The 72,089-nt window shown below is 40.0% G+C and overlaps 1 protein-coding gene, 1 long non-coding RNA gene and 1 pseudogene across 3 annotated transcripts; 1 reads left to right on the top strand and 2 right to left on the bottom strand.

Moving 5' to 3' along the window:
- Positions 1 to 21,966: 21,966 nt before the first annotated feature.
- LOC121296060 lies at positions 21,967 to 29,736 on the bottom strand. Of its 2 annotated transcripts, XR_005947009.1 has the most exons (4): positions 29,477 to 29,736; positions 28,094 to 28,259; positions 24,834 to 25,116; positions 21,967 to 22,482 (listed from the first exon to the last, which is right to left on the bottom strand). It is a non-coding gene; the product is annotated as an uncharacterized LOC121296060 (long non-coding RNA). The 2 variants fall into 2 exon arrangements; XR_005947010.1 differs by lacking the exon at positions 24,834 to 25,116 and having other exon boundaries at positions 29,477 to 29,719.
- Positions 29,737 to 37,691: 7,955 nt separating this feature from the next.
- Positions 37,692 to 40,895, bottom strand: LOC121296491 (suppressor of cytokine signaling 3-like). Its single transcript, XM_041222114.1, has 2 exons — positions 40,615 to 40,895; positions 37,692 to 39,645 (listed from the first exon to the last, which is right to left on the bottom strand). Exon 2 carries the CDS (start codon positions 39,549 to 39,551, stop codon positions 38,847 to 38,849), a length of 705 nt encoding a protein of 234 aa, XP_041078048.1. The 5' UTR covers positions 39,552 to 39,645; positions 40,615 to 40,895; the 3' UTR covers positions 37,692 to 38,846.
- Positions 40,896 to 42,773: 1,878 nt separating this feature from the next.
- LOC121296641 lies at positions 42,774 to 60,834 on the top strand (annotated as a pseudogene).
- Positions 60,835 to 72,089: the final 11,255 nt, after the last annotated feature.

Here is a 72,089-nt window from a genome sequence, read left to right as displayed (position 1 = left end):
TTATTTATTTCAACACCCCCACTGTGTGATTGGAAATATCTTTTAATGTCTCAGGGCAGCATACTGTAGTCTCTGGGTTGTCTAATCGTGCTTGGTTTCAGAATAGCAGTAACAGGGTCCTTCTGTTCACGATTCTTTAAAGAGCTGTTTTAAGGATTCTTTAACCCTTTCAGTCCTGAATTAAACTCCTTTATTCAGTAAACTTCAGAACAGGACAAAGGGGAATAAACTGAACTGCTCCAAAACAACTGCAGATGGTCTTGAGAAATGCAGACTTTCAAACATGATTTCATTAATTAAAATGCTTAAAAAAATAAATAAAAAAAAACAATCCTTAACAAAGCATGCTTTAAAATAGTACTTGATTTAAGACTCACCTTTGCTATAACGCAAACCAATTTGCTCCCTGGTGCTACCAGAGCATAGTACACTACAGTAGTGAAAGGGTTAAGCTGCTTAGAGTCAGGGACAGTTCTGCTCCAGTAATTTATCACAGCACTTACAGACAGTCCTGAGCTGTGTATTCCAAGAAATGCCTGCGTTGCGTATTTGCTATCAAAGCATTGCTACTGGGTTTGAACACAAGGCTGTTCTGAATTACAGAGCTGGTTTGTGTGGACAGTTTAATGGGAAAACAGCCAGAGGAAAACTGTGTTTCATTTTCCAGGTAAAGCTGTTATAAGTGACACACTGAGAAAGGCACGAGTCGAACGTCTTGTCTTGTCAAGTTGACATTGGGCCATATTTTCAAAGTGAGTGCTTCATCTCCCTTAGCTTCTTATATAGTTTTGCCGCATTATTTCAGATTGATAGTTTCTTGTCATGGATAGACATACAGGTTCGCAGTGGTTCTGCTAAGGTTTCTTCAGGGCAATGCACTGGGATTATGAGGGTTTTTCTGTGCCCTTTCCAGGGCTAGTATCCCATCATGCCTTGACCCTTGATGGTTCTTCCCAGCAACCCTGCCTCTTAACCTTCTGTGTTCTTCTTCAATGGAGCATGTCTTATCGGACCAATCAGAGGACAGTTTCCCCCTTGGCCCTCGGCCCAGCGATTTCACACCAGGTGTGAACGAGCTGAGATCTGCCGATAACAGGGAAGGGTTGAATTAAAAAAGAACTCACTATAAAAAGCTTGCTGTCAGATTGCGGGTGATACTGATGGATATGATACCAGGATAGAAATATTATAAATCTGCTGATGACCCACTGCACAGTACATTGTACATAAGGGTTACAGTGAGACTTTTACTGTTATTATCATACTGAGAAATCTAGCCAGACACAGAGTGCGCTCTAAGGTGTAATGAATTTTTGTCGGTGCACCTGCTGAGGTGCACCTGCCTTTCATTTACAGCTTGAAAATGCAACGGGCAGACCTGAGGTTAATTACAACCTTTGCACCCCTACGTAATTGTAATTATACTATGTCATCGATCGATTACAATTCATTTCCGCATTTATTTGTTATACGATCATTATTCTTGTATTTTAATTGGATGGCTTTAAAAAAATGGAACTTTCCCATGCTTACAGTAAACTTTTATAACAGTTATTACACTGTAACTGGACAGAAGTGAGTGTAGATACAGGTTGCTAGATGTCTGTGCTGAGAACAACTGGTCATCAATGGTCCATCCAACTCTTTGGCCATGTTTTTTCTATACAAGGCTGAACTGAGTGGAACACAGGATGCAATCGGACACAATCAGGAAAGTCATGACGTTCTTACAGCTGCAGGAAGTCACTCTAGTTTCCCCTGTGGTTTTCAAGTGAAATGATGATAGTGTTCCTGGACTTCATAAATTTGCATTGCAATCTTAGCCTGTATGTATATCTAAACAAATTGTGAGGTTGTGGGAAGGCTGCTAAGCATTGCCTGGAAAGATCGGCCTAGGAGTAAGGGAAGGGGGCAAAAGTTCAGCATGGAATAATGGGAGTTTCAGGAAGCTCAGTGGCTTGTAATATCTCTCTCTCTCTCTCTCTCTCTCACTCTCTCTCTCTCTCTCTCTCTCTCTCTCTCTCTCTCTCTCTCTCTCTCTCTCTCTCTCTCTCTCTCTCTATATATATATATATATATATATATATATATATATATATATATATACATATACACACACAAATTGTACCAGTTATGTGTAAGGAAAATGCTGGAAACTGATTGTTCTGTCATTAGTATGCATGCACAGAGACGAATGGTCCATTTAAATAAGAAAATAAGAACATTTAGGAATGCAAGGTTGCCTGGTTCCTAGTAGCTGACTGATCTCAGAACTTTGTCATGTTGGGTTATAAAGGATCCAAGTGATTCTGCCTCAACAACATGACTAGGTAGCCCATTCCATATCCTCACCACTGTGTGAAAAAGTGTCTCCTTCCCTCTGTCCTAAGTCTATCTTCACTTATTTTCTAATTACAGGTAGATGCCAGGTAAAAATAAAACGAGGACATGGCATTAATGGGTTAATATTTTACTTAGCTGAAATGTGTTTTTGCAGACTATGACACACTTATGCTGCCATTCAGGTCCTGTTCTAAAATGCCTATTAAAACAAAAGTTGCATTTAGTTGTAAAGATAAACCACAACAGAGTTGGAAATGCAATACAGGACATTAGGCACAGCAGAGCACATATAAACGTCTGTGTGCTTTTACCTTGTAGTAAACAGCATGGTCCTTGCCTCCCAGTGTACACTTTAAAGAATACATTGTTGTACTGGCATGATTACCAGAAGGGCAATTGTGTTGCAAACTTTGGTGAGCTGATCACACGTTGTCAGAATCATTATTGAGCTACTAGTTGTCTGCTGTATTTTTTTTTACCACGCCTCTGTGCAACAGATTTCTTAATCTGGATTTCACAGTATCGCCACTCTAGTTTCAAGTAAAGCCCTGTGACGTTTCCCTTTTAAATAGAACTCCTACCTACCTGAGCATGAACCATAACTTCCTTCCACATTGGTGCACGCGTTTTTTTTTTGTTTTTTTTTTCCAGAGCTCAGAGAAGTGTTGCACAGATGCAGTTCTGCAAGCAGACAGGTGGGTGTTATACAGAGGTGCAGATGTACAGAAACCTAACTTTCCTTTTTTGATTGGTTAGAAAACTCCCTGCTTCTGAGAAACGGATAGCCGACACTAGCCCCCAGCCACGCTTGCGCTCTTTCAGTGAACATGTTTGATCTTTTCTCTACACTGCTGGTTGTGACACTTTGCATGCAGTGTGAATTATTCACAAACCCTTTCATGTATGGGGACCTTATATCAGGATGGATAAAAAAACAATAATAATAAAAAAAAAAAATCTTCTAATCTTTGTGGAAGACACATAAAGGCAATGGAAAAAAACTGACAGCATTTGCAATGAAAAAGGCATTTATGTATCCAAACCTACTTTTTTCCTCTATTTATAAACCTATTTGATGCATGAAAGGGTTCGACTGTTTTGCACACATTCTTTAAAGTTCTGATGACAGTTCATGAATGACTGTGATCAATGAATATGAATGTTCATGAAAAATGTATTTCATTATATGTTCTATAGATAGTTCCTGGTCAAAATGTTATTTATTTATTTGTTTTATTTTATGACTGGATAACTGCCCTTGCCTTTATACTTTTAATAATATAGCCTCCCAGTAAATAGGGAACAAACTGCAGAATGGAGAGTGATTAAACAGGGAAATAACATGACCACACTGTGAATTCCAGGTTGAGAACTTATTTTCCTGAGTTGCTGAAGCTATGGTGATCAAACCAGCAATCTATTTTTACATCGTCACCCGTCCTTAAGTAAAAAATATTTGGTTTGTATGTTGTTACTCGTAAATAATGTTTCTTGAAAAACTCCAAATCTGTACTTTCAATTGACACCAGCCTAGAAGAGTTTCATTTAATGAATGAAGACTTCAGTCTGTAAATGATCCTCTAGAAGCAATTTCTTGTGGAATAGTAAGTTAGCAAGCATAGCAAGCAGTGGTACAAAGAGAAATGAGAAATAGAGAATCATACATAATGCACATAAAACTATATTAAACGTAAAGTAAGAAATGAAACACTGAGAAGCTGTAGGTTACATATGTGGAGAATTTGCAGGAATATTTGAAAGCCAATATTCAAAATACCTTTCCTAGAATGCCTATTTGCATGTTTGAGGTGGATTATCTCACTCACTGCCTATCCTAATAACTGGAGACAAACAAAAAAAGCCCTGCATAACCAAATGTAAACCCAAGGAAGTAGAGATATAAATGGCATTGAGTGGTCAAGGATTTAATCTGGATGAGTATTGTGCTGCTACAGTAGTTGAATGAACTCTTGATAGATGCTTTCAATCCTGAAATGTACACCAGCAAATTGACCTTGGTTAATTGAAAGCTTAAATCTGATCGGAAGACGATTACCATTCCCTGAAGTGAGATTTACTGCCTTTGTTTGTGCATTACGTATGGTGTCCCACTTCTGGCTTTCACCTTTGCAAATTACATTACTGTGTATAATCAAGAAAAAATTCTACATTGATTCTGGTTTTGTCTTTTTTAATTGGCGGCCAGTGGAATGGTGTTGGAATGCTGGGTGACCACGGTCATGGGCACTGTGTTGCCCTTCATGAACTTAGGATGCAGTTAAACAAGTTGATCATGCATTAGCCAGCAGATTATTTACCATTTTTGAAATATTTAATGCATTGGCAAACTTCAGTCCTGAAATCTTCATGTAACCAGCTCTAAATATCAGCCTGTATGAGTGGTGACTTTTAAAGATGTGAATGCTTCAAAGGGACACACATGCTGTTCGAGATATTGTTTTTCAAAACCCTGATGCACAGATTTTACTGATAAATGTCTTTCCGTTGACCTGCCTCTTGTTTAGATCAATTTTCATGTCAATCAATATTGGGAATCCAGAGCTGTGCTATCCTAGGTCAGGTCTGGTCTGGTCTGGTCTGGTCTGGTCTGGTCTGGTCTGATCTGGTCTGGGCTAAAGGTTTAGTACGTTATATGTCCTTGAGATGTTGCTATCATCCATTTTCGAAGACATAAATGGCAATTCAATTCACCGCCCATTTGAGTGGAACCTGAAACATAGGGTTCCCCTTTCAGGACCTCACACTTCCTCAGTAAATACAATTCATTACTGTGTTTTTGGTTTTTGCTGTTCAGTACACCAATAAAAGCACAACTGACTAATCCCCTGCTTGGGGGTTGCCAGGGAAACCCAGGAACTTCCTTTATGTCACTTGTAGTGGGTGGAATTCTAATCTTTGAATCTTAGAACGATAGGCCTCAGAAGAAGACTTATTGCATCTGTGTCAGAGTGACATTAAAAGCATTTGCCCTGACAACAGCCAGTTTCAGGGCTCTTTCTGAAGCGATTCATATCATACTGTACCAGGTTGACTTGTTATTTATAATAATAGGCGTGTGCTTCTGAGGAAATGCTGCAGTGCTTTGACAGTAGTCATCAGAAACCCTGATGATACTGATATTGTATAAGGAACCTCAGCTCAAACAGAAGCTGCTTCTTCAGCTGGCTTCACAGAGGTCCAGGTCATGTGCTTGTGCTACAGGATCCAGTTCTGATTATTGCATTGTTCTGTAGTTTGTGTACATTTGACAGCACCTCTGTGATGCGCCTTTCTTCCCTGTGAACTAAACAGGCAGGCTTCTGTTTTTGCTTGCTGCAGCAAGAGGCTATGGAAAACTACCTGTAAGCAAAGCAAAAGAACTAAACTATCATATGAGATTACATTGTAACAAGTCATTGCAGCTGCATTATTATGTAGTGAAGATTTGCACTGTGATCCATTACACACATATTCAGATTGAATCAACCATGAAGAAGGGTTTGCTTCATCATGAACAGGGAGGTGGGTGGGGGTGATTCTAGGTTCTAATATGCATGTTGAATGTGTTATTTAAAAAGTGTGTTAAAAAGCATTTTATATTTCTTCTGAATTTGCATATGTTTCTGTTCTCGCCGGTACTTGAAATGTCGCTATCATATTGTACATGTGGGGATTGTCTCTGAACACGGTAGGCCAGTATAAAATGACCACTACCTGAGTTTGTCAATGATTTTCTATTGCTCCCTAGTGGGTTTGTTTTAATACTGATCCAATTTCTCAGAGACAGTAATTCCATTTAATTTATAAGTTTTTCTTTTAATACATCTGTGACTAAAATATCAAACTTCTAAAGCAGTTGCAATCTTCAGACACCACATGCGTTTTATACTTGCATAATGATTTTGGTATTGTTTTTACTAGACTAGCCCACACTCGCTCACAGGGGAACCTTTTGATCTGACATCAACAACACGTCATCACTCACTGTATAGGCTGGCATTTTAAGGTACAAGAACACCACACTGGCTTTTTATATTAAAGCATTAACCAATCCAATCCAATTTATATTAAGCAATCCACCTAGTAAAAATGACCTCTTGTTAACTTTTTTTTTTTTTAATAGGAGGCAGAAAAACTTCAGCAACATTTTACTGAATTCCAGGACAGTGATTCAGAAGTCAAACAGAACTGAACGCCAGTGAATGCTTTATATAGCGTATACTTTTCAGTTTGCTTCAAGGGGTAGCTTTGAAAACGCTGTATGGCCCAGATCATTTAGTGTGAATTACCTTTTTATAAAGAGAGAAACTATGGTATAGTAACTTGAACTCAAAATTCAAACAAATAAAGATTCTGGGGTACCCTAAGCATGAGAGTAAGCGAAGCAAACAGACATTTCAGATAATGTCTTCCAGTGTTTGCAGGACTGATTTCCCCTCACATTACATTTGAATTATGGGACCATGAGGACTCACGAAGAATGATTGTAAACATAAACAGGTTAAGCAAATGTAAAGCAAACAAGTAAAAAAAAAACAATTGAGATGGCCTTGGGAGCTGTTTACTCATTTAAATAAGGAATATTGTCATGGCCTGCATTAGTCTCAACATTCTGTCTCAACATTTTCCAACATCTTCCCGTGCCTGCCCTGTTCCTCAGTGTGTGTGTGTGTGTGTCTGTGTGTCTGTGTGTATCTGTGTGTGTGCTTATGTGTGTGTGTGTGTGTGTTTGTGTGTGCATTTGTGTCTGTGTGTGTGTTTATGTGTGTGTGTGTGTGCGTGTGACACTGCTGATTCAATCTGCTTCCTTCTGTTGCTCAAGGCAGTTTTCAGTAAATATGTAAGGTTTCCTGATGGAGATATTAGTCACAATTCTCGGGCTGGCCTCACTGTTCTCCCAGAAAGGGAACAAAGTGAGGACTTGTAACAGTTCACTTGTATTCATGTATATGTAATACATTCTGCTTTCCCAGCAGGCTATTGAGAAAAAGAAAAATAACCAATGGTAATAGGACTTTGGACACTGCCTAAGCCAGGGGTTCTCAAACCCGGTCCTGTGGACCCCCTGTGTCACCTGGTTTTCATTCCAACCGAGCTCTCAGTCACTTAACTAAACCCTTAATTTAACTGATCATTTCCTGCATTAGACATTTTTAATTGTTTTCATCTGCTAAAAACTTGCAGAGTTTAAGTTACTTATAAAATGTTATAACTAACTTGAATTATGCAAGTTAATCAAGTAAAAATGTTTAATTGAACAAGTGATCAGTTCAATTAAGGGTCTAGTTAAGTAATTGAGAGCTCGGTTGGAATGAAAACCAGAAGACACAGGGGGTCCCCGGGAACGGGTTTTAAGAAACACTGGCCCAAGCTAATCAAACATTTAAAAAAATTATCTGCCAAGAAGTGGCCAATAGTATTAAAAAAAAAAAAAAAAGCCTTGCCGCTTTGAATAAACCCTATCGTGTTATTTCACTTTGGTCATTAATATTTAAATCAGATTTTCTGCAATCAAACCTATTTCATATTTATCTTTAACTCTTAACTGACATCAGTCTTTATATTAAATGTAGCAACAAGCAGAGAACGGAAAGATCTTCAAATGGTAAGATTCACTGTGTTCAGTATCGTTAATAAAGCCTTGGCTTTTTAAAAGGGCTTATGTAGCTGATAAAGTAATTTCATTATTCTTACCAGTCTTCATTTCCATTCGCTGTGTCGATCTACTTGGGCAGTTTTGAAAGAAGTAGATTTTAACAGTCAACCAGTGTGTAAGTCCTGCAAACAGGGCCTACTATGGTACCAGATATCATTTTTTTTTCATTTAAAAGATGTGGTAGACAGAAATGACTAATAGGATTGCACAGCAGGTAAGCTAATACAGTTGTTTCATTATCTAGTGTCAATGAGAGCCAATGTAATGCCTGGCAAGCTGTGGGCTACACACATGTGCGTGCGTGTGTGTGTGTGTGTGTGTATTTGTGTGTATTTATCTGTTGTGTGAATACCGAAACTGTTGTTTACCATCAAGTACAAGATGCTGTTTTTTTTGGGGGGGGTTTTTGGTGGGAGTTTTTAGTTTTCCCGAAACCACGTATTTATTGGCAGTCTTCCCTACAGAGTGGTTAATAAATAATAAATAAAAACCTGTTATTGTTTTACAGTTCTCTGGTTTAATCAGCAAAGTTAATCAAAGTTATTGCAAAGTCTTATAGTAGTAGGATCTTGTAACTTTTTGATCTTAAGGAAATAGATTTCCATATTACAATGTATACTGTAATGTTTATCTCCCTGATAACATAATCCTTTATAACCAAATACAGATAACAGCATTGATATTCAAAGACATGGGCTGGTATATCGTGGTGTACTTGTATGAACTTGTTTGAAGCACTGTTTTTCTCTGAAAAAACAACAGTGAGGTAACTAGTGGAGTACCACAGGGATGAGTATTAGGTATTCTGTTATTCCTAATCTACATTAATGACGTAGATTCTGGTATAGTAAGCAAACTTGTTAAATTTGCAGATGACACAAAAATAGGAGGAGTGGCAAACACTCTTGCAGCAGCAAAGGTCATTCAAAATGATCTAGACAAGATTCAGAACTGGGCAGACACATGGCAAATGACATTTAATAGAGAAAAGTATAAGATACTGCACGCAGGCAATAAACATGTGCATTATAAATATCATATGGGAGATAATGAAATTGAAGAAGGAATCTATGAAAAAGGCATAGGAGTTTATGTTGACTCAGAAATGTCTTCATCTAGACAATGTGGGGAAGCTATAAAAAAGGCCAACAAGATGCTCTGATATATTGTGAAAAGTGTTGAATTTAAATCAAGGGAAGTAATGTTAAAATTGTGTAATGCATAGTAAGACCTCATTTAGAATATTGTGTTCAGTTCTGGTCACCTCGCTACAAAAAGGATATTGCTGCTCTAGAAAGAATGCAAAGAAGAGCGACCAGAATTATTCCAGGTTTAAAAGGCATGTCATATGCAGACAGGCTAAAAGAATTGAATCTATTCAGTCTTGAACAAAGAAGACTGCGCGGTGACCTGATGCAAGCATTCAAAATTCTAAAAGGTATTGACAATGTCGACCCAAGGGACTTTTTCGACCTGAAAAAAGAAACAAGGACCAGGGGTTACAAATGGAGATTAGACAAAGGGGCATTCAGAACAGGAAATAGGAGGCATTTTTACCCAGAGAATTGTGAGGGTCTGGAACCAACTCCCCAGTACTGGTGTTGAAGCTGACACCCTGGGATCCTTCAAGAAACTGCTTGATGAGATTCTGGGATTAATAAGCTACTAACAACCAAATGAGCAAGATGGGCCAAATGGCCTCTTCTCATTTTTTAAACTTTCTTATGTTCTTATGTTCTCAACAACAACAACAAATGCAAATAGGGTTCAACAGCACCTCCTATAGGCGATTGGTTTTCTGCATCACTGTGTTACCCCACCGTGTCCCCTGCAAGGACCATAATGCATCTCTGTATGTCGGCTAGATATGCCACAGCATGTGTGGACGCACCCAAAGCTAACTGACTTTATGCCAGATTGCATAAAAAGATTACATCGTACAAATTTGCACTTAGTTTTTTTTTTTGTTTTTTTTTTTTACTGTCACCGGGCGTTCATAAGATATTCTATAAACAGAGAAACTTTCATTGGGGTTGGGGGTTTTCTTTCTTTCTTTCTTTCTTTCTTTCTTTCTTTCTTTCTTTCTTTCTTTCTTTCTTTCCTTCTTTCTTTCTTTCTTTCTTTCTCTCTTTCATGTGGGTTAGCAGTTAACTGCTTTGAATCCAGGAATCCGGGAGATAGTCCAACACTCACAGTCGCTGCCACGAAGTTTTCCCTGTGTGAGGTCTTGATTGAAAGGACTCCTCACCACACATACCTGGCAGCCTGACAGTTTGCATTGGCTGGGCCACATTAAGCAGTTTGATCTTTAATAAATGTAAATAATAGGAATACTAATGACTCCTGGTGGCTTTGGGGCTTCTGGTGGCTTTAGAATGTGTGGTCTGTGGATGTGCCAGTTCTGAACGCTTTCACCTTGTTTGCCCCTGCACTGCTACAGCAGGCAAGCAAAGACACAGTCAAATCATTAGCCTGCAGGGCCCCCCATTGGTACAGTGCAATTTGGATTTATTTTGGTTACAGCGGTGATAACAGTCTTCCGAGGAGATTAAATCTGAGCCCTGTGCACTCAGTTATAGCTATTATACACATTTTGGTACGGATTGTTGTTGAGCCAAGCTTGAATCTGTTATTTGGCTTGATGGCAGGTTGCTGCAGCATTTGATCCCTACACTGTACCATGTTAGGATAACAAGATTTGAAATCCCTAATGGCAAAAGCCAAGAAGGATGATGACAATTTCATGCTGTGTTTTTTTTTACATTAAGTTTTGTCAAGTTAAGTTCCAAGTTGTCAGAACTCAAGTCTGCTCAATACTATAACACACTGATATACATATTGCATACTATATCATAGAAAATGTTATATGAAGTGTGTACTTAGTAATATAATGATACGGTTTCTTCTTTTCTTTTTAAATTTGAGCTTTTAAAAGGAGAGTTTCTTTTCAGATAAAAAGCTGTTAAACTTTTTTTTAAATAGTTATTTCATTAAACAACTTGGCCAGTCCAAGTTCTGTCTGTGCCCAAGACCCAAACAAATGGACTTGGATTCAAGTGGAAAAGCCCTGCTTACATTACGAAATGGTGTATACAGTAGTATAAAACAAGGCAGTTCACCATAAAGCTTTTGGCTCTATCCCTTTGTAGTTGTATTCAGTTTCCATCCATTCAAAGGAGTGTCTGCCCAAACATTTCTAAAATCCCCTAGTTCAGTCTTGACTGTTGCCTCAACAGCCATTTCTGATTTCTAAGCCCTGGAACAGGGATACAATGCTGTATCCTTTCTTGTTTGCAAAATATTCCTCTGCTTTTCTTGATTGAGGTACTTTATAGAGAGACTTACATATGTATAATGAGTCATTCTGACCACACCCTTCCACATAAAAGGTTGCTATGCCAACAGTGTGAAACAGGCATCAGGGGTTTGGGACAGGCTTGGTTGTATTTATTGAGTCTGTAAACTCCTCACCTCACTCTTCAGTGTACAGGCATGTGATGAAATATGTATTAATTTGTGTGAATTTGAGGATTTCTGTGCTTTTCTCATACTTCATAGCCCCAGGTGGCAGTTATATATCCCTATTACACAGACCGGGGAGTAGGACCTGCATTCAGTTTGAAAGTTGGTGCTAATATTGCCATCAGCTGAGTTTCCATTGCATGCTGTGTGTGAACATGGCACTTTGAATCCTGCGTAAAGTGCTTTTGCACAAGTGGAATATACAGGCGTAAGCCCAGGATTGTGCGTCATTACTTTCGCTGTAAACAGCAGTTATGCTAATTCTGTGAAAATAACTAAGCTACTGGTATTTATGTTTCAGAACAATATTCAAAGCCTCAACTTTCCGATAAGTCTATTCAGGCGATTGGTTCCATATCGCTAAAAAAAAACAAAAAACAATCCACAAAAATCTACAAAACCAGCAGGCAACCATAAAAAAGTGCTAACTGCTACATTCCAAGACATTTGTTTTTGCTGAAGGCATCAATGTGTAGATGAAGAACAGTTCCTTGTGCGTGACACAAAAAAAACCAAAACGTGTTCTAAGATCACCACAAGGAAATGGGATGCAAAAGACCATAGAGCAAACATAAACATCGTGAAGTAATCCCTTCCAGAAATGTGAAAATTGTATGAATAGTCTTGATCCGGCCCACGTTCTGGGAAATGTGCTGGCCACTGTGTTTCCGTGGTAATGTTTCCTGGCTGGGTTCTGAAGCTGGAATACCATCAGGAGGCCCCTGACTGTGAGAGGAGCCCTTTTTTTTCTACCCTCTTCCACCCCTCTCAACATCGCTATGGAAAAAACTCTTACTTTTGGATTCCAGGGGAAAAGTAATTCCAGCTGATTGGGATGCTGCCATGGTATCTGTGGAAACAGTCTTTATTTTGGAACTGAGGCAATGTACATGATTCCAGGCCAGGGTGAGATGGTGTTCCCTTCTGAAAGTTTACTTTGATGTTACCAAACTGTAGTCCGCTGTTTGGATAATACAAGACTCTTTACCACGAGCAGCTATGTCTTCTTTGTGTGACGCATACTTGTTATGAATCAAAAAGCAATGATATACAGCGGTATCAGAAAAATGAATCACAACTCCACTGGCATGCTAGACACTGTAACATGTTCATGTTGCTTTGTACCAAATATATGTAAAGTTTGCTTCAGAAGCCCCCCTGATCTTTGAGGAATACTAAATAAAACACTGTGTCAGTAACAGGTTGGTATGTGGCACTGCTGTTGTTAAGAGTTTTATTCTGTCTTACAAGTGATCCCATTTGTTTAATTAACCAATTATTTGAAAATCTCAGGAGGAATCATCAAGAACCCAGTACCCCACAGGATGCTTGTGAATTAGTCCGCTGCTCTGTCTACTTGCACAGATAAGCTTGCTTTTCCATTTACTAAAAGGTCAATTAATCAATTATTTGAAAATATAGGAAGGAGTGAGTTGGATTTGAACCCAGCCCATCAAGGAGAAGCAGCGGCGCATGCTAGCAAATGAGCCCACTGTGCCATCTCACTTCCATGGAAGAGCTTGCTTTTAACTTGACTGAAATATGAACACTAATTCGCCTAAGGCGCCCAGTGTAGTGTAGTGTTCTTCAGTTGGGGTTCCTTACCAGGTGGCTCCACGCTCACTGGACAGCTGAATTTGTTGTATTTGTTGTTTTTGGACTGAAGGACGCCTGAATGCACCCATACAATAGCTGTGTCCGCTGGATATCATGGTCAGATCTGTAAATTCCTTGAACTCCCTGACCTCCCTCCTTATTGATGCCATGCCTTTAGGATAATATAGTCCTAGTACAGGAAGTTATAATAAGACTCATTCAGTCCCCCAGTCAATCACAACATAAACATGACAGGACAGCACACCATGAGCCTGTACTGTGAATGGGATTCCATTTGAAGTATGTGTTTGTACTGTGTCTCACTGTATCTTCCTTGGAAACTTTCCGGTTGTTTTTGAGAATGTGTTCTCACAGCAACAGCTTATTTATGACTCATCTCTCCTGATCCCAGGAGTAATAGTAACCCACAGCATTCAAAGTACATTCTTATAGCACTCTCTAAAGATTACCGTATAGGGCTCTGGCCACCCACAAGTATTGTGATGTCATTTTGTATCTCATGCAAACCAAAATGACATCACAATAGACAATACAGCGATACTGATGACTGTATCAGGTCAACATGGGGGACTACAGCAGGCTTCCGATATTGATGGTATACAGCCATTTGATTTTCGTTGTACCAGACAGTGCTCAATTTTGAAATGATAAAAGAAAGCTAATAAATTCAATGAAAAATGTTTCATACTGGAAATCTTTGTGAATGTCTTTCAATTGCGAATGTCTTCAAACATCCTCCCTCCCCAGGCAAATGTTCAGTGACATTAATGGACATGACCAAGAATGCAGGTCTACATAAAAAAAGGAAGTGAGCAAAACTGCTCCTCAAAGAACAAGTGAACTCCCAATGATGACAGCTGTTCCTGTAAACTACAGTCGAGCTGTGAGTTACAAAACAGGGGATTACAATAAAACACACACACACACACACGTGACAGTGGTGACTGTGTGTAACTGGAGAAGGAAGTGATGGGAAAGTCTATTGCAGTAACTGTGACGATTAGGCTCCCACTCTACCATAGCAAACTCCACTTGGGGCGTTTGAATCTGAGCTCCCCACGAGGGAACTATTTATTTCTTTTTTGCCTATTTTTGATTCATCAGACACGGAAAGGTTTGCGTTTAAGTTTCTGAAGCTGTTTTTGTCCGTTTCTCGTAAGGCTAGTATTGGCTGTACAATCTCTCTTGATTTGGTGTGGGCTGTACCGGTACATGTCCCTAAGCCATTGTTAGGGCAGCAATAACAATATAGCGCCTGGTTGGATGCTTAGTCGCTGCCAGCAATATTGTGTTCAGGACCTGGCACATCTACCCAGCAGTTTCTTACACCTCAATCTCTGTTTAGTTTCAGCACTGTCATTCTGATTTAAGCCTGATGTGTCTCACTCTCTGACACACACAGAGTACAGCGAGAGAAAACGCACCCCCACAATCACTCACACTCTGGACCACAGGCCTCTGAATTCCAAAGCCCTGTGTAGTTTTTCCAGTTCTGTCTCGCTCACAAGGGTAGTAATGAGTGCCGACAGTCACTGTTTCTTGTATTATTATATGACTGTATAATTGACTTCCCATTATTCTTCTATAGGAATTCCAAGTCTGCACATATATCTATACAAACTATCCTGGCAGGTTAATTTTGCACAGTCATTTTGCAGCTATACGATGCTTTTCCCATAGTATTCCATGTTTTTCCATGTTTTTTAATGTGCTTTACCATACCTCTCAGGGTTTTACAGTGCTTACCTATGCTTTTGCCATGCTTACACTATGCTGCATTACACTTTGTCATGTGTTGATTAAACTTTTATATGGATCTATATAGATTCAGTACATAATGGATGTATGCTGAGATAAAGCCAAGGTCATAAAGGCTTTACTTTTGAAACCTTGACAGAACGTCAGCATGTACTTCTGTCTATGGGCCTGTCTGGACAGTTATTTCAAAAGACTTGTATCCAGTGACTGTGCTGGTTCTTTGATGTTTATATATGCTTGACAGTTGACTGGTGAGCGCTAATATAAATCCGCAGCTGAATCAACAAAACATACCTTTTAAAAGTATGTTGAAAACACTGTATCTTTAAGGCTAGTTGTGTGTAACTTGGAAAACTTTGTTCCCTGCTAATATAAACAGCCCAGGGTTAGTTCTTGGGTGTTAAACTCCTGCTACATTATACCAAGCTTCAGTTTTTTTAGCAAAGCTATTTATTTGTATACATTCAAGTACATGCTGAAAAATGACCCATCTGGCTAGATACTGTTTTGATCACTAGATCGTCTCCTCACTGATATGAACAGTGGGCTCCGGTTAGGGGAAGCAAAACTACGCAGATGAATGACGTCCAAGAGTAAGACAGCAGAACAATCAAACACACAGTAAGTGGCTCGGAAGAGAAATGAATAAAATAGGAACAGAAATCATGTCGCCTTTGTTGTTTTGTATTGCCAATGTCACAGTGGTGTAGCCTTGTCAGCACACACTATATGAGAGGTCAGCACATTCACATCTTGGTCAATCCAGTTGCAGTTATTGATTACCATATCCATAAAATAAACATTCTTTTATTGCATCACGCAGTGTTGACGCAGATGGAATTTTTTGCTGTTTATTCTTGAAGGTCATTCAAATTGTACATCAGGTACAACATTAAGTAATTTAAAAGGAATAATAGTTACTATACTGCTAGTCAAAATGATAGTGTCTGAATAATCAGCCTAAATAAAGTATTACTATCCAGGAACCTTCTATATCGAATGTCTAAGGTCTAACTAAAACTTGAAGACCAGTTATCTTGTTTATAAGCACTGGTTTCACACTACTTGTTCGAGGAATTGATTCCCAAATGCTCTTAACTTTCTGCATGTAAACCAGTTTGGAACTGGAATCAGGCTGGGGGTTTAATCAGGTTCAGAAGCATTGATCCCTCCCAGCCCCATTGAGTTTGACATCTAAACGTGGTCATCAGTAACAGAAGGATCAATTCCTCCCTTATTGAAGATATTGAAAAAGACTAACAGTTAAAACATTCCTCATTGAGTTGATCAGGTTTCTTAGTATTTTTAAATTTAGCATTGAGCTGTTTAATAGTTATGTATTCATGTACAGTGTATGATTGGATGGAAGTTGGAGACTGTGTTTGCGCCTTTATTTCACTGAATCCTAACTAAACTAATGTCCAAGACAGGGTAGCTGAGGCCAGATGGCAGGGGGAAAGCGGTGTGGACTTCTTACCTTACCGTGCCTGATATGTGAATAACCAGATGATCTTTTTTGAAGTCAATCCAGCACTTTTCATGAGAACTAAATGATAAACCAATCAGAGCTTTCCCCATACGATTCTGAGAGCACACTCCCCATAATCATGTCCTGCTTGCCATTCTGTCCTGGGGCTCTTTCACTGACTGGTGTGTGCTGGTTTTGTGATGTGAACCACCAACCAAGTCATGAAACGCTTGTAAACTAGCCCGCTGTGCCACCTAGCCCCCTACAGAAAGTGTATATGCTTATAAATTCAGTATACTAGCAATATTTCACCGACGTGAAGTAGCATGTTATTTGTGATTACCTGGCATTACAGAAACATGTGTCTTTGTTTCCAACATTTCCAACTAAGTTTGCTCCTTATAATTATTTGTTATTGATATTTAACCATAGTGTTTATTATTTTTTATTTTTTAAAAAGGAGGAGTAGGGAGACGAAAGCAAAAATCCCTCTTTCTCCCCAAAATAGAAGGCTGTTAATTGTTTCAGTTTTTTTGGCTTATTTGGGTCACTTCCCTAAATGCATCCTCTTCCCTGCTTTTTGTGAATTGGCAGAGAAAGGAAAGAAAAGTCCCTTTGAGTCTGAAACATCTTTCCATGGGCAATCGTCTTCTTTTTTTAAAAACAAAAAAAATATTTAAAATCCCGGGCGAGAGAGAGAGGATCTTACTCACAATGAGATTCTTGTGGTTTTGTGTTGTCAGTGTCAGCGTCTGGTTTTGCTTGGCAGCTGTGTGGTCTGCAGCGATGTCAGTACTCCAGGAAGCTTTTCTAGGTGAGTGAAGAGACAGCTCATCTGGGATGCTGCAGGCCCTCTCGCTGCCCTCACCTGCCTCTCCTCATGAGACAAAGGACATACACTAGTGGCAGAGGCTGGCTCAAGGTTCGAGCCAATTCCTGTTTTTCAATTAAGGATACATTTTCCATTCACTAGGTATTGACTTAAATATGTTAAAGGGTAAGTAGCATGGTTCCATAAAATATAGCGTTTCACGCCCCCACATGTTGCTACAACAGTTTAAATAATGTATCAGTCATTTTTTATTTCATTGTTAACATCCTTTTTACGTTCAAAAATGTCCACTCTACTGCACTGATACTGATTATATATATATATATATATAACTGTATGGCATTGCCCATAGTTTAGATTTGCTATTCTTTTTAAAGCAGGAGGTTTGCATGGTAACAGACAGATGTAAAGTGGTGACTTTCACAAGTCTGTTGAGGTTTAATTATATTGTAGGTTCAATAAACATTTTTTAAAAGTGTTGGGTTTTTTTTGGTTCTTGAAAAGGCCACACCCTGTAAACCAAAGTCAATATAAAAATAGAAAGAACACGGTGTTGCTATATTTGTGATGCCATTGTGTTCCTCGCAGCTCGTTTAACCTTTTATAGTTGTTGCCAGTAAGAAGGAGAAAGGCAGCATTCCTGAAGCAGCCTGCCACTCATAAAGACTCATGTAAAATGTCAAATGGAGACAAACGTGCCTGGAATCTACCAGGTTCTGGTTAAACAGTTATTGAGCACAGTTAGGTAATGGCCTGGGGTTCCTCAAGCACTGGTACCACCCCCAAGAAAGGAAGAGACCAATGCACATTCTGGACATATCTCTTTCACTCTCACTCTCTCTCTCTCTCTCTCACTCTCTCCTTCTCTCTCTCGCTATCTCTCTGTCTCTCCCTCTCTCTATCTCTCCCTCCCTCTCCCCATCCTCCTCTCTCTCCCTCTCTCTATCTCTCTCCCTCTCTCTCCCTTCCTCCTCTCCCCCTCCGCCTCTCTCTCCCTCTCTCTATCTCTCCCTCCCTCTCCCCATCCCCATCACCCTCTCTCTCCCTTCCTCCTCTCCCCCTCCGCCTCTCTCTCCCTCTCTCTATCTCTCCCTCCATCTCCCCCTTTATTCTCCCTCTCTCTGTCTCTCTCTCTCTCTCTCTCTCCCCCCCCTCTCTCCCTCTCTCTCCCTCTCTATCTCTCCATCTCCCCCTTTATTCTCCCTCTCCCCCTCTGTCTCTCTCTCTATCTCTCTCTTCCCCCTCTCTAACTCTCCCTCCCTCTCTACTCTCCCTCTCTTTCTCCTCCCCTCCATCTCCTCTCTTCTCCTCTCCCTCTCTCTCTCTCTCTCCATCTCCTAGGATCGCCTCCCTTCCTCCCCCTCTCTCCCGCCTCCCTCTCTCCCCCTATCCCCCTCTCGCCCTCCCCCTCTCTTCCCCCCCTCCCCCTCTCTCCCTATGGTAACTAAGCATATTGATGACGCCCATAGTGACAGTCTAGTCCATTAATCTAAATACAGTATGTGAATGAAGGTTCTGAAAGTCAAACAGCATATTCCAGAAAATGTCAGAAAAATGAGCGTCCCTTGGCCAAGGATATAAATATCACATTGTGGTCGTCTGTAACGTGAAGATCTAGGTCAACAGGATTTATAAACACAGCATTGCCTCTCGTGACTAATGCCCATCAACATGTCAGTAAGAAATACCACACAGAGCAAATCTGCTGTTTCTTACACCCACTGGGGGCAGAGTGTTGCGGGGGTGAGGGGGGGTGAGCAGGCTAGTGGTTACACTCTGGTGTAATTATTGTAGAAGACATGTTTGTTTATAGACTTAATGTACCGACCTGGATTGACAGCAGCTCCCATACATACTTCATGTTCTCATCTGCTTGTGGATTTCGCCATTTGAGGTGTAACTGTGATGTCTGAGACGATGTTAGGTTGTTTTTTAAAGCACAAAACCCGATTTATTGTTCTGCAGATCAGAGTGCAGGTGGATGAGTCTTTGAAGCTTAGTTTCCCATGTTAATAACTTCTTAAACCTGCCCTATAAAAGATGTCCATGGTAACCTTTAACTGGCATGAAGCAGTGTGTGGTGTTTTGTGCTATTCATGCTCTACTGCACTTTTGTACCTATATAAAATATATGTTTTGAAGCAAATTTCAGATTAAAGATTACTGTGTTAGTGTGCCTTGCTGTTACAGTAAAACTGTTCCCTTATTTGATGTTTATTTAGGTCTGTGCCAGTATATTTGTTTGATTGAAAAATGTTGCTCTGTGCCAGTGCAAGTTGTGCTGATACAGAGATGAGCGTTATATCATTTGACTGATCTCAGAAGTCATCTGGTAACAATATTAAATGTCCCTGGGGATATAGTGGAGCCTCAAACTGTACATACTTACAAAGTCAGCTGAATTCCTCAGTTGAAGAAACTATGGAGAACAAGGTACTTTCCTATCATTGATCTACATGTCACTTCTATTTATACCAGATACACTGTAGGTCATAGGTGATCTTTAGTGGCACTCCTTAACATTAGAGTTTTCCCAGAGAGTGAGTTCAGCATAACCAGTTCAGTACTGTAATCTCTGTGAAATGTGAACCACAATAGAAAAGTCCCTTTTCTAAAAGAAAATGCTACTTTGGGGCTTCTAATTCTTTTTACCGAAAGTGTACCGTGATACATTTGTCATTCTTCCAATGCATTTTCCATTGCATGCTTAGCATTTTTGTTTTTTACAATGTATTTTACCCCACGTTTAGCTTGCTTTACTAAGCTTTGCAATGGTATTCTGCTGTATTATTAAATACCTTTTAAAGGACTGCTGTACATTACAGCAGTTTTGCTAAAGTTTTATAGGCGTATTGCATCCCCATAACATTAGTTCTCCTGTTTTTTTTAGGTTTTTTTAGCACATCTGAGCTGCTAAAAAAAATACTACAGCTCCTAGAACAAAACAAAAGGTAACTGCTGATTTCAAATGATTGCACAATTTTGGTGCAAAGGTTTTAGATTAAATCAATCGGCCTCCCGTTTCTTCCACCAGTAACATTCAGTTCTGTGCAATCGCAATGACACTGGGTAAGGAGCAATGGCAGCTCCAGTAGTATGGCTCTGGGGCAGGGCAAAAGCCCTGCTTCTGTAAATGGTGTGTGTGTGTGGAAATGTAAGATTGGCAGAGATGTATTGTTTTGTATCTAGGCTGATGCCCAATCTACAAGTGATTTATTCTTTTGTTTGAACGTTTTATTTTGGCCCTCTTGGTAGTTTATTTTGTTCCAGTTTTTGCGCTTGTTTTCGTAATAAAAGCCCTTAAACTGCAGATGTGTGTCTCGGGGTCTCTTCCCTTCCAGTAACAGCTTGGGCCGCGATGCTATCCTGTGGTGGTAGAGTGGGATAGTGCCCCATGTGACCCAGAGCAGGACTGCAGTTCAAAAAAAAAGAAAAAACTAAATAAACAATAAATCACTTGTAGGCTGGACATTAGGAGTCACTACAGCTACAAAACAATGCCAAAATCACAGCACATACACTCACCTCAAACTCCACTCCCAAACCAAGGAGTTTACTTCCTTTTTATACATGTAGCCACTCCCCAATTAGCACCAATTACTTAATTGGGGAATGGACGCACCTGCAATCATCCCTGACTATTCAAAACCATGTCAGGACTGCTGGTTCCAAGTATTCACTGGGGCTGCCTCTGCATGGAATTGAAGGTTTGTTCAGGATAATGCACTGATATTGTAATGATACAGTATTTTTAGGAACATTTCAGTAAATTGTTTGTTTTTTTGAACTTTCTAAGCTTTCATTTCTAACGTTTGTTATGCAACTAAGACCTCTCAAGAGCCTCTCATACTGCAGTCTGAAACAGCTGCTTTTAATCTTGCCTCCATGGAGGTTTCTACAGTGGCGACACAGTTTCTACAGTTACGGGCAGACCCTATCAGAGCAGTGATAATTACTCAGCAAACGATTTAACCTATGTTTAAATGGGGCTTAATTTCCCAGCACTTGCTTGCTTGCTTACACTGTGCCTGCAGTCAGTTTCGTTTTAATGATGACAAACAAAGCTGGTTAATTGTTGTTTGTGTACGGTATTCCTCTGGGGCAGGAAGGAGGAGTGGGGGAGGCAGTAATGCATATTGAAATGAAAACAAACATTATGGAAAACACGCAGAGAGCCATAGTCAGTCAGGCGCGCTAATTGATTGAGCAGAGATTTACTGTCTGCAATGAAAGCCTTTACCCGAGCCTGTTCATTCAGTCCTGAGACAGGCGTCTCTGAGGTAGGATCTTACTTGGAATGCCAGTGCACCAGCTGAAGCTCTGGAAGCCTCTGCAGCGCTGGTGAAAAGCAACTAGTTGACAGTGCGTCTAGCAATGCCTGATTACCTTCAATCCAACCAGGGCACCCTGGATCAGTCCACGCATCGGGCGATCAACCAATCTGGTCCTCTGTTTAAAGAGCGAATCGTTTCAAGTGCTTTTCTTAATGTTCTTTGCAATCTTTACGAGTTCTGTTTCTCCGATTAATGCAAATTGTCTTGCTGGAATGCACCAGAAAATGATAACAGTGATAATTACACAGCGAACCAGTGATCCATTTCCCAGCACTTGCTTTCACTGTGTTGTAACAATAAAGAACAAATAAAAGTACCTTATCTGTTCTGTATAGATATGGTCAAGCATTTGTTATTGCCTTTTATTGATAGTGGTCTCTGCTGTAATTTATGTTTGCTTATTGATATCTAAATAGGTTGAAAGTGGTCAGTGTAATTCAGGCTTTATCTGGTAATCAGCCTTTAAATTAATAGCAAATGAAATAAAACTTCAGTGTAAGGGGGCTTATCGGTGTATTGCACTTGCAATTCATGACTAACGTTACTGGAAAAGCACAGGAGGAGGGAAGGAGCAAGGATCTTAGTGAGTGAATGGCCAGTAAAGTCATTGAATTCCCAGAATCCCGCAGCTACTTCCAGTCAAACACAGTACTGTACATAAGCACACGTGTTTTGTAAATACACATAGCGTTCAAAGAAATTCATTTATTCAATATTTGCTTTACACAAAACCAGCCGATCTGATTGGATGAGCTATTGACTTGAGAGGTATCCTCTTGTGAGGGATGTGGGCCTTCTTCGTTCTCTGTGTTGGTTGCGAAGGCACTTCAGTCCTCCCTTTGCAAATTACCCTTAGGAAACGGGAATCCTAGTTAGTTTAAAACACTGCAGGATGATGGTGCCAAGTTCTAAAGGGTTTGCAACCAAGAATTGACAAAGCCTTGCAGATTTACTGTAAGCAAACAGAAAAATAGTTTTAACTAACAAAGCGGCCTATTTGTTATTTCTCCAAACTCGTTCTACAAGTGCTTTTGTCTATTATTGACTACATGTTTGGAAGAAACATGTCTAAATCGCTTGTGCAATAAACTGTGCTGGTTTGTCTTGGGCTGTGGTGGTTTGCCTCATCACCGCCTGATGTAAATTGAAATGGGTTTATTACCATTGCAGCTTAGAAGACAGTTTACGTTGTTTCCTGGGTCCCTCTTGAAAAACAAACTGGATGTGCCAACATGATGAGATTTTCCTAGTGTTTAAAATACAATGTAAATAATTGTAACCAAGAATAATTGGGGGGGGGGGGGGGGGGGGGGGGGGGGGGGGGGGGGGGGGTGCTGTAAAATGGTTTAAAAAAAAATCCAGCCGTGACTTTTTCAATGACAAAACTTATTTTTTTATCTTATTTCCTTGCAGTAGGAGATTTATTCATTGTTTTGACCCGTAAACCTCATCATTCTTGGCTCTGGCTTTCATTTCCCTATCTCTTCATAGGAACCAGTCCACCAGGAAACCAGAACATTTATTGAGAGGAACCACTGTACGTCAATGAACTGGAAAGTTTAGTATCCCCCAAACTTTGAGCGCTTCCCCTTTCCTGGTATCTGTGGTCCATTCCAGGAGATTACTGGATGGAGTGATGGAGATTCCATCATGACATCACAGGTCTCCCACACTGCTGCTAAAACAAAAAATACACTACATAATGATGTTTTTCAATGTTTGTTTTTTCTTCCAAGGGTAAATTTCCTGGGAAAGCTCACTTACATACAGTATCCCATGTTCCCACTTACCCCAAAATGCTATTTATCTTGCAAGCCTATACTTGTTATGAGGCTGAACATACAATAAAAAGCGTAAAGTCTCTTAAATACCCCTACCAACTACAGCCTTAAAAAGGGTTTATTATGCAGCTGCATTATCATCTCAGAGGACTTTACCTTGCTGCACCACCTGATGCAATCAATTTACTCAATTGGGAAGAGACCTGGAAGTTTATTACTTCTCACGGTCACCTGCATGCTAGACAGTTCTGAAAAAGCGTCACGGCCCTAACTTAAATTGGATCGCGTCGCTATGGCTGTGCAGCTCAGCAATAAGACTTAAAATCTAGGTTCTGCCTAACTTGGGTGTCTCAGGGTTTACAAGCATGCTGCAGATACCGGAATGCCATCCCAGTAATAGATTTTGGAAGTTTTTTCTGTACGGGTTGTCCAACTTCCAAGTTTCTAAATTAGGGATTCCCTCTCCTGTCCGCTTCTCTGAATGGTTTAACACAAAGAGGCTGATTGTATAGGAGGTAAGAGAATAGTATTACTCTGAGGAGACCCTTGCAAGATTATTGGTTGCAAGTATTTCACAGTGATCCCGAAGCCACAGCATACTGATACTGCAGTGGATTACCACCAGTGTGGGCTACCGTTGCTTTGTCAAAATATGGATAGACTGTATGCCAACCCTGTGGTACCATTCTGTCAACGGCTTATGCATTGCCAGGGTTAGGTACTGAATCTTATAATTAAGGAATAGTGATAGCAGTTTTGTTTCTAGACCTTGTGTGCTGGTCCTGATTTGCAATAGCTTCCACATATGCTTCAACTACTGCTTGTAGGTTTCGTGTTGGTAGCTGCACGTTGGCCTTTGCCTCCTTGTGTTTTAACATAATCTTCACTGTTTGAACAATACCAGCAGTGGGCCAACAAATCTGATGGACAGAAGCGACGACACTGTTGTTAGAGTGGTAGTCTTTTCAGTGTTTGGGGTGTATTTTTCTTGTTTCAAAAAAACAGTACACCTGTCTTTCAATTCAAGAAACAGTAAAGTGTTTTGTTTTTTTTACTCCATGTTAATTGTATAGTGGGTTTTTTTGTGGGGTTTTTTTTTTGTTTGTTTTTTCATACTGCTCATTTGCAAACTGTACAATTTTTACTTGTCAGACAAAAAGGTACGATCCGGCACAAACTAATCTCTGTGCATAACTACCAATCCATTTCAATACAGATGCACTGCAATGTTACTGGATTGCCTTTGCATTGGCATTCAGCATTATTTGTTGTTTATTGGTGCAGCTAAGACTAGTCTGTGTTTTATTGAAGCCATTCTCATCACAATCCGATCATGACTGCACCCTGATCACTGAGAAACATCTTCAATGTAATGAACTGGAACACATTGCTGTACATTGTGTAATGCTGAGGAAATACAAATACCTAATTTGTTTTTTCAAAACTATGAAGTGGTTAACAGCTCTCTTTATCTTGACTATTATAAGAGGTGACTCAGAGATTTTATGGGAGGATCACTTACACAATAATTCTGATGACCCAGAGGCAGACCTGGTTGCGTTTGAGCAGCTGGATGCCACCTCATCATGGCCACGGGAGCTCTGGGCAAGCCAGCCGGGACCCTGCCTGATTGGGGAGGGTCGCCAGTTACAAGATGGCCATTCTCCACCGCCTCAACGTTAAGGCAGAGACCCACCAAGTAGGGTTCAGGGAGTACGGAAGATCCCCGAAGACACACCCAGGTGGTTGCGGAGCGGTTGTGTGATCACATGGTACACTGGCTGACCCCAGAGAAGAAAACCAACCTGCAAATGGGGGAGGCAGTGGTTGTGAAGAACAGACCTGGGATTATAAAAATAAAATATCCCTTTCCAAACTGGTTTGCAGTCTCTGTTTGTTAAATTTCTGCACTGCATTACCTCTGCACCTGTATCCACTTGGCTACCTTGTCACATACGTGCATAGAAAATGATAACAACCAATGACCTTCATCCAATAGCAGAGCTGTTCAAAACAGCTGATTTAATGAGCAATGACCTAAACTGTGATGTTTAGATTATCCTGGCAGATGAGTTCTACACTTCACATTGTCTGGAAATACTCAGCGGAATTTCCCCCCAAAATAGCACATAAATATAAATCTATAAATCCTCCTCTCCCTGCCACGTTTGTAATTCAAGCCAGGTCTCTGTATATGTCATAGTGAGTCTATGTTATATACTGTTTTCTAAATGGCTGTGCCTGCAGTCATGCCGAGGCTAGACTAGTCGCCAGCTTCTTTAGCTTGCCTCAATCAGCATAACAACAACTGTTAAGCAGCACCATACTGAAAAATCCCAGAGAGGATCTTTCGCAACGAGATTAAGTGGGAGGAGAAGGAGCAAAGTTTCTGGGAAATTCATCCTGTGAACTTTACCAGGCAATGTTCCTTTAAATGAACTTTACTGAGCTTCCTTATGCTTCATGATTTCATATGTGCATGTAGGTGTCGATTACCTTAATAAAGGTCTGTTGGGTTTAAGGCTATACCTTAAGCTAGATTTTGATTGTGATGTAAAACATTGAATTTTGCGATGGGAATTAGCAGGAGTCTAACCAATTTGGCTTAATTTACGTTGTAAACAGAGTAGGTTTAAATTAAAGGATTAGCAGATAATGAACACTAACTCACAGATGAATGATCTCCACTTGAGTGTTTTTAATATACTTGTCTCAGGTTCTTGGCTGTGAAGAGGCACTGGGCATATCTTAAAACCAGAACCAGAAAATATTTTCAAGAAACAGCCAATCAGGAGAGACTCTGTGAGCGTGAGTCGTCGATCACGTGACTATGCAAGATGGTGACTTCAAGAGAAGATGACATGGTCTGGAATCCTGCTTCAATCAAATGGTTGTGTTGAGAAGTACGCCGATGCTCAAAAGCGTCAGGATCCATACGAACAAAAGCGTTGCTCCTCTCTCTTCACGAAGCAGTGTCCACTCCCGTGTCTATTCCTGAGCGTTCCCTTCTTTCACAAGGTTAAAGAAGGAATGACCCAGTGCTGCTTGAAAAAGTTTCCTGACCGATTTTTGAAGAAACATGTTTCCTCATGTACTCTGGGCTTAGTTTGTCAGTTTTATTACAGTAACATTATTTCTCTGTGACGCGTATAAATGAGTCCTGATTTTGTTTTGGTTTTTTTGCATTAAAACAGTGTCTCCGACAGGCTTCGATTTCCTGGCTTCTCTGGAAATGCAGGGCTGGCACTCCTTGTTCAAATGCAGGTGGATGTTTGTTTTCAGTTTTATATAAATGAGAGGTGTAGTGAATCACTCTACAGGGCTGAGACATGCTCAGTCAATTCTGTGTGGTCACACATGTGAGGGCAGAGAAACGAACTAGCTCTGGAAACATTAACAGGGAAATGTCTGCTGCTGCTTGGAAATTTCTTGAAAATCCTCGGGCAACTGTTACTGGCTCCAAACACAACCACACAATCGCACCAGCACTTACATAGAGTCTCGTTGACTGAGACCATTATAATACAACGTTAGAAATTTACATTACATGGCATTTCGCAACACGGAAATAACATGGTGATTACTTCTGGCTAAGCATTTAATTGCCACAGAGTTGCCATGTAATTACACCAGGTAAAAAAAAAGTGCCACCCGTGTTGCGTGCTGTAGGTGAAACTATGATAAAGCCCCCCCCCCCCCCCCCCCATAAAAAATGTAGCGAACAAAAGATATTATGGACATTTATTGAGATCAGAAATTAAGTTTCATCATGTTTATAGTGGTTAAGAGTCAGGATTAGTCAGGATTTTTACATTGTGGAAAACCCTGTTCGTTTGTTAAGAGAGACTGAAAAAAAGATGTGTTATGTTTAGAAGAAACGAAACACAGACCATTGTTGTGAAAATCATTACTGAATTAGAGCTCGGATTTTCCCTTGTACTTTACCACATTACATTTTTACAGTAATTTTGCATTTTCTTACTGTATCACTAAGTAGGGTTTTAGTTATGCCCAGAACCAGGCCTTATTAAGTAACATTATATACTTTTATTGCAAGGCTGGGCAGTAAACAGGTCAGATTAATGAGTTTATAAGTAACACAGTTAAGCAATCATTTACCCCTGCCAAGCTGAGATTACCATTAATTCACCACTGTCACTGTTAGCTATGCTGAGCCGAGTACAAAGGTCATGTATCTAGCAAGCCACTGTGGAGGGTATATCTCTCCATTCTGACCTTTTTTTTTAATAACTACTGTGTCTTGAATTGGTAGTGTTTTACTTTATGTCCTCTAGTTAAATGTGTCTTATCATGACTGAAAGTGACTAGCTTTTTTTAAACAGAAGCGTTTTAAAAGCAGAGGTTTTGAACGGGAGATATATCTTCGGTTGAATGGTACGTCTCGGCAGCAGTTGTAAAGATTTGGTTTGTGATACAAAGAAGTGAGTGCCAGTGTAAAAATAGCCTGGGTAGTAAAAACAAAACACTAGTCACATGGCTTCCGAAGAACAGCTGTGTATCGACTTGTAATTCTGTGGAATCCCTCTCTCTCTCTCTTTCTCAACTTCTCTAGAACTGTAGGAGGAGCCTTTTTCTTATGCAGTAATTGTAATCGCCCTCACACACAATAGGAGTGGGCAGCTTTTTAATTACCAACCAGTGTAAAAGAAAAACCACCTTGCATAATCCAAACAATTCAAGTGTAGCGTGGCATTCTAGAGAAAGAGATAGTATTGACAGATAATTGGGATACAGAGGAAAAAAAACAAAACATTTTCATACCTCAAGTTTCTGTAGTCATAATTTTATACAGCAAATTCCAAGCTTTCCTTCTTTCTGCGGTTTGATGGGTTGTTGGTTGAAACCAAGGCCACTTGTTAATCTTTAATCCCCCTGATTGGTGAGTGGGTTACAGTGGCAGTGCGGGTGTCAATTTGGAAATTTAAAACTGGGTAGAAAAAGAAAACATTTGAAAAGATATCTTTTTAAAGTCTGTTTTTGTTTAGTGACCCCCGGCCCCCCCAATTGAAAACTGAGGGAAAGGCAAATCCCAAACATGAAAGAGAAACTGTACTGCAGATATATTGAAGAAGAAAAGTCATTGATAAACTAAAAACTCATTATTTTAATAATCAGCTGCAACAATTATCAATTACTTATCTTCTTCAATCAGTATTTCTAAAGATTGATGAGTTGGATTCTGATTCTCCTTGGATACAGAGCTGTTCGCTGTTTTTGAATTCTCTCTATCTCTCTATCTCTCTGTATGTGTGTGTGTGTGTGTGTGTGTGTGTGTGTGTGTGTGTGTGTGTGTGTGTGTGTGTGTGTGTGTGTGTGTGTGTGTGTGTGTGTATAATTTTAAAAAAGAAAAGGTTTTCTGTGATGTACAAAAAGGTTAAAAGTATCATTTATTGCAGTATTTTCAAGCATATATATGACATTTTCAAGTCTATATATTTGCGTTGGATCAAAGAACAACTTCTGAACCTCCTGTTTCACCGAGCTGTGTAGGGTATTGCTGCAGTAAGAGCGAAAAAAATGATTGGACGTTCTAAATTGTGGAGAAAATTGGGGCGAAGATAAAAGCTCCTTTTCTTGAAGAAAATAAACACGTGTTATCTCAAATGGGCACTCTGTTCTATACGATAGTGGGGAACTGGGTTTCAAATCCCAGCACAGTACGAATGGCCCCCCACAGTTCCGAACAACTTTGTTCAATTCTACCCAACAATCAAATTCTGTTTCGCTCATCAGTGAGCTGCTTGTTCGTAACGGGCCTTGCGCACCTCATCAATCCAGTTTGTTTATTTCTCTAAAGAAAGTTCCAGCTGTTGGTAGACCGCCCCACCGCTCCCCTCAATGTGATCATCACTAAATCAAATGCAAAGGCATGCAAGCTCAGTAAACAAACCCGAATTATAACATTTTTTTTTTCATACAGCATTTTCTACTACTGTTAAATCAGCTCCCTCTCACTCGCACACAAATTTGGTGACACAATAAGTTGGCATGGCTAAAAGGTATAATGATGTGTAACAAAGCATGAAGTTTAAAAAGTATTAGGTTTAAAAAAGCCAAATTAAAATTACACCAGTTAACTGTGCTCAGCTTTGCCCACATGATTGTAACAGACTTGACCTGTGTCAGTGAAACTTGTTTTGTTACCTGCTAGTCTTCCTTTACTTTTAGTAAATGGTTTTGTTATGTTTTGTCCGTGCACTTGGGTTAAGGTGTACTCACTCATTTCCCCTCATGCTCAGCTCACACAGGAAAGAGGAAATGCTCTCTGCTCAGCTCTGATTTCCTGACTTTCAGTTCAGTGAAAATAAATGTTTAGTTTTTGTTCAGTAACTGTAGCAACAGAACATTTCAGGGCGTGTAGCACAGAGTAGTACGTCAAACCTCCTGACTGAGGGCCCAGTCAGACTGCCAGGAAGACTCTTGCTCACACACACACACACTTAACAGTCTGGCACACATTTTTTAGGTTGTTGATAGAAGAACCTCAAGATTGAATGAGCTGTTTGTCAGCAGCACAATTACGTTAAAATATTCATACAGTAATTAATGTTAATGATTCAATGCAAAAGATGCAGATAGCTATATATGCAGCAAACCTTTAGCAGATCCTCTGTTTTTTCAAAAAAAAATTGCACATTATACTAAAAAGTATTGACACAAATATTATTATTTTGCAGGTGCCTTTATTCTTTGTATTTAAACTGGTGTTTTTATGAAAAACTGTTTGTGCCACAGGTAGAAAATATAAACCTGGTGCTGAGGAATGCAAAGCGCCCACAAAAACCATGCAAAACATGCAAGTGTAAAGCAAGATCTACAATATGCAAAAATGGTTTAACAATAAGGAGGGATTCATGGAAGTGCAAAGAGGACATGACCAAGAGATGCATTATCCTTCTGTCAGCAGAATTCTTTCTTTACACTTGAATGTACTTGAATGTCTTGCTTGATCCTAGCACGATCCCTTTCGGGTAATTTCAAGATCACATCAGTGTAACAAACTACGAGAAGACTTTACCCAGCACCGCAGCAGAGATTCAAAGAGCTAAAATGAAAATTGTGATACTGTCAGCTATTAACAGAACAAAAAAATAATCTTTCTCCCTGTCTTTGCAAACAAAAGATAAATATTCATGAATGCAGTCGTAGTCTCTCTCCCTCACTCTCTCTCTCTCTCTGACCATGCAGTAAATGGCTCACATAATTTAGCTGAGCTCTGAATAACCAGAGACTGCCATAAAGGAATTACAGTACTCTTACAGTAAGTATTCAAGGCCATTGGGAACACACACACACACACTATACTGAAAATACAGCTCTGGTATATCCAATCATAGCAGATGCCAGCCAAGCAAGTTGAGGTGATTCAATGAAAACAAACCCAGCGTTCGTGGAAATATATTCTGCACAGCCCAGAAAACATGGTGAAGGTGGAAACCATGTGTAACAGCCATGTGCACACAAACAGCACAGCATGATCAGCTACTGACTGTGCCTAATGACCATCAGGGTAAGGAAGTAGTTCCCCAGGCCAGGAAAAAGCAGCCCCTTAGAATAACACAGTGGTCATATCTGCAAAGAAACTACATTCTGTATGATTTTGTGTGTGTGAAGGAGCATCCACAACAAGGATTAAAGCTGAATTTAACAAGTTTCCTCTGTTCAATAATAACCAGTCACACCTTCACAGCTTAAACTTTCTCATTATAGACAGTAATGAGGCCTCTCGTTAGTAACAGAAATGAAGTAATAATTAGATACCAATTTGTGGAAGAAAGCAGCTGACACGGAGCTGGTGTGTGTTCATGGGGGATCTTGAATGCTTCTCAAACGCACCTCCAAGTGTAATATTTTGACTAGGTCAGGTCCTTTCTCTGGCAATCCACATAACAGCCTGTTTTGCACAGCTCAATCATAACTTTGTACTTGGAATCTTTTCATGTAACTCTTTCCTTACATATCCAAGGTGACTGAGTGGGTTAACGCACTCGCCTTTATGATTTTGAACTTGGACCTGATATTGGTGGTCCCAAATACAAACGCTGCACAAGTCTGGGCACTTTTGCAGACAGCCTCCTAAAGATAGGTTAAGGATTTCTTATGACATGGAGACTGAATTGCTTCCTATGGAAGCCTATTATCTGTATATTCCTGCTAACACAGTGTGCATAGGGACCCATATCCAGTAGACATATCAAACTCCTGAGTGTTGAGGACCCATGCACCAGGAACTTCAGAATAAAGCATAGTTTCTGTACACAGTGCCTATAGGAAGTATTCACCTTCGACCTTTTCACAGTTTGTTGTGTTACAACCTGAAATCTTGATGCATTTAATTGGGATTTTTGTTTTCCTTTGATTTACACAACCTACTCAACACTTTCAATGTGTGAAAAAAATGGGGGGGGGATAAAACAATTCACTCCCTTTGCTATGACAATCCTAAATAAGCTCAGGTGCAACCAGTTGCCTTCAGAATTCACACAAGAAGTTAAATTGAGTCCATCTGTGTGCAGTAAAAGTGGTTCACATGATTTCAGATTAAATACACCTGTCTCTGTAAGATCCCACAGCTGGGTAGTGCATTCAAAGCAAAGATACTACCATGAAGACCAAGGAGCTTTCAGAACAACTCTGGGATAAAGTTGTGGTAAGTCACAAATCAGGGGAGGGGTATAAAAAAAATATTTCAATGGCATTGAATATCCCTTGGAGCACAGTCAAGTAGATCATTAAGAAGTGGAAGGTATACAGCACAACCCAGAATCTGCTTAGAGCAGGCCGTCCTCCTAAACTGAGCAGCCGGGTAAGAAGGGCATTGGTCAGAGAAGTCACCAAGAGGCCAATGACAACTCTGAAAGACCTACAGCATTCCATGGCTGTGATGGGAGAAACTGTCCATGTGCCAACAATAGCTCAGGTACTCCACAAATCTGGCCTGTATGGAAGAGTGGTAAGAAGGAAGCCATTTCTGAAAAAAGCCCTGCTTGGAATTTGCAAAAAGGCATGTGGGAGACTCTGAAAAGATGTGGCAAAAGATTCTGTTGTCCGATGAAACAAAACTTGAACTATTTGGCCTAAATGCATTTGACCTAAATGTCTGGTGCAAACCCAACACAGCACATCACCCCGTTAACACCATCCCTACTGTGAAGCATGGTAGTGGCAGCATCATGCTATGGGGATGCTTTTCATCAGCAGGGACTCAGAAGTTTGTCAGGGTAGAGGGCAAAATGAATGGAGCTAAATACAGGCAAATCCTTAGGTCTGCAAAAGACCGAAGACTGGGACAGAGATTCACCTTTCAGCAGGACAATGACCCCAAGCACACAGCTAAAGCGACACTGGAGTGGCTTAAAAACAACAAAGCGAATGTCATAGAGTGGCCCAGTCAAAGCCCAGAATTGAATCTGTTTTAGAATCTGTGGCAAGGATCCCTATCCAACTTGGCAGAGCTTGGACAATTTTGCCAAGAGGAATGGGCGATCCAGATGTGCAAACCTGGTAGAGACTTACCCCAAAAGATGTAAATTGCTGCAAAAGGTGGTTCTACCAAGTATTGAAGTATTGGGTGAATACTTGTCAAGTATAATAAGTATAACCAAGACATTTCAGCTTTTTTATTTTTCATTAACTGTTGTTTCAATCAAAGGAAAAGAAAATCCCATTTAAATGCATCAAGATAGATATCAGTCTTTTCAGTATCTGCTTTGGCTGGATTCCAGAAAGAGAGAGAGGTTTTAGTAAGGATCACTGCAGACCTTGAATTACACACAGTACAGTAGCTGTTCCAGTGAGGGCTGTAGCTCAACTTACTGCATTCTTTCCCTATTAGATACACCACAAAGTCAACCTGAGGTCTGAAAGCACTTGGCTCGCCAGCGCTTAGTGTAATGTTGAGCTCATCTTTTCTACAAACCTGAGTAGGTAGGAATAGTAACTATTGGCTAACACTTTGTAAAAGGTGTCAGTTTTTCAAATGCAATTGCAGTAAGTAGGAACTAAAGCAACATGCTTTTATATGTGTTCAAGTGAAGTAAACATCCAAGTGACACATCTTTCAATTTTTTTTAATGCAAAATGAATATTTCCCTTCCTGTTTATTCTTTTAATTTACACTATTAGTAATAATACTGAGGCAGTGTTGATCTAATTTTTAGAGCACAACGCACACCGATTTTATGAACATTTTAGGAGTACTCCATGTCTGGGATGCTGGGATGTTGAGAGAGAGAGATGGGATACATTCCCAGAAAAAATAATTGGATTCTGTTTCAATAAATCAGGAAATGGGGCATTTGGTGGAAAATCAGGGCTCACCTGTAATTATATATATATATATATATATATATATATATATATATATATATATATATATATATATAATGTAATCAGTAAGGTCCTAATATGGTGGCTCTGACATACATCACTGTAATTTATAAAGAAGAGTGCACACAGACGCATCGATCTGTACACATGCATAGTCAACCACAGATATCTGGAAACTTTGTAACTCACCCACTGCTGTTTGATCTCTTCTCTGCATTAGGCAGCAGAGTGGGTGTCTGAATGCAGTACACAGAACCTCAAGGCACTTCTGTGCTGATTGTTATAGTGCCAGTTTACCAAACATTTCATGTATGTGTTTTTTATTACCAAGGTGTGTAAACTGAAAGAAAAAAAAAACCCTTGTATTCTGTACCGTCATCTTACATCAAAGTGTACCCAGAGTCAGATTTCAGTTCGAGCTGTTAGAGCTCTGAATTAGGCATTGGAATTACCCATAGATGATCGATTTGTCTGGTGCTAAATCAATCAACACTAGAGCATCTGTTCTATAGAGAATGCTTCTCAATCATCTTACTGGGTGACCGAATACCGAGATTTTAGGTAAGGGTTAGGATTATGTGTTGATCAGTAATTTGCATGTCTCCACATCCTTACATAACCATAACCCTAATTTTGGCAAATGATCACGAGTACCCTCTGTGTCGCTAGGCTACAGCTAGGCTGGTTTCACAGACCCTGATTAGCACTAGTCTAGGACTAAATGTTATGTCAAGTAAGGTAGTGCAAGATTAGTGCTGATCGGAGTCTGTGAAACCAGCAGTTTGCTTCATTGTTTAAACTGCAGTTACCCTGCAGCTGCCTAATTGAAAGCCCTGTCAGTTAAGTAGAGGTCGTCAGCTCTAGCCATTCAGAGGGCTTGTGTTTGGGGTGAATGGATGGATGGATGAATGACTGTTTTCCAGGCAGACCTTGGAGCAGCAAGGCTGGGAAGGGAAAGAGCTCAATTAATTGACTGTGAGCAGAGCCGGGCGATGTGGGGGAGGGGGTGCTCTCACTATACAGCAGACTGTGACGGACTGAGCAGTGCTGACTGACCCTGCTCCTTGCCTCTCTCTAACTCCTGTGTGTGGCTCTCTCTCTCTCTCTCTCTCTCTCTCTCTCTCTCTCTCTCTCTCTCTCTCTCTCTCTCTCTCTCTCCCTCTCTCCTCTCCTCTCTCTCCAGTCTGTCTCTCTCTCTCTCTCTCTCTCTCTCTCTCTCTCTCCCTCTCCTCTCTCTCTCCTCCTCTCTCTCTCTCTCTCTCTCCTCTCTCTCCTCTCTCTCTCTCTCTCTCTCCTTTCGCTCACCCTTTCCCTGACATGTTCTCTCCTCCTCAATCACTCCCTCTCCCGTTCTTTTACTCTCTCCTTATTTCCCAGCCTCGCTCTCTACCTCTCTGACTGTCTTGCAAAGCTGTTTGAGTGAACATTAAAGTAGAACACAATCTATGAAACATACACAGAAGTGTTTATTTTTAAACATTATGCATTGAGAATAGTTGTAATGTTATATTGTTGCACATATAAACATATACAAACACAGGGTCCCACGTGTTCTAGCAGTTGACTAGTAAACAGAAGACACTGGAAATACTGTATGGTTTCCTGGCTATTGCGTTCTTAGTGTGTCTGAAGAGTGCAGTTGATCACATTGCTTGTTTGTTTTTTTGTAACTTCTGTTTGGATGTAAAACAATAAACATGTGAGAGTTAACCAACATGCCCACAAAAAAAAAATCATTTTCACTTAGAGTGATTTCTTTAAAGGGGCTATTTTCCACTGGACAGATAGCAGGCAAATAACCTCCTCAATTGTAAATGTTTTACAATAAATGGGTAGCTTGCCTGCAGTGGAAAATCGTGCCCTTTGGCTTTCAGCTTTGCAAAAAGACTACGCGGCTGTAACTAATTCATCGGTGTCGGTGTCTTAGAAAAATTCCATCGGGGCTGTTTGACTGCAGTGTTGAGTTCAGCGGGACAGTTTTTGATACTCTAAAGTGAATTTATATATCTGTATGGATGCACAGGTAATCCGTGCAGATTAAGTAGCCAGGTGTTTACTGCAGATATCCTGAATTAGAAATGCTCCCATTTTAAAGAAACCCAACTAGATAGCTGTATTTAACCTACAGTGTATGCAAGGTTAAATTTTAAGGGAGCAGAAAATGACAAAATACGCTCAGTTAAGCAAAGAAGTGAATTACTTTAAGAAATGAAGGTCAATCTTTAAGACAAATCGCAAGAACTTTGCAAGTATCTGTAACTGCTGTGGCCAAGACCATCAAACGATTTGAAGAAATTGGCACTCATGAGGACCAAACAAGGTCAGGCAGGCCAAGGGTGACCTCGGAATCAGAGAACATGTTAATTTGATTTACAAATAATAACTTTTTAGGCCGGGGCGTTCTCAGGGGTTTGTGGTTCTCCGCTCTCAATGGCCTTGGTATCTTAACTGAGGTGCCTGACACAATGAATCTCTAGGGGAGAAAACTATTTCTTGAATAATGGTACATACTGTTACAATGGCAATTAGTATTCTACATATGCAATACAGTGGAGGTAAAAGTGTGGTGCTTTTGAAATAAAAAATTACAAAAAAATAAAGGGGTCCAAAATGAGCATGCACAGGAAACAAAGTGGTGCCTTTATGAGTTTCACACCCAGCACTTCCTCGCTGTTTCACTGGAAGCACACTGTGCAGTTCTACCCCCTGATACTGATTCATAGAAAGCAGAATAAACAGAGAGACTCTGCTATAAACAGAGCCGCGTTACAGGAAGCGCTCATAGCGAGGGGGCATTCGTGACTCTGGGGTGAAATGAATCACCAAGCACACCTCCAGGGCTTGTGGCAAGCTGCAGATATTCTTTGTACATCTTACCTGTGGTGCACTGTTGTCCTCTATATCAGTACGTGCAGCTAGAGCCACTTTCATTTGTTGTTTTTTGTTTGCATGGAAGAAAGGGGTGGGGGGAGAGGGTAGAATGTGTATGCATTCAGCTGCACATGAGCCTGCACTGGAGCACTTGTGAGTAAAAGACGAAGAAAAAAAAATTGGTCGCCTGTAGTGTTTCATTGACAGCAAGCCCGAAGTTCACACAACCACTATGACAAGAACTCTTGCTGCAGCAGATAGACACAGAACTAAAGATTCAAATTAACACAGGCATTCGGCATTTTCCATGCATATACTTTACATAGACAGCACAGTCAACTTTAAAGCTGAAACAGAGCTTTGAATAAACACAGGGATATGTGCATGAGTGACTTTTCAAGCTTTCGTCTGTTTTCTTTACTGTTTTTGCTTTGTGGTTTATAAGTGGGTAGAATTTGAACACCTGCTCCAGGTCCAATTGTATTCACCCAGCTTGAGTTGTTCTTTAAACAATTAAATACTGCTACCTGTTTTCTCATACTCCACTCCAGTTTCATTTGTTTCTAATCCAGATTCCATACCCTATTGTAAATGAAGTGAGTCTTCTTAAAACAGTAGGTATTAAGGTGGAATTTTGGTATGTTGATGCTGCAATACACCCACGTGAAGGCATTACATTACAGCGCTGAAGCATATGGGTTTAAGCCCTTTTAGAAAGCTGCCCAACATTGATCCCTTGAGAGTATAAATCCAAATGAGGTACTGTTCTAGTCAAGCAGGAATGGAGACACCTGGATAATACCATCGTTACCATGGCGCTTTGAACTGTACTGTACACATTGTTTTCTGTCTTGCTGCAAGCAGTGAATCACACACAAACACAATAGTTTGAATTTCTTTAAAAAATAGTGCTCTTTTATTATAAATTATTGAAATGTTTTATAAATATAAATATGTGCAAAGTTTTTGACATTTTTGTTGTTTTGGTTTTTTTTTTTTTTTTTTTTAGAGATCTTCAAGCTTGTATTTCTAGACGTCATGACGAGTTTAAGGTGAATTTTTTTTACAAAAGACACAAAAAAATAAAAAAAATAACAACCAGGAGTTTTTTTTTTCTCCTTTTTTTCACAAACAATGTAAACATTTCTCTTTGTTTAAAAAAAAAAAAAAAAAACACACACACACACACAGAACTGCCATGAACAGAGAAGGGAATGCAAGCTTCCCTTGAATACATTCAACAGTGATTGTAAGAGAAATGCTACCGCTTTATTTTGTACGCTTAAGAAAACAACGCTGATGCACAAAAAGAAAAATCAAATGCGTTTTCATTTGCAATTTATCAGGGGTTTATTCATCTCACAAGTTTAAGCTGGGCTGTCACTCTCTAAACCAGCACATTGTCTTTAGTGGTGTGGGGGTAGTAACTTCTCAGATCCCCTTTCTGGACAGTTTTAATGAGGGTTCTTTCAGCAAAACATACAGGATTGTGTACATGTGAATTCTGAATGAGTTGAGGGAAAGAGGCTGTCTTCTTCTAGCTAGCTGCACTGACTTTAACCCCACCTCAGAACTATAGTATTCATTAGCGATGTGCAAAAAAAAAAAAAAGAAAAAGTGATCTCTGAAAAGGTTAAAGAGCTAAACAGAGAGCCTGCTGCAGCATTCCTTCAACTAAGTTTCTTTCTAAGCAGTTCTAGCTATTAGTATGGTGCTACTTTGATGTTAAGGATGCTGCCTCGTTTCCTTTCTTTGAAAAACCATGGGTACTCTTTCCCCCACCTACATCCACACAGACTCACACGCATACAATAACCAGACAGCTCTGCCTGGAACACAAATGGAAATTACTTTGTCATGTAACTTCGGGTACCCTGCTTTGTCTCTTGGAAAAATGACAAGTGAGAAATGAAATGTTAGAAATATGCTTTGTCTATCAACGCCAATATACCATGAGTAGTAGTAGCAGCATACAGGTAGAATGCAGAGTATACTCAGCGTACATTTTACTGACGGTTAGGTAGCTGTTACCATGTGTGCTGTTATGCCACAGTTGCAAAAAAACCAGACAACTGTTTCATCCAGAATTTACACCAGTGCTTAACAGCAAACGTTCCTAGCGCGCTAGCTGGCTGGCTTGACCTTCCTGTCCCGATACCTTTCGAATAGTTTTTAAGACCCTTTTTAAAGGAATGGAAAGCCAGGTTGCTCAGCAGTACAGTGCAGCACAGTACAGGCCACACAAAAGCAAAAATTCCACATTAAGCAAGTCAACTGGGTGACTACTACGGGGGTCTGTTCATAGCGAGGGTCTTCATACCGGAGCGTCGTACTCCTGGAGGAACTCCTTTAGCGTATGAGGCAGCTGGTCCAGTTTACTGGAAACCTCCAGGTGTCCATTGAGAGTCTTGCGACAGAGGTGCTGCAGAGTGGAAACGCTTGAGGACAAGGGTCTGAGTAGCTCCAGGGGAATCTTTTCTCCGCTGGAGTAAATAAAGTAACTGCTCTTCCCGTTCCCAGCAGACGCCGCAGAGACTTTGGAAGGCATGTAATGGTGGATCAGTTTCAAGACGCAGTCAAAGCGAGGTGCTGGCTGCATGCTTTTGGGGTCAGTCTGTAGGAAAAAGCAGCAGCTGTCGCACTGAATGCGCAGGTTTTTGGTCCCGGAGCCAGTTTTAACGCTGAGGGTGAAGAAGTGATGGTTGTCCGAGCTGTCCCGTATCAAGAACGTGCCAGCAGGTTCAGAGCTAAGCAGGCTATTGGCCTCCCTCCCGTTCACTGTGCTCCAGTAGAAGCCGCTCTCCTGCAGCTTCCGAATGGCAGTGATCACCAGCTGGTACTCGTGCTTGGAGCTGAAGGTCTTGAAGCGGTGAGGAGGCAGCCGCGGGCTAGCGTCAAAGGGGCTGCAGCTCATCGCGGTGTCAAACTTACTGTGGGTTACCATGGCGCTACAGTCGCGCCGTGAACTGACCAGAGTCCCAGAACAGGAGGCCTGTCCAGGAAATAAATATGGTGGCATAAATAAAACAACCAAGAAGGAAAACTAAATCCCGGTCTGTCGAATTTCACTGGAACACCAGGACTGGATATTCCTCAATAGGTGGGCCACCAAACTAAGGGGAAAAACAAAATAGATAGATTAGTTGACTGTATATTCAGACTACAGGCAAAGTACAGCTAAAGCAATGGCAGATTTATGGCACCGCCATAACAAAAATAAACCACAGCCATGGCAGTGCCAAGTTTGATAGCTGATACCTAGCCAGCCTTACCAAATGTGTGCAACAGCACACTCAGGCGGCACTTTCCCATAATGAAAAGGTTATTGGCAGGGTAAGCAAACTGTGTGTGGACAATGGATTTGACAGGCTCAAAATCATATCACACTGAAGACTGTTCCACCAATACAGCTACTCCTTATGAATTCTGATTTAGAATTCTGTGCACCTTAAAGTTCTCTGTAGTTTTGGAAGCTTAACCTTGTAACATTGGATTTCCAGAGTCTCAATACCTGTGTTTTTAATATACAGTAGTGTAGTGCTATAACAACTGTGCCAATTCCTTTGTATCACTGCAATGCTTTAATTCAGCATTTTCAATTCTAACAAATATTGTATCTCCTGCACATACGTTAATGAGGGATTATTCGAATTCAAATCCAGATATATATATATATATATATATATATATATATATATTCATTTTATGTTATAATATAATATATATATATATATATATCCACCTTATATCCATATTATGACCAATATAATTTGTCCACCTTATACATATTATTTTGACCAAATAAACTAGTACCGCATTGTTATAATTAATGTTGTTATTATTTCAATCATGCCTTTGTACCCGAAAGTCAGAGGGTAGTCAGAGCGATCCCCCAAACACAAGTACACTTCTAAAAAAAACCTTACAGTACTGTACAATAGTGTTGGAACATCTGACTGCATTACTACTTGATAAATAAACGACCATTTAGTGTAAAACGTCTTTTGGTTGCACATAACAACCTGTACTACACTGCAGTTTTTTTTTTTTTTTTTAAAGTATAATACAAATAAATAACTCACCTTGTTTATATAAAAAATATATACCAATGCATTATGAATCCCAATTTGCGTTTTCTTGTATTTTTGCAAACTTGCAAGAGCGTGTGCTTCTCGAAATCCAGTCGCTTATATAAACGGACAATACTTTTCTTCTTTATGTCCGAAGCCTTTTGGAGAAGGAGCTGACAAGTCAATTTCTATTACTGTGTGTATACTGCCGTTGTGAGCTCGCCTTTTATAAATGCAGAACCATTCACTTAGATAAGCGGCAACTGTGCAATGCCAACATAATCTGCTGAGAGAGATCACTTTATATTTAAGTAAACTCCTCCCCCCAGTTCAGCCCCCCCTGTTCTATTCCAGGAAGACTGTTAGTTAAAATTAGTCACAACATATGAGAGACAGAGAGAGAGAGAGAGAGAGAGAGAGAAATACATTCAGGCAAGCTGCCAAAGAATTCATAATCATGATCTTTCTGTTATTCAGCACACTGCCTGTTCCTGTTCTTTCACACACAAGAGCCCCCCCCCCCCCCCCCCCCCCCCCCCCCCCCCCCCCCCTGTGATTCAATGCTTTCATCTCGCATGGTTTACAAACTGGTTCAGGCCAAATATAGTAGATAATTATTACCTGGAAGAAGACGGCTGAGGAAACGGAAAATTAAAACGTTATTAATAATATAATAATAATAATAATAATAATAATAATAATAATAATAATAATAATAATAATAATAATAATAATAATAATTCTACAGTTAAAAAATAACAATTAAGAAAGGCGCGGGGTGGCTAATTCTAAGTTATTTTCCTTTTTATTCTATTTACTTACAAATCATGTATTGCATTTTTTTACAGTATACAGCAGTACTATAGCATTGGTAATATATTTATAACTAATACATATACACATTATTTTTCTCAAAGGGTGAAATAAACAAACCTAATTGTTTTTATTCTTGCCATTATTATTGATAGTAGGCTACGGGAAGTCCTGTGAGAAGATCATCCATACTCTGTATATATATATATGCTTTTAACGGCTGATTTGATCTCTTCAATGCATTGTTGTTATAGTAGTTCCCTTTCCCCCGTCTCCTTTACCACTGTAGTACTCTTTGTTGCCCGCCTCGCATCCCCACTGCCCTGCAATCTCACTCCTTCATCGCTGTGTAGTGCGGTAATACTGCTTGAATGAGTCTGTTACAGTAAAGCTACACTCCAGAAAACATTTCATATCGCCATCTGTTGGGCTTGGAGGGCGGTTGCAAACATGTACATGAAATTGACTTTGACTCTACATGACCAACAGGGGCTATATATCTCTTGGAATGAAGACATATATATATGGGGTTATAGTCTGCTGTATAGAAGCACGTGATGTGTAGAGGTTTGTGTGAGGCGCTTCTCTCTTGGAATGAAGACACAAACACTGAAGCGTGGTTTGGAACCGGTGTTCGATTAATCGATGGTTCGAACCTAACCCCTGGTTCGGTTAATAATAAACCCATTGGTTCTATGCCCATAGGAACCCTCTTTTAACACATGCATTTCTCAGGACTGTTTTACAGCACTCAACGAGAGGAAATCGTGCAGATTAGAAATACAAACTGATATCAGATCTTAAAAGGATTTAAACAAATAGGCGCCTCCTGACAAAGTTAGTTATGCAAGCGCTGTTTTTTGGGAAGCAAATGCGGGTTTTTCCGTGCAACATTTCGACGTCTAGCGGGAAGTTCTTCTTCACCGATGTTATTATTAACGTCTTCCCTTCTTGGTTACATGCATGCCACCCGTCATGAGTTTAACTGGAATTGCTGGGTGCTGAAACGAGGGACCATTAACCTGCTGCTCTTGACATAACCAACTGTCTTTTCTTTTTCGTAACACTTAAAAATAAAGATCGCAAATCGATTACATAATTGGATACCCTTTTGGTAAACATCATTCTTGAGTCTCGTGTTTTAAAGTTTACCGCCACGTAAAATTACACAATGTCCAACCGCAGCCCTAAATGTGTATTTCCCGTACAGTAAACAAAACCAGACGCATAGCACGAGTGAAAGTGAAGTTTCAACAATAATCATTAAAAAAAAAAAGAAAAAACATTTTTTTTTAAGTTATCAAAGTTGATAAACATTATATCTTAATTGAATTATATTATATTGTGTTTTCGTTTTCTCGACAATGGAAGATAAATCCATAGTATCTATTGATACATGTTTTCAGTGAAGTGTATATTATATATAATGAGTTAATACAACACACAATGTATTCATAAAACACGCAGTCCAGTTTATTTACAACAGTTCTTCCCCCAGCAGATGCGGTTGCTCAGTGTGTCTGAGTCTGTGCTGATAAAGTAATGTATTCAAAACCGCAGGCAGCAATGGTGGCTCCCATATCGTGGAGGAGGCGGTTTTCCTGCCTCAAAAGACCGTCTCTCTCCGGGTTTCTAACCCGAATTTCCGACCAGTTATTCCGGAGAAAGGCGCGGAGCAGAGGGTAAGCCCTGGGTGCGAGAGGTCTTGGCGTTACGCGTCTGTTTACTGTTACTCATGTCAATAAATGCCTAGGGACTGTAGTACTCTCTACATTGATGGTGGGTGTGAGGTGTCTTGTGAGGTGCCTTCCGCTCTCTTTATTCTCAGACCAAACGCTACACGAGTTCCTGCAGTTAAAAATGTAACACTGAGCTCAAGCAATTGAACCATTCCACTGTATAGCGTGACCTTTGGCTGAGGTGCTTTCTTACAGCAAAATCACTCTTGCTTTTAAATAACGATTCTTCTGTCACACCTGATGAAATGTAACGTGATCTCTTTGTGATGTCTATTGTTAGGTCAATTGTGTTATGATACACTAGTTATTTTGAAACTTTAAATACGCCACACCTGTCTAGTAACTTTTAAATCTGGAGAACTACTGTCCAATTGTAATCTCATTAGGACTACTAATTTTCCATTCTGGGGAATAGCAATACGGTGTATAGTGTATTGACTACATCCTTTACACATTAAAGCGATCAATTTCCTTTAAAGAATGAATAGCTTAAAAAAAAAATAGCTTCAAGCTCGTTTCTTCATTGTCAGATAATATAATTGAATTAAGAAGCGGTCATGGTGTAACGTTGCTAATTTTAGTTTTAAATGCAGGTAGATTGGAAAGAAATAAACAACAATAATTAAATACGCAGTTAATTTAGCTTAATTACCTCGGGAAAGCCCCGCCTTGAGCTACAGCACCTCGGGTCAAAGTTTTTCAGCTTGCAGTGCTTTGCATTTTGTGCCGCATTTTTGCTTTCTTCTGTTTGTGTTTACGACAGGCAGTATGATCTTGACTCGCACACGATCAATCGAATGACAAGCACAAGTTGCATAATGGAGTTCAACCATCCTCCTAGATAATCGGAACAGCTTTTGGCTTATTCTTTTACTGAAACATTTGCATTTTTTTTTCTTCGTTGGTGCAGCTTTATCAGAGACCCGCGTTTGAAGTCGCCTGATGATTAACTCAGCTTGGCTGGGTGTAGTGCAAAGTGCAGAAAACTGGAGAAAACTGGAGTTGGGAGGAGAAAAAAGTCAACAATTCAAAATGTAATACCCAAAATGCCTAATTCTGCAATTCTGGAAAATCAGTAGTCCTATAATAGCCTACAAGGTCTGTAGCAGATCAAAGCTTATTTTGAAACCTACAATAGTAACCTGATGTAAAAGAATACATACAAAATAAAACAGCAAACACAAGAGCCAGTCAGTTGGTTTGAATGCTGAAAAAATAAAGCTTTTGAAGAAAAAGCCTCACTCCACTTAAGCCCCATATTGTCAGACCATTCTCAGTGCAAGATCAGCATTGAGTTAGTGTTGCTGCATGCCGCCATAATTATAGGACATCTGGTAAGTGCACGTTCTAGTGTGGACTCATCAAACCTCCAACGACATACTACTCAAAGGCGTGTAGATATCAATTTGAATGACGGAGGGTATTCGTCACAAAAACAACATAATATATATATATATTAGGTAATATATTTTATATATATATATATATATATAATATATATATAGGTCTCGATATCTTGTATATTAAATATAACTAGCCATAGCATTGCAAAATTTAGCATCGTAACAACTTGATCATCGTTGGGCAACAGTGTGCAACCCGTTGTGACACTTTTCAAACGAGAACGTTTATGCATCCGACGTACAGCACATGGCTTACGTCCGAACTTGAATGACTACAACTTACTTGTGTTGGGTGGGGGGGCCGGGGGACGGGTGGTGGTGGGGTGGGTGGGTGTTCCACTGACTCTATCTACACCGAATGAATCGGTAAAAACTTCGCCCATTCTGGTTCTAGGAGTCGGGTTCACGTGGGAGTAAATATTTCTATACAGTATGTACTGTGTCACCCCACTGCATCATTTGCTGCTTTAGTGGACCGAAGTAGATTTTTAAAAAAAGTACCCTCTTCAGTTTTGTTTACTACTACTAAAGGCTAAATAAAAAGTAAATAAATCTGCCATTAAAGTATATAATTCATCTCCTTTGTTATTACATGCACAATATTGCAGTACTTTCTGCATATCCTTTGCATTACAGAGTTTAATTGCACAATCTCTGTGTGCGATTCCATTTTTCATTGCACGAGTGAGTTGTCCTGCTGGATTGTTCTCCTTTGTGTATCTGACAACAGCAATCGTGGCCTCAAAGTGTAAACGGTACAGTTGGGTTTACTGCAGTCGGAGTAAACATTTACAAATATGGGTTATTATGAAAGCTCTAGAGCAATTAAAAAGAAATCTTGACAATTTAAAGCAAACTTTTATTTTTTGGGGACTTGCGCAGTTAAATCTCCAGAAGTCCTTTTATTCCTACAGTTGTGTCACCCATGCACTTGGACGTAACAGTGAGACAACAGCTGCAGCTGCTGCTTATTATTGACACAATACATTTCCAGGCTGCTTCAGGCAGGAGTTTCTTGTAATATTATAATGGTTGACTCATGTGCTTTGTTCAGAGGAAAGGAGATGTGCAAGAGATGCCAGTAATGTCTTGGTTGCGCAAAAATAATGGCGGCATGTGTGACAAGAACAGTTCAGGTATTAAAAAACAAACGTTTATTTGTCAGGCACAACTGGCAAAATCATAAAATGTGACACTTGCTTTTTTGGAAGAATTTAGTGAAGAACATTCATCTGTAACTCCTAGGACGTGATTGAAAACATTAATTTTTTTATTCAGTGTTAGAGAAAGCTTATTTATTTAAAGCTACATAAAAAATTGTGACGCGCAACATTTTGAGATAAGATGGGTAAAACGCTGCACAAAGTTATGAAACCTCAGCTTGAACCCCTGGGGATGTTAAGGTAGTAAGCCTGTGAACAGCGGTACATGGTTAACAAAATGAATGCTGACTGCTTAAATCAAAAAAGGGCATCATGCTCCAGGGAAGGAAATAAGACTCCCAGTGCATAGCAGTTTGCGTCACACCTGAGCTTCTTACCTATACACTGTGGCTAATCGAGCTCATACTAAAACCTGGGATGGGTAGAACTGCTATATAATAGGAGTCTTATTTGCATTCCTACATTCTGATGTATATTTTTACATTAAAATCTAAAGACCATCTTGTCATTCTATCAGGCCCTTTTCATTTTGGTGAGAGCTTGGGCGACTGCCCCCGTTTGGCTCTTTATTAACTTAAATAAGGGTACTGTACACACCTGTTTTATTAACTTTGCATAGCTGGCATGACTAAAGTGTTCAAGGATTTTCATAGTTTGTCATTTTTAAATGAGCGCTATTGCTCTAAATGTTCAGCAGTTTAATTTGTTGTTTTCTGTTTCTCTCTCTCGCTCTCTCCAGGTCGTCTGTGTTCCTGCTGGCCCCACTGCTGGGGGAGGTTCGTCCCCTCCCTGCCCTGGCTCAGCCTCACCCCCCTGCCTGCACTGTTCCTGCACTCCCTAGGTGGACTGCCTACAGGAGGCACTAGAGAGGTCCCAAAAGGAGAGAATGGCCTCTGACCTCAAGGTGTCTATTCTGCTGGATTATACAAGATCTAGAGGTGTGTGGTATTAAACTTTTACACTCAAACTGCCTCCCTTAACAAGAAGCACTGCAAGGAAATAAATGACTAGATAAACACTGAATGTTAAATTCATAACTTTACCTTATAGTGACTACAGTATTAGCACTAGAGGTGTGCTGATACTTGTAATTGCCTTTAGGAAGTAGTTATAGGCAGGGTGTTAAATAAAGTCATTCAGTTAATGTGTTGGTTTCAAGAGAAGAAAAGCTGTCCTTCCCTCACCTTTACAACTACAAGTACCATTCTTTCATTCGGGAACGCTGACATTTGTACTGGTGTACCGAGGCCATAAACTGAAACTATTAACGTCTGCCTCTGTCTCGCTCTGTGTGCCAGGTACTCTCGGAGCATGCTGCTGCCCCTGCTGCAGAGGTTCCCTGGTCAGATGTGTGTCTCTCTGTGCCACACCCCCGATCTGGACGGAGTCCTCAAGACGCTTGTCCCCGAGCGCTTCAATGAGACCATCCCCTTGCAGCACATCAAGGTCTACGTGTTCGAAGACAGCCTCAAAACCAGTGGGTTGGTGCGGCTCATGCAATGTGTGCCTGTGTAGACAGGTCATCTGCCCTAGTGTGGGGGGTGTCTGGTTTAGAAGTTAGTTAAGGTTTCTTTTGTTAGTTAAGGTGTTTTTTAGTTATATGTGATGTCTTTCTAGAATTGAGGGGCACCCTGGTGGGGAAAAAAAAAAAAATAACTCTGTCCCATGATTTCAGATTCAACTGGTTTTCTTTTAATACTGCCATTAGAAAAAAATTATGGAAGTACTCGCTAACCCTCAAGCATTGCTCCAATAGCGTACCGAGGACTATAGAAAGTGCTTGTAGGTCACAAGGCCAGTGAACTAACTCCCCTTTCCTCCCCCTTCCAGAGCTAATCTGAGGGACTCGTACTTCACGGCAGGATCGGATCATCTTGCTGCGAGACTGTACGGAGCTGGTAGACCCCGTGGGCAACGTGTCTTTGCAGCTGCAGCGGGACAACACATTGCAGGTGAAGGAGGGCATGGTGCACCCCTACAAAGGTAGGCAGCAAGGGTTGAAGCAGGAATGACACTGTTCTGTTTCAACTTCTATTCATGCCCGCTATGCTGCTGCATTGGTAGTGTTTTGGGCTTTGTTGTTGTTTTTATTTTTTTTATTCCATGTGACCTGGCCAAAAATATTTCAAGAAGTACATAAATAAATAGAAAGCCCTGGCTTCACCCTACCCACATAAATGGCGAAGTGACATGCCTAAAGTTAACATCATGTACTGTACATGTAACACATCTTGGCAAATCTATAAATATCTTAACACATATTCAAAGCTCTTCCTGATGTAATTAATGGCTCACCCTGCTTAGCTTGTATATTTCCCATCACCAGCACTAATATTAGAGCAGTGAGTCTAGGGGTTTCCTGGAGCATATCGTGTTGCATGTCCAAGCCTCCCCCTCGCACACAGGGATTTCTGGGACTTTTTGGATAACCAAAACTGCTTGTGTTTAACAATTTTGAGGTTTTACAGTGTAGCTAACAAAGTGGTTTTCATTTCAAAAGCACAACTGACCCATTGCATGGAAAATGCTGGCAATATACAGACTCTACTTATTATTATTTTTATAGGGTCAGGAAGTGTAAGACTTCCTTGGCGCAGTAGTTTGAGTGATTTCAAAATTTACTTGGCAGAACTTAAGACTCTGGAGTCAGTAGGTTAACTGTGGATGAACTTTTTTTTTTTTAATTAAAACAGAATGAGCCAACCTCTCGTTGGTGCATATCAATATAGCAAGTTCTGATTTGTATGTGGCAATGATTAAAGGGTTGGGCAGTCTGTAGGACAAGCCAACGAAGTGTATCAATCTAAACAAAAAAGTAAACCCGTGGTAACGTCAACACAGAAGACAAATTCTGCAACGACAACCGCCTACGTGCAATTATTACCCTGACTGGCCAGAAAACTGGAGAACCCATATACGGGGGAAAGCAGGAGAATCTCAATGACTCCATGTGGGGCTTGATAGCTGTGTGCCTCTGCAACACATTGCCTGTACCGACCAACAGGGCGGTCCAATCACAGTCCTGGAGGGCCATTCCACTCCAGGTTTAACAGGTAGAATGACATAATGAACTACTTCAGGGTCTGGATTGAGGTTTAATTGGTTCAGCAGGGTTGAAACAAAGGTCAGGCCTAGAAGGGCCAACTTTGACTGCTGCTGGTCTTGTGGAATGGCAGGAGATTAGCAGAAAAATCCCCACTGGAAAGCACAACTCTGGTTGTAAGCTGGTCATGATGGATCGAGTCCTCAAACGCATGCAATGGTTTTAAACAAGGAACAGGCAGCGCTATAGCGCCCCACATCACAGGAACAAGACAAACCTGTTTCCACTTGAGTTATTGTTTGTTTTTACAGTAAATCTTAGAGAGTGGGTCGGCTCCTGGAGCTGCTGTTGGCACAGCGAAGAGGAGGAAGTGCAGCATGTAGTTCTGGTAAATAAGACTAGTTGTTATTGTGTGTTTGGGAGGGGGGAGACACAAGCTCCAGACCCCTATACAAACATCTTGAAGTCACGAGACAGGCCTAGTTGTTTTCTGCTTTTAAAATCAAGAAAAACTGATTTGAATATAGTAAATATATATATATATTTTTTTTTTTTGTTAGAGCCAGGTAAGAAATGTGCTCTTCTGTTTTTCTGTTCCCAACGCTTTGGAGATGAGTATTCGTGGCTAAAAGCAGAAAGTTATTTTCGTCAGTGTAGAAGTTAATATTCAGACCTGAACCACCCAAGGTGGCCCCAAAACTTGCAGCAAGATTCTCCTCGTCTTATTTTTTTTCTTATCTTTTTCTCTTGTGTAGAAGAGCAAGGGCCAGAGTTATGACCCATGTGCAGACTAAATGACAGGAGAGGCTTCACTATTATTGGAACTTCTGCTTCAGTCAATAATAATGATTATAAATCAAATCAGAAATCAGTCAGGGTGAAGGATTTGCCTACAGTCCAGTGCATTTGACCCTGTGTGCAGATGTTATACCATGCATAGAACACCACCCCTAATTCTGATGCTCAATAATCAAAACAAATGCACACACGTACCTCGTACCTTTTAATAAAATACTGCCGAATTTGTAGGAGTAGAAAAGGAAGAAATGCAATTGCTGCAATCTGAACGAGGTAGAAGATGTTTAAAGCTACTGACGCAAGTTTCCCCGGTTGCAATAAATCTTCTCACAAGGACACAGTACCTGTAGGCTTGCACACATTACTCTGTGGCAGCTTTGCTTCTCAGTCCTCTCGTCCAAACTGCACAAGATTGTACAATAAGAGACACCCTACACATAACATATTAACTTTATAGCTCAAACCAACATTCCAACTTACAATAATGAAAACCATACATGTGAAATAGCTTTATATTATTTCCAGATGTATATATATGATATATATATATATATATATATATATATATATATATATATATATATATATATATATATATATAATGTTAGTTACAGTAAACTTTCCCATCCGTCCATTCCTGCTGGCAGGGGAGAGCTGTGGAAACCCAATCTGCCTCAGTGCCAGGAAGGTGGGGGGTGGGACAACAAATCCTGCTGGCCTGCCTCCTTTACTGGTATTTGAACTTGTCACCCTCAGTTTAGAGTTCCCAAATACAGCCTTAAACATCAGGCTGCAGGGTGGCGACTGCGGCAGCGTTCATTTGCTGAGTTTGTATGCGCCACTGCTGAGGCGTTTTGAAACAACTCGCAAACAAACAGATTTCACTTGATTGGCTTTGCTAAATGCACGGCTGAGATATTGGGTTACAGGCTCATCTCTAACTGCCAGGAGGCGTGTCATCGCCGTTCAGTTGGTTCTCTCTCTCTTTTTTATTATCAAAACCCTAACGAACTGGATTGTTTCTGCACATGGCTTTTGCATTTAACTTATTGTTCTGCTGGCACAGAATATGTTTGGTTTTTCTTATTTCTTATTGTTTTTTTGCTTGTGGGCATGGTTCGCATATGGTATGTTTAGGGTTAATGTGCGTTTTATTCAGTGAAAGCAGTGTGATTTGGGGTGGAAAGGGTCAATGAACCAGCCTCAGGGGGGCGAATACTTTTATAGAGCAGTGAAGGGCAACAGTATTTATACACACTACTGTGCAAGGCTGGTATAGCTCCTTTGCATTTTAAGTGTCAATGAACTGTAGAGCTTAAGAAAATAACCAACTTTTCTCTGGGGCTAGCGCCAATTCAAGCTGCACTTGTGCTGAAGGCCTTAGAGCACTCCTCCAGGGAATTGTTTCCAGTCAGTGAGGATCACTCTTTCAGTTCATAGCAGAGTGTTGTTTTTTTTTTTTTAAACAAACTGTAACGATCACAACCTGACGAAGCCCTTTATTCCACTGGAGCTTTTGTTTTCCTGCCAAGCACAACTGATCCTGTACAGGGCCAACTCCCTTGTTTGAGGCAATTCCTGCTATGCAGTGGGAGCCTTGTTCCTGTCAAACCTCCTTCACTTTGTTACTTTTAAAGAAATACTGACCTACATTATGATAATTGTCTTATACTGACAAATAGAACCTGGCTATACAAATTATTATGTTAGGTTAGTGTACTTGTCTGCTGTTTTTTGAGTGGAGTTATCTCTGCTATACTACAAGAGCAGCCTACCTTTCTGAGTGGGGTTATCTTTCCTAGAGCTACTGTATATACAAGTGTTCGGTGTTGAAAGCAGTAACTGAATTACAAGCTTGTGTAACTGAACACACTTTTACGTGTGGCGAGTAGTATTTGCAAATGCAGTGTTGCTCTTGTGCTGGATCTCCTACTACCAGCAGCATGTCACATTAAAACTTTTTGGTCACATGACTAAACTACACCCAGGTGTACATTTGTGCCCTTTTTTCTTTTTTAAATTTATAATTTGTTTTGTACTTTATTGCGTGTTTTGAATTTTATTAGTCAGAGGACTTAAAACTAAAAAGCACCTGTCTCTTGTTCTCGCTTGCAGGTGACCACTCTGAATTCTGCACAGCGGCCAGCAAGCGAATCATGCAGGTAGTGGACTTGGCCAGGGACAGGCAGCAGCTCAGCACTTCCATGACGGAGGGGACAAAGCGGCGACAGGGGCCTGGGGACACGTTGGTCTTCCCACTGGTGCAGAGGCATGGGACGATTGCCGAGTCTTCCTTGCCTCCGGCTACTTCAACCTCACCCGCGCCTACATGGAGCTGGCACTGGGCACCAGGGCCGACTACCGCATCCTGCTGGCGTCTCCAGAGGTCAACGTCTTTTTCGTTGCCAAGGGTGTGGCAGGAGCGGTCCGGATAGTGGGTATCTCCCCCCCCTATTCCAAATACTGCAGTCTAGAGTAATGTCTTCAAAAGATGAACGGCAGAACTCAAATAGGTGTAAGCTACAGACTTTGTTTTCTGTCTCTTTGCCTGGACCACTCTGCCTATCTCCCAGTCTCTCCACTTTAACCACTAAAATACATTGCCTGCCTCCCTCGTAGTCCCTCTGCCATAAACACTGTGCCACACTGCCTCTCTTCCAGTCCCTCTGCTATAAACACTAAACCACACTGCCCCCCACCCCATCACTCAACTTTAACCACTAATCCACACTGCTTCCCTCCCACTCCCTCCACCATAAACACTGTGCCACGCTGCCTTCCTGCTACTCCCTCCGCACTGGTAGCTGACCACTTGACGTTCTGATGGGTCAACATCCTTTCCAAAGCAATAGAAAACAACTTGCTTGGCATGAAGTTAGTTTCCCAAGATCTCTTGCCCTGAGAGAAATAACTAAAACAAAAAAAAAAAAACATTTTGGTTCTAACCTGCGGCTGCATCAGGTTAATCTGCGTAGGGAAGTAATGAAGCTGGGCTCTATAGCTTTTAGTAGGTGGGAACACTAAGCTGCACTGCTGGCTGGGAATTTTCTGATAGAAGGATCGAAGAACCAGGAGCCTTGGGTTCAAATTTCAGCTTGGGCTGCACTAACTGACTGGGAAAATAAGTACGGTCGTCCCTTTTAATTCCATAATAATCTTGCTGGTGTCTAGGCTAAAATACCAAAGTATTACTTGCATTATACTGACACCTGGGTTGTTGTGTTATTTGTTTCTTGCAGACAAACCTTCTTTTAAGTTTAGTTGCATGACTGTCCACCATGACTTGCAGATTTGCTTTCATCAGGAGCCATTATACTGTGTAGGTGTGAATTGGCTTCTCTTAGAAAATAGCAATTTTAGAAAGTTTTCCGAGAAAGTAACTTCAACCAATTCAACCTGTTTTTCTTGCTTTTTTAAAATTATTTTTACCAGCTGCAAGTCCATTAGTTTTATATTCATTATTTTTTTTTTTTTTGCAAAAAACAGAACTGTGACATTTCTAAACCTGCTCTTTCTTACAGCTTGGTGGTGTAGAGTGCTGGTTTGATTTAGAGTGGGTTTCAGCAGCTTAGTGGTTACAGTGTTGACGGAAGTGGGTCTGTGTAACCCAATATAGAATGATGGGTCGCAGGCTGGAAACGTCTGTTTAGGATTCGTGCTTCAGGATACTATAAATGACAAGATAAAAATCAGCACAAAATCCTTTTGCAACACGGTGCATTTTGGGTTAACCGTTAAGTAAAATACAAAGCCTTTTTGTAGGATTTTGTATTTTCATGGACTGCGTCAGGATTTACAGCCTGAGTTGCAGTGTCTGAATCCACAGTTGTGAGTTTAGTAGCTGGAGTGTTTGGCTGCAGGCTGGGATAACCAGGTTTTAAACTTTGTTTAAAGTTATTGGTCAAGCCATGTGTTCTTGACCTCCTGTTGTCAGTTGTATGGCAAGGTTCTTCTACTAACAACTTGCAAGGTTCTCCAAACACAACTTGGAGACCTAGAAACACGCTGCAAACTCGCTCATAACAAGAGGAGCCCTCTTCTGTATTGCAGAACTGGGCTGAGGCGACCAAAACTCATCATGCTGAGGACTGAAGACCCTGCTGTTCACCTGGGAATCTTTTGTATGTGACAATTGCCTTGCCCCCCCCCCCCCCCCCCCCCCCCCCCCCCCGACTGCAGATTAAATGTAAATGTCTCGGCGTGAGAGGTAACACAATAAAATGTAATAAAAACCTAGCTGCAGATGTGAGCCCTGATCTTAGAGCTTAATACAGAGAAATTTTTCAGCATGTGGTGGTTACCATGGCAATGTGGGTCCTTTTCCTGGAAAATATGTTAGTGGGGGTTGGGTTGGGTTGGTTTGGGGGGGCGGGTTGTGTGGATTGCCGGAAGGAGGAGAGGAGAGGCTTCTGTTCAGAGCTTCTCTTGTTGGTTGAGTAGCGATAAAGCCCTATAGTGCTGTTGTAAGGCTTTAGATTCCAGTAACTGTGGCACTTCAAAAGCACTTCCAGGAACTGCAGATTTACTGCCTTTAACCCCCAAGCACAAGAGGCAGATTAGAGGTGTGCAAGGACTGACAGTGGGAAGAGTGTTGGAGAGTCTATAGGGGAGCTATTTGTCTAACTCTCTAAAAATATTAACTGTTACAAAGAAAACCACCGGCTTTAACCAAAAGGCTTAGAGAGGTGCTGCCTGTGCCTAATAAACCGCTCTAAAAGAGTTTCCCATTACTTCATGCACAAAAGAGTTTTTTAAAGTCATCCAAAGCTGCCTTTTTTTAAAAATTATTATCATTATTATTATTATTTTTAAGAATAGAAGGTTCTCATACTGTACTGTATCCATAGCTTGAAGCAATGTTGTTGATTGGTGCAGCGTGACTTGTTTTGAAATTGACATGTTAATGCATGGATTGCTGATTTTTAAAATATATATTTTAAAGGCAATTCTGAGTATCAGGACACCCCTAACTATATTTACTGTACTCCCATAGGTTATACCAACGGACAGACGGTAGAACCAATTAATATATATATAGCATATTATATATATATATATAATATATATATATATATGCACTATAATAAAAAAAAAAAACAAATGTCACTAACCTTCAAAATGGTAAAATTTATTTCCTTGAAATTTATAGACCGGTGTGATCCTCTGAATCTTGAGTGTCTTTTGATACTGATAAATAGCATGTAGTTTCATTTTAAAGGTTGCTATTGTGTATCACTGCAGAGGGAGACAACCTTGGCTCTTCCAATCCAAAAATATAAAAAAAAGAATTGAACAAATAGAGAAGTTTTAACCAAACTTTACTTCCTCTTTCTTATCCAGTGACAGTGGAAACAAATTAGGAAACATATCTTGGTGCGAAAGAGGAAGTCGTACTTTGTACCCTTTGTTATTTCTTGGATGTTCATGGTCACAGTCCCGGCACTCAGCGATTTATGAAACCAGTTGCTAAAGTACTGAAGGTTGTTGAGTCACACATTATCTGGAATCTCAAAAACACAAGCAGCAGCTTCACAGAGTCACAGATTTGTTGCTTAAGTGTTTGAGGCATGAACAATCAGGGACTGTTTAGCCATTAATTACAATTATTTATTAGCAGATACATTTGTACATTTTTATTATTTTTTTTATTTTAGAGCAAAATTTGTTAGACAAACATTTTCGTTTTGAAGTCTGTGCTGATGTCGTCAGTCAGCAGGAACTGACCGAGACTCCTAGTCTTCACACGTCAAAGGAGTCTTTCTTTCTCGCTGCAGCTGCTGTTAAACTATCTAATCTCCAACCGCGCCGTTCAAAGCGCCACTCCATTATTCAACCTCCACTTCCTCTTCATTATAAAGATCGGCCTTCCACCAAACTTTTTAAAGCTCTTTTTGACAAAGGCATCAACTCACCATGCGAGGGGACCCCTGGCCACACACTGTATCCTTTAGCAGCTCCTGCTGATTATCTTCCACAAATTGAGACTGGGCTCTATTTCCAGCTCCCTATTCTATCATTCCTTTTCTAGCCTGTCTTGGGCTGTAGCGAGCCAATCTATCTTATGTTTTTTCTGGTTCCAGAGGCTGCTGAACAGTCTGCCTTCAAGGCCGCTCTCTCTCTCTCCTCTGGCCAAGAAGGCTTCCGCCTGTCAGGAACCTCTTTCCTTTCCTATCCTGTCCCCTGAGTCCACTCCTCAAACTACCTCTCCAAGTACCAACCTTTCACTCCAGCCCTGACTCCGTCCCTCTGAAATACCAGTAATATAACAGCAAACAAAAATACAAGAAGACAGGGCCAAACAGAATGACATGGGACACAACAGTCACCGCTGGACTTCGTGGAAATATAATATCACGTCACTGTTTGGAAGATTGCTTGTTGCATTACAACCTCAGTAAAATAATATTTATAATAAATCAAAAATCTTTTGAATAGGTTTCCTAAGCTTTTGCTTAAGTGTAAGCTAGTTCTAAATGCAGACCTGATACAAGTTAATGCAAAAAGGAGCCCTTATGTCTACTTCTGAAACGTACAAAATAAGATAGTAATGCAAACTTTTTGCTAGGGTTTATTAAATCGCTATTGGATTAATTTCTCCCAGTCTTTAGCTGTGAAGGTAGAAAGATGAAGTTCGGTGAAGCGACCAAATTACTTCTTGGAAACAAATCATTAACAAATAGAGGGCACCAGTACTGTAAATACAAACGTGCAGTCAAAGAGACGGTAGACTATGAGGCTGCGTCCTGAGTCTCTGAGTCACAAACCCCAGCCCTGCTGTCCAGACAGGGGTAAGAAAGTGACTAGAAAGGGCCCGAAAGACATTCCAAGAAATTCAGAGTTGGGTTAAATAAAATCCAGTAATGATAGAGGGGAAATTCACAGGGGTGTAGGATGACTAGAATATGGAAACTGAAAGTGAAGTACCTGTATGTATAACTGAAACAGCCCTAGGCTCCACCCCAGAGATCTAGCTGAATTCTTTCCACAAGCACAGAGATGAGGATGGAAGTTCTCTAGTCAATACAGAGACCATTAAAAAAATGCTACTAGTAATGATTAACACACAAACATAAATGTGTCTTAACCGTTCTGATTTTGTAGATTGACAATCATTGTAAATCGCAGTGCAGGTAGCTTGGGGAGGGGATAATAGGGTTTGTTTTCAGACTGAAAGATTGTGTTGATTAAAGAGCAGGTCATGCCAACGTTGTATGTTGTACAAATGTTAAAGGGGTAAAGCGTGTCTCTCTGTGTGTGGTGGTTGTGTGCGTTCGTGTCGGTGTGGGAGGGGCCCAGCAGGTAGTGTAGGCAGCCAATGGAAACGCGAGGTGACTGTCTGTCTCTTGTGGGAAATGAAAACTCTTTTTGCTCGCTCTTGAGCTTGCGATTTGTGTTCAGCTTATCAGATTCTGTGGTTTTCTGAAAACATTTTTAAAAAATTCCCAAAAGTTGTCTGGTCTATGTTACTTGTGTGAGGAATTGAAACAGAAATAAGAAGCTTGTCTCGTTTCTGTAAGTGTTGATATCAGTGAGATGACCCTTATTAAAGGAAAGTGGGGTGGGGGCGTGGAGTGTACACAGAGGCGAAACCAACATTTTGGAAGATTCATGTCAAGCAGCCTTTTTGTGTGTTAATGCCAGGTCTGCACAGAATTAAAACGGTGATTATAAATATCCTCTTCAGCCTCTGTGTATAATTTGATTATGTTAAGTTTGTAACATATATATATATATATATATATATATATATATATATATATATATATATATATATATATATATATATATATATAATATAAAAATATTATAATGCATAATGTTTTTTTTTAGTTTTTAAAGTTTTGGCAGATCAACGTCTCAGACTTCAGAGTGTACACCTCTCTGTTTTAAAATTTCAAAAAAATTAAATTAAAACGTGACCAAAAGTGATATAAACTGGGTAGCGGTCACTTGGCCAGTGGGCATATTCATTGTTCGAGTTATGTGTGCTGTACAGTAACCCATCACAAACAAACCCCATTCACGACACCAGCAAGACCATATTATAAGTAGGGCTTCTGTTTATCGGTTTTAACTGGTAAAACACCCCCGATGCCCAAAAAAATATATATCTGTGTATATCCAATACACACCGGAAAACAATGGAAATGGTTACTCAATTCATATTGACTTCACCCCTTTCCCTGTGAAAAAATGTAATAAAATACCTACAAAAAAATTTTTAAAAAACTTTCTCAGCAATGTCCCTCCTTCCTGACCTTCATCTCGCATTGATTCGTTCTAAATACTGTAAACCCACCCAAACTACTGAGTGGCAGCAAATTCCTACATTTCTATTGGAGGATTGTAACACGCTTTCAAGTTTTAAAACAAGATGTTCTTGCTAGCGAGATTTAAAGCTATGTTACAATACACTAGTATTTACACACTCGAGGAATTTAAAACAGAATTGCAAATTGTGGTGAAAAGTAAAAAAAAAAAGCCTAAATGCGCAAAAAAAACCTCCAGAATATGCCTGTGATCATAACGATTTTGTTGTGGAAGACAGCAAAGGAAAGGTACAGTTGAAGTGTGCAAGTACTATCGAGTTACTGTGCATATTGTGACAGAAAAAAACGGCCAAGCATTTTGGAAAGTAACTGAAAACAGTAATTTCATACAGAAAAAAAAAAAGCGCAGAAAAATGATTGGTTCGGATTACTTCACCACCTTGAAATCTTATTAGACGCCCTGTGGAATTCTCTTTGGCAAAGAGTATAAAAACAGTGACATCACAATCGGTCAGTGGCGAAGCTATTTGCAAGCTGTGTGGACTATGTTAAATTTTGTTATGGTATTTGAAACAGGTGCAGTAATGGGGTTTTGGAACTGTAAGGCAGAGTTACAGGACATAGTTCTCATTGAAACATAAACCATTTTATTTATTAAACCTGGAGGGAACATATTGATACAGTGGCCTAGGACACAAACAGACCCAGACAGCAGGAGATGCAAAACATTATATACAGTGCATGATCTGTGTATTAAGCCATGGGATTCAGAAACTGTGGAGATGGATTGTGAAAATAAGCAACATTTTGTTTGTGAGTGAAGGCATTGCTGCAGAGTACGGTTATCTGTGATCTCAGCAAAATGTCATCTCAGATTATGAGACTTCTACTCCCTCCGCTCCTATTTAAACTGGCTGACCTTGTTGTCTCCCTCAGGTCTGTGGTACTATTCCCAGGGGAGCGAGCGACCCTGCCTCACTCTGATTGGCTCCCCTAATTTCGGGTACCGCTCTGTGCACAGGGACCTAGAAGCTCAGCTCGCTTTAGTCACAGAGTACCAGGGGCTGCAGGCAGAGTTACAGCAGGTGAGTCACATGCAACATTTGTTTTCTTGTACAGTAAATGTTTTATTATTTTTTTTGTACCTGTATCAAAACAACACTAACTTGCACAGCCTTTCATAAAGTATCGCACACACAGTACAGTAGGGCCTTCAATGCCTCTAACAGCCCCTTCTTGCAAAACTTTGTTTTGTTTTGGAGTAAGACTTTAGCAACTTTGCTTTTTACTCATTAACTTTGTAGAAGCTTTATGTTTTAACTTTAAGCTGATGCAGCACGATACTGTTCCACAGTATGCCTACACTAAACCACACAGTGCCCACACACACTGTCCGAAAGGTCAAGGTAATTCTTACTAAGCAAGTAAGAAACTTTTACACCTGGATTTACAGAACACCATTAGCACTAATCTTGCTCCATCTGGTTCAGGATTAGAGCTGTGAAAACAGACCATAGCAAGAGACAGCATTTTCTTTGCGAAAATACAACCTCCAGGCACCAAGAGTGTTAATAAATACTGTATTGCATTATGATAAAAGCTTTTTCATTCCAGGTTTCACAGTTAAGTTTCCGAAGGGTATGATTTTTGAAACTCTTCATTGCAGCAAAATGAATCAAACGTTAGATAAATGCCATGCATTTCTGGGAAATGGAATCAAACTAATTGCAGCCTGACTGGTTTCAGATGTAGCTGTTTAAATGTGACATACTTTCCAGCGATCTGTGCATGCTGCAATTAACTTTTTTTTTTTCTTCTTTTTATGTTTTTGTTCTTGGCATTAGTTAACCACAGAGAAACCCATGTTTCGGTTTGAACTAAATTGCAGCAAAGTAATTGGCGGGTGTAGGCTGCTTTAGATGTGTAGGTGCTGCAGTGCAGAGGAGTGGTTTCCTGTATGACAATCATTAGTGACCTGCAGCTGCATCAGAGGTCTCCTATATTGAGAGAAATGGGCAGGATTCAAGGGGGAAATTATTGATTGAAAACCCCAATTACAGTACACATGTGGTTTTTGGAAGAGATTTTGTAAATATGAACTGTATGGGGCAGGGTTGGGGTCACTGTCTGTTTTTCAGTTCGAGTGCCTTTCTTTTGATGGACAGAATTGATGTTTCAAAGACATAATTGTTGTGATTTCGTTTTTTTCAGCCAATTTAATAGACTAACAGTGACTTCAATTGAAGTAATTTGTTGCCACGGTGTATGTATGTGAGAAGCTCATTTGAACAGAATACTTCCAATTAAAATTGACGTGACGTGTTCGAATTGATTAAAAGGGAATTGTAATTTTGAATTTTGAATTTGATTTTAAAAGGAATTGGAGTTTGGAATTGTGAATTGATTTTAAAAGGAATTGGAATTGAAGAACATGAATACAACCCTGTTTGTATCATGTACCATCATGTTTATGCAACAATGTGTGACTTCAACACACAGTCTGAGCAGAGAGTAGGCTTTGAACTTGTCTTTATCCACATCTTGGCACATTACCTCCTTGTGGTTCATGCTTAAAGGTAATGTCATTTTTAAATCCAGCAGCTTATTATTTTGTACACGAGAGCAGGAGAAAATATATTTTACGCTACGTCAGACTGTGATCAAGGAGTCGTGTGTGGTTCCATTGTGATTTCTGACGCTGTGTGCTAACATACCACGCTAAGATAAGACGGGACCTTGAGATCCCACCAGGACTGAAAGGGTTAAAATCTAAAACGGGTTCCTAGTTGTTATAGACCATATATGGATATGAATAAAATTAAATTAAAAAAAGTTCAAACTGTACAGTTGTTCATTACTGCAATCAAAAGTTATAGGTTACTGATCAATGCTGTTTTAATGGAAATTTCAGTGTAAAATTTCTGGGGTTTTTTTTGTAATTGATATGTATTTAATTGTTCTCTTATTAAAGTGCATTTGCGTTTTAGTAATAATGTATTTGTATTCCTCTGACTGACCAGGAGCAGGAGTGACTGTATTACATGTCTCCTTCCACGTTTTGAGCAGCCAAACTGCTCCGTGAAGCTTTGGGTGAAGCTGGTCTCATCAAGAACTTCTACTGAAAGCAAGGAAACCCTGCATGTGTTCCGCAGTGAGACGCTGGTAAGTTTCAGCACAGCGATGAACTGATCAATAACTAGAGTAGGTTACTATGTAAATCAGGGGAGCCTTTGAAAACGTGGAAATGCTTGTTGGGGCTGAGCAGAGCACAGCGGTCAGCCTTTCCAGGGAAGTCACTGCCTTATATAAAGGGGACACAAGTTCATTTTTGCCTTTGCTTGTGTTCAGGATATTCTGGTATTTTAAAGGGCATATGCAAACTTTACAAATTTGATAATCGAGAGAGAGAAAGAGAACCTTGCTCATTTCCTACTGATCCACCCAAATGTACCAACAGGAATCCAGGCTGTTCCTGTTCATGAAGTGTTTGACGTGAGTCAGCAGTGTAGAAATGCCTCTGGAATGACATCGTCATGCCCAGCTCAACAGTCACCTGATTTTCATCTAATGATAACAATATAAGAACACAAAAACCTAAAATGGGAACGAGTATGCTCTAGCTCAAGAGAATATAATTTCACTGGGCAGAATCCAAATAGTTTTCCTGTTTGTTTTTTCATAACGCTATAGATGGTCTCTTGTGTGTAAAATACACCATAGTGCTGAAAGTGCCACTCAAGAAGGCAAACCAGATGCAACCCTGTTTATCAGAAAGGCAGCTTCATATGTTATGCAGTAATGTTTATGAGAATCTGAGTCAGGTTGAGGGTGATCTTCATATTGCCTGTCTAGAGGTTTTTTCCTGCTGCAACATTCCAATGAAGTCGTTGATCACTACCTCCATTGAAATCAGATAGTAGGGTTGCTTCATTTTGACTGGTCAGGTCTTGTACGGTACCCATGAATAGTTAAATGCAAGAAGATGTGCCAACATAAGGTCAATTTTTCAGTATAATTTAGTTTATTTAAAAATAATGAAAAATTAAACAAAGTTCCAGACAGCCAGTATAATAGTGAGACCTAAAGCACAGGTTTTTACAACTAGCAAATTACTGTAAAGAGAAACTCTGGGGATCTGAGAGCCAGCAAACCCTACACAGAGAACGCAGGTAGGGGATGGCATTGTTAGCCAGCAAAACTGGAAAACTGTACTTGTAAGATGGAAATGTCAGTTCACGGAACTCGGTGGTAATGATATTTCAGGGAAGTTAGATTGGTATGCATTATGATGGGACTGGGTTCCACAGAAAACTGAGCAGGTTTGTTAAACTCCCTTTGAAGGTCTAATCTGGGCTGTTTATAATAATCGAAATCATTGCCTTTGAGTTTTCTCTTAGACAAGAGTATTAGAGACTCTTCAGACTCAGTTTATTTAATCCACTGTGTACTGAAAGTTAGACAAAGGATGTTGTACTTGAGTCTTTGTTGTGGCTTGCTTCACAAGGCCTTTCAAGTGCTTTTTTATGCAAAATATTGCAACAGGCTTCTTTGAAACGTTCTTACAGGGACTGAAAGAATTTTCTGAAGCGCATCCCAATTTCCTGTCCTTGAAGTAGTTGTATTTATTATTGTATTATTTTTATTTCTTTTTTGGTTGAACTTTTGTATAAGCCTGACCTTTTGAAAACACGGTTAATACAAGTAACGCTATAATAGAAAGGTTTGTTTTCAATAGAGTGGTTTTAATGTAGTCCTTGGAGTGGGTGTACAATTCAAAAGCACTTTCAAAAGCATTTTCAAAGTAAATGATTTCACCAGCCCAGTGTAACTATTTCAGGCTTGTCATTATAAAGTCACTTTTATAAAATATGTAAACCTGCAGCAGTGACTAATGCATTTGTGTGTTGAATGCAAATTGAGTAAACGTGCTTGTTTTTCCAAGAAACAGTCCATGCCTTTATTCCTTAAAGTAGAAATTCAGGGGAAAAACCACACAGTACAGCTGGAACCAGGTGACAGGACACTGGCTGAGCATGTAATTGTCAGATTTGCTTTAGCTACAAAAAATACAAAGAGATACTATGTTGGTATGGGAGATGGGCAATTTTGAATTCATTAGAAATGATGTCTGGGCGTCATCACACGCTTAGTTATGAGTAGTCAGTCCAAATCTGTGGGAAATGATGGGTAGATCTCTGCGGAGTGTGCTAGTGTTTAGTATTTGTATTAATAATTGCATTAAAAATGTAAATCAAGAAAAGTGCTAACTGTCTGTTTAGGAAAGATTGTCTCCTTGTGTTTCATCAGTAATAAGGAATTACAAGTGGCGGTAGTACAGTTGTAGAAAACATCTAACTTTTACTGTTTCAGTAGTAAAAAGTTAATGCTGCTAGAAGTGGAATTATTTCTGCTGCACAGCTTCAGACTCCACAGTTTAACCAGGAACACAATATAAAAAACGGAATTGCCTATAGAAGTCAGCATTATGAGAAGGATTAACACTCTTAGTATTTACCTCATAGACCTACTGTGTAATAGTCTTCAGTGGCATGAAACTCTGCAATTGTGTTAGATCATAGAGGTGAGCAGCACCGTTCGCTGACTGCTTCTATTAGAGCCCCTGTCCTCCTGTCAAACATAGCGTTTGTGGCATGCATTTGTTACGTTATGTGATCAAGCTAAAAGGCTTTCATTGGGCAAAATGAAATCAAAGTAAATGGTCTGTATTGATTCATCTACCACAACATGTTGAATGTGCTAGCAGTGTACACAAGTACATTTCTCAAAGCCTTCCCCCACGTACTTCGGGGGGGGGGGATAGTTGAGCCGCGAGGGGAAACGTTCCGCTTGTAGCGACGTGGTGAGCAGCTAGTGGGAACGTAGCAGTACTCCAGGTGAATAGCACAGCATGCTAATGAATTATTCCACTGTGCCATCTCGCCTCTATGGAAAAAGCCTTCTTTTATCAATTAACCAATTCTTTGAAAATAAAGGAAGGAATCAGCCAGGTTTGAAACACGTCTCCAGGAGGAAGCACAGCATTTCACTGAGTGAACACACTGCAGAGTGAAGAGTGAAACTGGCTCACCTGCTGTGTGAAACATATTGTTACATTTTGTGATTCGGACCTGGGGATAAGTTGTGATATTTTCCTTGGTTTCATCTGTGACTTGAACTGGATTCAAAGCCAAACCTTACAGGTCTGTAAGGTAAATTAAACAATATTTTTGAAAACAAGGGATAAACACTTGTGCCTCGTCTGGGACTTGAACTAATTACTCCAGGAATTGGAGACCATTGCTCTTACCAGCTGAGCTGGATAATATTTCCAACACACAAGAAAAGGCCTGAACCACAACTCTGGTGTTTATTTATCAGAGAACCCCAGTTGTGCTGTGTCCTTGTGGTGTTCTGGTTGTCATGGCTTTTATTTTGGCCTCATGGCAAACAAAGTTGTGCAGGGTCCTCCGGGAGGGGCATATTTTTTTGGACGATAACCCTTCCCCCTCCTCCGGCCAAAAGGGAGCTCCTGCCTGAAAGCAGTCTCATTGTAGAGAGGCGAGTGGATGATAGAAGTCATAAGAATGCATCAAGAAAAACCATTACAAGTTCGAAAACATAAAAACAACAAATTAGACCATAAAGTTAGTTAGAACTTAGAAACTTTTTTGGTGGAGCTGGAGCAGCAGTACAGCCAACCCAACAGGAAAGGCTCAGTTAAAAGGGAAAGGCTGCCCTCTTGTGGCTAATAAATCAGTCTCTTTTTATTTAATTAAGGTATAGACTTAATCATTATTCTTTCATATTTATTTGATGGTCCCTCAAGTAAAGGACAAGACTGCATTGCTATTTCCCCAAGCAGCATTGTGATAGTGGTCGCCTCTCTTCGAAAATGAATCCTGTAGCTTAATGTGTCTGTATTAATATAAGGACATGACACAACACTCTTTAATGGCGTACAACAAAGTTGGGTAATTTTAGCTTTTGATCATTAAGCTGCCAGCTAAACGAAACTACGATGAATCACTTAGTGTGTCTCTGGTGCTTTTGAATTAGGCAAATTGCATTTAAGCTCATAATAAAATGGATTTACAGTAATACCTATTGTTCCCATTGAGAATCAGAGGAATATCTTTATTTTCTTTGTGTAAGAACACATAGTGTTGAATGTAGTCATGGGCAGAGATCAGTACTTGTAGTGTAGCACAGTCCTTTCATGGAAAGTATCCAGAACTGGCAAAGTTTCATTCAAATGACCAGGTGTCAGGCCAGTGGTGGAGATCTATTAAAACTAGTTCTTAATGCTTTTTTCATTGGAGCATTGATCAATGTCACATTTTGAGGAAAGCATTTTCTTTAGACTGGTACTTTGTAAAAAGGTAGGCTTTTTGTGGACGTCTGTCTGAATTGCCAAAGGAACAGTATACACCATCTACTCCTAATAATTCATTTGAAGTTTTTTTTTTTTTTTACAGTATGCTTTGATTCAGACCACTTTCACGCCTGGCTGTGGCATAGCCATATTCAGGAAAACAATACGAGTAAGTGATGTGAATGCACTTGACATTATTTTGTTTGTTTTTTTTTTTTTGCTGCCCTTCTGATATAGTTGCAGGTTTGATTTTTAGACTGGTTGTATTCTCATAGGAGGCTTGGTGGTCTGGTGGTTAAAAAAAGGGTCCTCTTACCAGGAGGTTCCCAGTTCAATCCCAGCTCAGCCACTATGTGTGACCCTGAGCAAGTCACTTAACCTCCTTGTGCTCTGTCCTTTGGATAAGATGTAAAACCAAGGTCCTTGTAAGTGATGCTGCAGCAACAGTTGTGATGCATGGTTTACCGCCAAGTCGCTTTGGATAAAAGTGTCTGCTTAATAATAATTCTAAAACTACAGTGTGACATTATGTACATTTTTGTGGTGGGGCTCAAAGCTGACTATGAAAAGTTTGAAAGAACAGAATCATGCCAAGGTTCATGCAGGTTAAACCTTATTTGGCTTTCCAGCATCTGTTTTTAATTTGTAATGCTACTAAAAAATGTAACCAAGGTTAAATTACATTTGTAACAGTAGGCAGACTGCTGCCAGTACCCACGTGACTGACCTCTCTCTCGTTTTCAGGTTAAAAGGTCCAGACAAAGGTGGGTCCACGGATAAGTGTCTTATGTACACCAGGTATTCGTATATGTTCTTGGTCTCCTGCCTGTCCACTGGAATGGCTTTGATGAAGATTACTAGCATCGAAGGGGTTAATTCCTTCAATCTGTCTTCAGCAATCACTCCACTTGGAATGTCCCAGCGAGCTGCTGGAACACAGAAAATATGAAAGACTTCAGCTTCCTTTACTGACGAGGCATAGTGTATTACAGAGTCTGAAAACCTTGCAGGATCTCCCAAACCATTTAATGTAGAAGGCTGAGAAGGAAAGGAAAGCAAGGCTGGGTTTGTGGGAAACACAATCTTAATCTGATGGTCACTAGCTTTGGAAAAGGGAGAAGAATGCCTTTACTGAACAGCAGCCAGAGCTTTGCTTTGTACATTGCAACAGAAATAACATTTCAGCAGGCAGATATACTTGAATGTTAAAATAACTACACATGAGAGCAAGCGCTCCTATATATTAGCCTTTCATGTTCTCAGTTTGAATGGTAAGAATATTTTCAGATTTTTATTTTGATACTTATATTGCTTGTTTCCATCAGTTAACATACATTATTTACTAAACCTTGCCATGTTGCACGTCGATTTTTGTTTATTATTATTATTATTATTATTAATAATAACTTTCAGTATTTCTGTCAAACATGGCAAATAAGAATTGACAGTTTGAATTGTAATATCTGGTAATTAAATAACGGTTTGTTTCGCTTTCATCGCAGAGATTGATGGATTGATGTGATTGATGTGATCCCATGCGAGGGGCAGCGTGCACCCTGAGAGGCTGCTCGTATTATAACCTTGTGCTGCAGGTGACTCTCTCACCCTCCATGAAGAGACACATTAGACTTAGTTTTTTGTCTCCAGGTCTCAAGATCACAGTGTATCTCTCATCTCCTGAATGTATTCCCATGCACCTCACACACAAATCAAGGGCTGCATAAGTATTAAGTAAATATACATAAACAAAGCATGCAAATAACAGAAATATGCCATGGATATAAATAGCATTTTACAGTAATCTGTTCTATTGTAAAGTAAGCAGTGTTTTTCTGATCTGCAATACCCCAGCCAAGTAAAATCCCTGAGTCAAAAGTGTGTTTCTTGTAATGAAATTAGCTTACCACTTACCATCAGTGTTGCAGCTGAGTGTACTTTCAGCTTTATTTAATATTGAATCTATATCCTCAAGTTCACTCTTAATAAGAGATCTCTGGAATATAAATATGTTTTAATACAATACAGTTGTAATGTTCTTTGTGAAGACAACAACACAGCTTTAACAATAAACCTGTCCATTCTTCTACTACTCGGTAAAAAAATGTTTGCACAGATTTATTTCTTGATAACATGTTCTGTTTTCTGGAACAATTTTATAATCTTAATAGAATGACAATAATGCCCCCCCCCCCCCCCCCCCCAATAGGTTGTTTTGTTAATTATTTATATTTAAATGAGTTTTTCTACTCAGTAATTCACATGCGTCAGTAAACTGCATTCAGGTGCACTTAATCCTGTTAATTCTCTATCTGTTTACATTTAAATCAAATAAGTCTTGGATCTGATTCCTTAGCTATTAGTCTACATATGCACTGAGAATTGCTATGATATTTAGTGGGACTCTTGCACAAACTGCAGTTTGTAAACAAAGATATCAGTATGTTTGTAACAATGGACTGCTGCAGGTAGCTCTATAGCGGCTGTCTGTCTTCCTAGTGTCCTTTCCCCAATCTGAAAGTCTGTCCCCTAACACCAGTTAGCCAGTCCTTGCTAGTGTGGATGACATCCATTATGAGGAGTCAATGTCAATGTCTTCACATTATAGTAACCAATGAAATGCGTTTGCTTGCTTTTTTTTTTGTGTGTGTGATGACCCGAGACACCTCCTTCTGAAGCTGGTGTAAACAAATAACTATACTGGCCACAGTGTGACCTAGATCACAATAAACACGTGACAGGCACCTGCGCTAATTTCACGTTGTTTTGGTTTTCCCCACGCGAGATGAAAAGGAATTACCTGTAATGGGTTCACGTGCCCTTGTTGATTTTTATAATAATTGCCGTGTAACCATCACCCGTAACCCGTTTCCAATTGAAATGCGCTTTCTTTCAGTATCATTTACACCACGGCACAAGAAATCTGGTGACTGCTCTGAATGTGGGTGGTCTATTTTTTGTATTTGTTTTTTGTTTGTTTGTTTGTTTGTTTTTGTCAGTAGTTTGCGTCTCTCCAGCAACCAGCAAAGCTCTGACAGGAAGCTCTTTTTGATGTGCAATTCTGGGACTGCGGCTAATTTATGCAATTACTTCCCAGCAGCGTGCGTGGAAAGCAGCCAGCATCAGCAATTTAACCACATCGCGTGGATGCTCGCGGCTTTCCTGTGTTCCTTTGAGAAAAGAGGGAACTGAACTTTCAGCTTTAAATGGTGGTGCAATCGTGTGTTTTTCTTTTTGTTGCAGAAACAATTCTAAATAATACCTTCATGCAATTAATAAAACAAAGGTGGCACAATTATTTGGGTTCATACAGTGTAGAGCTGTGCTATATTATAATTTATTGCAGTATATATTGTAGTGGTTCAAAACATGGGGTCATCGAATCCTGGTTAAATCTGTCAGAATTTTCATATTATCCACAAATTGCACTAAACAAATTCAGTTTATTTATATTTGTTAACATACAGAATATTGGATCGTGAAAATGTCATTGTAACGACCCTTCTCGCCTCCCACCGTATCCTCCTTGCAGGAATCAGCGAGTAGCTGAAATATACAGCATAGTTAAGTCTCACTAAGGTTAATTAACTTTCTGTTTTGTAGTTTAACACAATGCCAATGTGGGTAAATTAATAGCTTTTATGCAATGTGCGTTACACTTTGTTAAAGTCGTACAATGGTTACATAAACGTGCTCATTTAAAACATCTGTTTCGAATGAATACTCGTGAAATAGTGCCATCTAGTGTCCACAACATGAACAGCGAGATAAACATCTCAGTACTCTATATGCAATTGTTCACATACAGCACTGCTGTAGAAGCAGTGAGTTTATACACTAAATAGCCATAACTAGCACACGTGGCAAGAGCCTGGGGGTGTCAACCGCGCCCTCAGCAATACATCTTTGCATGCAGTCTCATAAAAAAAACACATGATTAAGATAGTAATACCGACTAAACTACTCTCATGCCGCCGTCTTTATTATGATTGATGCCAGATAAATGTGTTGTTCTGGCGGCATTCAAATTAGTTAGTTACCAGGCATCGAATAAAACTGTTTTTTTTTTTTTACAAAACATAAAAATAAGCACTGCACTCTGCGGGGCTGGTGGTTATTCACAGAGTCAACAAAATCAACACGGGCTTTTTCTTGTGGAGCGCCTAAGTCATGAAATGCTCTGCCTTCGTTTATCAGAGAAGCTAGGAACGTTACAGTTTTTAAGTCAAGACCAAAACCACGCTTTTACAAAATAGCTTTCTGGGCTCAACGGGTTTTAATGTGTATACAGTTATTTAAACGGTCTGACTGTGACAGTTGTATGTGTGATATGTTATACTAATGTATAAGGTTTTGTTCTTTTTTTCCCCGCTATGTACTGTACAGTGCTTTGCGATATTTTTGTATAAAAAGCGGTCTATAAATGCAAAAAATAATTAACAATAGTAACCAAAACAATGTGTGGGAGAGAACATGCAAGTTCAAATATTGACCATTAGAGGGAGACAGACCTACATTTTTTACTCACGTTCCAGGCTCTTCACAGTCAGCACTTTCTGTACACGCATCCTGTGGGGCTGTTCTTTTGACAGCTTCACAACAGGCAAGACTTCTCTTGGGAGGACCGAGAGACACAAGCATCGGCAGGGCAGGTAAAATGCAATTAATAGTATTTGTCTGATTGAAACCAGAGAGAGAACACATACTGGGATCAAATGTCCTGATGAGATACATGGTGGAAACCTGTCACTATTGACTGTTAAAGAAGCTGTGTGATCCTGTGGTTAAAGTCCAGGGCTTGTAACCAGCAGGTCACTGGTCAAATCCCACCACTGGCCCTGAGCAAGTCACTTCACCTTCCTGCGCTCCATCCTGTGGATGAGATGTTAAATCAATGTCCTGATTACATTGCACAGTTCACAGCCTACCTCTGTAAAGTGCTTTGTGATGGTGGTCCACTACGAAAGGTGCTATATAATAATATTATTAATAAAGACCAACAGCCAGAAGCTTTGTGGTCCAATAGCTACACATTATGTACCAATCAATAAAAAGCTGTTTTTATTCCTCCATGAAAGACCATTTGGGATAAGCTCCAATTTTCTAATGAAAATCAGGAAACAGAATGGCTGTGGCCGAAACGAGCTTGATCAGTAATTAAGGACTGAAATGCAAATCCACGACACAGGCCTTTTACTACAACTTACACAATAATTAAGCAGAAAATCATTTGAATTTCAGTGTTATTTGCTTCAGTTTACCTATACAAACTCTTGAAGTAACAAGGATATTTTTTTTTCTAGTTTTTAGATAACAAAATACAAAAAAAAGCATCATTCATTTGGGCAAGTTTTTCTTTATTTTTCTCCAGTTTTTCAGCGCTAGATTACATGGTATTGGCAGGTCTGAATTCAAATAACAAAGAAACTGGCACACACAGCTACACAAAACAAAAACTGAACACAAAATAAACAAAAAAAGAAACTATACATTTAAGTATATACACAACTCTGACAAACTAATACTGCTTAGTCTTAAGGATATATTTTATAATTTTTTGGTTTTTAATATACCAGTGCATTGAAATGTGAAAAAGGAGTAATTAGGTCAAATTTAAAGACAGTTACTTAAAAACGAAATCAGAATGGCTTCTTGTTTTCTTAATATTTGACCCAGTTACAACACCTCACAAAAAAAAATAATAATTGAAAAATTGAAAAATAACTTTTTTCTATTAAATTAACAGGAAAGACAATCTTGGTCAACTTGGCTACCAAAGCTGAATCTTGTAAAACTGGCATCATACCTAACAAGTTCAGTGCACTCAGCTAGTTGTAACCACCAGTCTTAGCTGGACCACAATCAATCACAGGGGTGTGAAATTAAAACCGTAAACTGTGTTTCCACTGTCCAAAGAGACTGTACTCCAGTCCGCTGTCAGATCCAGGCTGGTGGAGCACTAACGTAATAGAGAATCCCACTCATTGAAAGTAACTGTCACTGAGACGGAGGTTGATGGCAGCGATAGTGTGGATAATTGAGCGCACCCTCTTAAATAATCGTTTTATTTGATTAAACATCAATCTGCTTGACATGTACCTCATACTGACTGTAGTCAGTGCATTGTTAAACCCCTCGTTTAGGACACTGGAAACACAGCTGTGTGCCTTCAGCTCAAGGCAAACCACTGAAGCCCTCCTCTTGTTCACAAACCCAGCGAAGGAGATTAGTCATGTCATGCCGGGAACAGGAATCACCAGCAGTGACGTTTTTAAAGCTTTGTACACATTTCACAATTGTGGCACGATCCACGCACTTTGCCAAGGAGTGGCACCAAAGACTGGGTTACCAAGAAGCTGTCAAAGGGAGAAGGTGGGCCTGTAAACCTCGGTATCCAGGTAAGCTTTTTTTTTCTACATGGCTGCTTTTGAACTCCCTGCTTTATCGCCCATTATTGGCCATGAAGAACACACCATGTTACAGTCTGCATCTGCTGTGTGTAAACCAATGTATCCGAACCACTCTGAAAGCTGTCACCGATTTCTCTGGAAAGTTCATTACTCTCAAACAGAATACAAGAGACTAAATATAAAAACAGGGGCTGCCGATTAACTGACAGTATCAACGTATAAAAAGCATGTGACACCGCAGCTCCTTTCACAATAGAGAAATCCTGCCTCTGCAGCTCTTGACACAGTTCAGATCAAGTGCATACTGAGCTCCGTCAATCCACTAACTTAACAGATTACTTTTTTACCCATCATTAAACACATTTAAATAACACATGTTCATAACAAAAAAGTGTCATGAAATCAAAAGCCTGCCTTTTCCTAGCCATGATATTTGTAGCAATATCACCATACTGTATCACACCATTACAGTTTTGTAA

This window comes from Polyodon spathula, chromosome 21, assembly GCF_017654505.1.
Source record: "Polyodon spathula isolate WHYD16114869_AA chromosome 21, ASM1765450v1, whole genome shotgun sequence".
NCBI classification, from domain to species: domain Eukaryota; kingdom Metazoa; phylum Chordata; class Actinopteri; order Acipenseriformes; family Polyodontidae; genus Polyodon; species Polyodon spathula.
The sequence above is the reverse complement of the archived record's forward strand: the minus strand, read 5'-3'. Positions and strand labels throughout refer to the sequence as shown.

Excerpts from the sequence above, each read along its gene's own strand:
- LOC121296491 (XM_041222114.1), bottom strand. The coding sequence starts at position 39,551 with ATGCCACCATATTTATTTCCTGGACAGGCCTCCTGTTCTGGGACTCTG.